This window comes from Rhinoderma darwinii, chromosome 3 (assembly GCF_050947455.1).
Source record: "Rhinoderma darwinii isolate aRhiDar2 chromosome 3, aRhiDar2.hap1, whole genome shotgun sequence".
NCBI lineage: Eukaryota > Metazoa > Chordata > Amphibia > Anura > Rhinodermatidae > Rhinoderma > Rhinoderma darwinii.
The window spans coordinates 145652530-145724618 of record NC_134689.1 but is presented as its reverse complement, the minus strand read 5'-3'; positions in this window follow the sequence as shown (position 1 = coordinate 145724618).

The following is a 72089-nucleotide window of genomic DNA, read 5'->3' as shown; positions in this document are numbered from 1 at the left end:
TATACTGATGGCCTATCCTTAGGATAGGTCATGAATATCAGATCAGCGGGGGTCCGACTCCTGGGACCCCCATCGATCAGCTGACTGAAAGGGCTGTGGCCTCTGCAATTTTTACCAGGCACAGAGTCGTACACATCTGTAACGACTGTGCCTGGGACTGCAGTTAATTGGTGGGGTGCCAGGCATTGGATCCCCATCGGTCTGATATTGATGACCTATCCTAAGGATGGGCCATCAATATATAAGTTCCGGAGCCCCCATTAAACAGAATCCAGAAATTTGCAGTACTGGCCACTGAGCCCTCCCAATAGGCTGACACTTCTTGTTCTGTAAAGATCACTTATCAACTTATGCTGTGTACACTAGGGGCAGGGTCAACTGTCATATCATTATCATCACAGGCAAGATTATACTATAAGGTAACACCTCTAATATATAGCTGGAGCCAGATAACATAGAATCACTTCAATGACAATAAATGATGGGGCAGTTCAGCCTCTACTCTCTTCACAGTAACTACTATACATGAGACAAGGCATGTTCGCAACACTCACCCACATATGTCCAGGGATCTGCTGTAAAGCAAATCTATGCTTCTGCTGTCACAGCATCTCAGGCACCATGGTTGCCCCCAGTATGTGCACAAAGGTCTGCATAGGAGTTGAATCAGCAAAAAGGTAGTATGTTTTTAATAAAAACATTTGCAAAGTTGCTTTATTTTTTTTATTGTTTTATATTTTATTTATTTTTTAAAAAGCCTTCAAGCTGTGAAGAGTAAAATTACTACAACTGTAATGCAATTAATAAAAATGTTCAGACTTTAAAGTCGTCTATAGGATTTACTCCGAATTGCAGGAGTACGAAGGACCACAACAGATAAGTTTTCAGAATGATCAAAAGAAGGTCAACTTCAGATGGCATAAAGACTGCTAGTCTGATAAATTTAACATCGAATGTATTATAGCTATGAGATGGTGGCACTCTGGTCCTTCACTGTGAGTTGTTACACTGAAAGGAATCATTCATGTGCAAAAACAAAATAGAACTTGGACAACCTCTGTCCATATGTCCTATTAGGTTATATGGATGTCATAGTGGGGACCTCTAGCAGAAAGCAGAGCCTCTCATTTATCTGAATGGCCACCATGTAATACTACTATATGCATTGCTGGTTGAATCTTCCCCTTGCAAAATCAGCTGTTTGCTTGGGGGTCTTGTGAGCCAGACCTGCAATGATCAGCTGATCACTACAGTGGCTCTGAGATTAAGGAGTAGCTAAACGTTTGACATACTTCTGACATGTCATAGTGACATGTCAGAAGTTTGGATTGGTGGGGGGTCCGAGCACTGAGGCCCCCACCAATCGCTGAAGCACTCGTGTGAGCGCTCAGCCGCTTCGTGTCTGTTCGGCTTTTTCCGGAAATAAATAAATGTATCGGTGTACGGACTCAATAGAAAGTCTATAAGCTCGTACTCCGATACATCGGCTTTCGGGAAAAAGCCGAACAGACACGAAGCGGCTGAGCGCTCACACGAGCACTTAAGCTGCTTTGTTCTAGCGATTGGTGGGGGTCTCAGTGCTCGGACCCCCACCAATCCAAACTTCTGACATGTCACTATGATATGTCAGAAGTTTGTCAAACGTTTAGCTACACTTTATGCCCTCTCTCACATAGTCATATTTTTATCAGTAATTTTCATCAGTATTTGGAAGCAAGTCCACACACAAGTCCACACACAAGTCCACACACGGAAGAGGTACAAATCTTCCCATTATACATTTTCTCTGTGTAGGCTTCACTCCCAGTTTTAGCTTCCAGTTACTGATGCAAAATACTGACCAAAATACTGCCGTGTCATAGAGGCCTAAGGGGCTGTCTGTGATGAGACAAACCCTTTAAGATTAGAAAGTTAGTATTATAGTCAGAAAATATTTTGTTTTCAGAAACCAAGAAAAGTAAGAGAAAAGAAAATTAAAGTCAACTTCAGAAAACTGTAAAATTTCGTGGCAAATAATTATTTGGCCCTGAAGGATCCGAGCTTGGGCCATTGTATAGCAACACAGTGGTGACCTGCTACTAGACACATGCTTCTAGAGGGGGGGGGGGGGGGCTGGGGTTATAAGTGATGTGGAAATGACTCGATGTTTTTCTTTTGACGTTCATAATCTCGATATTAAAATTAACTCCTACTTAATACATGAAAAAAAGACAAACGGTACAAAAAAAATAACTTGTTTATTGAACCATAAAACAAATCGAAATGGATCAAATAAAATTACAGATTCCAAAATATTATTCCAATTACCATATCTATCAGAATGAGATTGAAGTAAAATGTTCGCTATCATATGGGTATTCATGCTCTCTAGAGAACTAGGTCGGTATGACAGCGCATACTGCTGTAGCCGAAGAGGTAATTTTTATGCAAATTGGTTGGCTACTGACCAATGTCTGCTTGCTGTCATCTGCCAGCTGCACTAGCCGGAAGCAACATGACCCATTCATTGTAAGACCTTTCTAGACCTGCTGCCATGTGTATTGGACCACATATAGTATTGTAAATTTTGCTGCTTTATAAAACTGTACTGAATACAAAATAAAAAAAAACTTATTTTAAAATAAAAGCAAGCTGAATATTTTTTTTAAACTACTAGATGCATGATAAGGGGTTTTGTATATTGAGAAGAGCTGTTGGTATAGGTTTATAACCGCCCACCAAGTTGCACATGATCCTAAGGTAATTGAAACTTGGGGGGTTTGTAGAACATGTGGAATCTGGGCAAAGGCTGATTTTTCATTTTAAGACTTGCCCATGGCTTGAGCAGATTTCAAAGGCAGAATGTATCTGGTACTTCACTTTGTCAGTGTATCACAAAAGGAGCAAGTCCTCTTGGGCTCCACCACCCTGCCCACATCACCCTTATCAAAGTTAGCCTATGCAGTAGGGCATTATTTATGGCATATCCATAGGATAATGATGGTCACTCTCAATTTCAGCCTATATAAGATATGAAAACAGCCAAGCTCTCTCCCCTCTGTTCTAAGCAGAGGTACCATTTTTATTTGAGGGCTATATGGCACTATTATTAGCCTGTTTCTCAGCTCTGTTTTGTTCCTCTTCTTTCCAAAAAAAGGCAAGGGGTTCACTATTTTGCCAAAGGGTCAATACAGTTGCTATATATCTTTATTCAAAGCCACCATCTGTCATTGCATTGTGAAATATTTGTAGATAACACATTTATATCAAACTTAAAATCAATGCAGCATACAGTTAATAGTGTAACACGATGTATGTTCTTTTAACTTTATTTATTCATTTTTCTTCTATTGTTTCACCAGTGTTGTGCATGTGATAGTAAATCATATATTGAGATTAATATATTCTTTGTGTAGTGTGTTATGTTGCTTACTATTTGAGTTTACCTGTGTATTCGTACAATACCCACTTAGAGTTAGTTCAACATTTATCATATATTACTATGCAATTAGAATTTTCGACTCCACATCTGATCAGCGCTATTAATAATACAATGGAACAATTTCAATTTTTTCACTTAATATACTCAAAGCACACTCCACACGTCCTAACCATGTGACAATGACCATATGGTGAAATGCAATAGTGTTCAGAACGCAGGACGCACAATGGGTTCTTTGAGTAAGTAGGTTAATGAATCCCCATCCCGACCTCTTGCCAGCAAGTTTTTTGATGTTTTACATAAATGGATATTATGGACATAAACAGTATAGAGATCTGCACATGGTTATACGATGAATTATTTCTTTGTACATAGAGAACATTTCTTAAGTAAATTTAGCAACTATAATTAACCCTTTTACATCTGCACTAACTCTGGCACTAACTTTTTGTCTTGTTTTTGTCAGCATTTCCAGCTTTACTTTATTTTATACTACAGGGACAATTGTAATAAATGAGCAAAAGATAAGAAATCTTCCTATTCCCAGGTTTTATATGCAGTTTACAGAGCCAAAAATATTACAGTTTTTACAGATTTTAAATTTACAGGGATAATATATATATATTTACTTATATGATTTTTTTTGTTCAGTAGTTGTAATAGTGATGCATGGCCCGGGTGCTAACACCACCACCACCGTTGCTGAAGTGAAGTGGCAGAATTACTCAGTGCTTTTTGTTAGGCTGAGGACGGCTCACATAGAATGTTTATGAGCCTGTCCTAAGACTAATGAGGAGCCAATCACAGCAGAAGTTACAGAGCACTCGGCTGAGGGATTCTGCCCCTTCTTTTCAGCAATGGTGGGAGTCTCAGCACCCCTCCCCCACCGATCAAAACTTCTGATACGTCTCTATGACAGATTAAAAGTTTTCTTAGTACAGTTACTCTGTAAACTTTAGCCATTTTTGCAGTATATGCAATATAGTGTTGCAAAAGATGTGGCAAATTCATTGGACTGGATTGTGACACAATTTATATGAGGCTTCAAAAAATTTAATTTCTTCTAAAGTTTTTTTCAAAGTTGCTTGTGTTTTTTTTGTTTCTTTCCTATCCATGCCTATGTAAAGATAATTTGTGCTCAGACCATTAAAAACACTTTAAAACCCACCACAATAGTAGAATTTCTGAATGTTGAGAATTGCTGAACGGTTGCACCTCTTTAGTACACATAGCAATTCCATTCTTTCAGTGCCAAGGAGATTACTGATGTTTCTCAAAAAGATGAACCCTCCCACAAAACAATACACTGTTCTCACTGGTAAGTATATTCTTTAACCGCAACTGGTTTGATACTGGCTAAAATAAGGTGTGTGGTGAATGACTTCTCCCTGTTCTTCTCTCTTGTACCCCCACAAGGGGCTATGGTGTTTCCCTGTTGGATTCCCTAGGCGCGTACCCCAGAGAATACACTAATTGGTAGCGGTTGTGCTGTAGAAATCTTGGGAGTGATGCGGAAACAGAGTTTAGTTTACAGGAGTTGCTAAGCGACATGCCAGAGAAGCAGATGAAGATGTAACCAGAAGACAGGCCAGGTTTCAAAACCAGGTAGTTGTACTGCAAGTACCAGGCAACAAAGGAGCAAGACTGAGACGAAAGCCAGGGGTAAGGCTAAGTTCAGGGTCAGAGTCAGGGTCAAAATTCAAGTAGCTAGCTTTGATAGAATGTACCTAATCTACAGGCAGTGGTATCCATACGGATCTTCTCTTTTAAAGCGATGCTGGATCGGGGCAAGGTGAGTAACAATTTAGATCAAGGTTTCTCAAATTGTTGTTTACACCTGGGCCTCACCAATTGTAATGCCCATAGCCGTGGACCGTCTGAATTACTTACCCCCAACGGCTGCAGCCATAGATCTGCGCGCACTGGCCCGCATCTCCTCCTCAGGAGACGCCAGCGCTCACTTCCGCTTCATTCTGCTGTATCCCATAGGGTGCGCACGCTCGTGCCCTGCCTTAAAGTTCCAGCATGCGCACATGTAGAAAATCAGTAAATTAGCCCATACTCACCCTGGACTATAAGAAGGGCCCTGCCTCTTCCTTCAGTACCTGAGCGTTGTTGTGTTTAAACATGTTAGTCTTGCAAATGGTCCCTTAGTGTTTTCCAGTTCCCATTGTTCCAGTTCCTGCTACCTGTATCCTGTATCCCGTGCTACCGTTGTTCCTGTGCCTTAGAGAGTTGGAGTCGTGTTGTGCCACCAATCACGTCTGCTGTGTTACACCATGCCTGGCATCTGCTGCCAAGGTCTTATCCGAGCCTAACCATCGCTACTGTCTGAACTACCACAGGTACCCTTAATCGGACTATAGACTTTACTTGGTACACTGTGTGGCCAGCTGCTATCCCACTTCGGTGGTACGGCACAGTGGGTCCACATACCCACAGATCGTGACACCAATGATCAACTTCTATGCCAAATGCCAAAAAGACGGACATATTGATTGTAGGTGTAGTCAGCCACGGTGATTTCAATAACAGTCCTAGTGCACCAAGTCTTCACAACACTTACCTTTCTGCCCCAAGAAGGAAGTCACAATTGTGCTCTCGCCCACTTTTAACTTCATTTTCATGTGCCGAGAATGTTTTTCCAGATAAAGCAATCTGTCATAGATTACCTCTGCTGGGATAGAAGCGTCATGGGCATCAGGGCAGTCCTGCTGAATCTAGGTCAATTGGGAAACATGATACATCTCATAGAGAACTGCAGTGTGCCTCACAGTTTGAGAAGCACTACTTTAGTGAACTATGTACAATATTTACTTGAACTTTATGAGCATATTTGATAGCTTCTCTCTGCTTTAGAAGTTTACTTGAGGTAAATCTACTTCTGGAAAACACTGTTAAAGTATAGTGTTTATTAAAGCATAATTTGAGTTCATAAATGATGCAATATTAACCCTAATATTAGGCTTTTGGCCTTGTGTGCTTTATTGACCTTCACGAAATGAAGCTCCATCAAGCTGTGACTACAGCCATCTTTGGACTTCTCTGTCTTTAGCCCAATCAGACTTTTAAAGGAAATGTGTCATCAGAAAATGACCTATTGTTTAAATCAAGTTTTTATGTTTAATATATTTTTAAAGATTTGTTGGTTATTTTTTTTCTTTTCTATGTCGTTATCTATATTAAAAAATATTCCTAAAATCTTGCCGTTTTCACTCTGGCCACTGAGCCTAACAATAGACTGACACTTCCTGTTCTGTAGAGATCACTTCTCAGCAGTCATCTCAATATCATCACAGGCAGGATTACAATGACAGGTTAGGCTTCATTCACATCTGCGCTAGGGCTCCGTTCTGACATTCCGTCGGAGCACCGACAGACATAAACGGAAACCATAGGGTTTCCGTTTCCATCACCATTCATTTCAATGGTGACGGATCCGGTGCCAATGGTTTCCGTTTGTCTCCTTTAGGCAAGGTTTCCGTAGTTTTGACTAAATCAATACCGTAGTCGGCTACGCTATTGATTCAGTCAAAATGACTGAACCCTTGCACAACGGAGACAAACGGAAACCGTTTGCACCGGCTCCGTCACCATTGAAATCAATGGTGATGGAAACAGAAACCTATGGTTTCCGTTTGTGTCTGTCAGGGCTCTGTTCCGACAGAAAGCTCAGACGGAACGTCGAAACGGAGCCCTAGTGCAGATTTGAACGAAGCCTAACACCTCTATATTGATAGCACAGGATCCACCATTGACAATAGGTGATGGGCACAGCTCTGCTCCTATCTCTTCCTGCACAAGGAGCATGCCTAGAACACTCTTGCATAGAAGTCAATGTTTCCCCTCCTGTTCATAGGTTCCTATGGTCCATGTTGCTGCTGTGAAGCATATCTCTAAATGCTGTTAATAGCAGCTCAGGCAAGATGGCTGCCCCCATAATTATGTACAGAATAAAGATTAGAAAAAAAATGTAATAAAAAAATAAAAAGAGATTAGAAAAAAAGATTATGTTTCACTATCTTGTTTTAATTAGGATATAAAATAAAGGGGATACATTCCCTTATATGATACCCATCACCAGGTTAGGTTTGGTATTTGACAGGAATTGTGGTATAATAAATAACACAGATTCCTTTAATTTTATACAGTATTTACGTTTTGGATGACATTTTTAATTCTCTCTTATTCTTTTATTTTTTTTAAGCACGGAAACTAATAATATATAAGTGGTGACCTATTTTAATGTCCTGCTCTGTATCTGTCAGCTTGTTTTGTATGCATGACTGAACATATGGCACTGAATGAAGCTACAGCAGCTGCTTTTAATTCTCTCTGCACATGTTACAAAACATCTTAGGAGATAAGAGCTGTGCTTTATTTTTAAAGGATTTCTTCGTGATAACATGTTAGATTTTGGTTTGTAGTGATTGTGATTAGATCTGATAGACGATAAGCTGTATAGGGTTTTCAGATGTCCCCTTTCAACAACAATAATAGATTTGAGTGCATTCCTGTCAAATATAAAAGACTTCAAACCATTATCCTGCTAGAAAAAAATGAATGCTTTGTCTATAGGAACTGTTAATTGCCTTGGCTGCTGTCATAATAGTGGCCTGTGACTAGTGCTAGTAGAATGTGCACATACTGTTTTTAGTATGCTTCATTTTCCGCCAACAATCGAACATACATGTAGAAAACTACATGTATACACCATACACCATAAAGGACCTTTTTGACTTTATTGTACTTGTATGCGGAGCATATAGATCACTAGTATTAGACTAGTTTCCCACACAGGGGCAGATTACGGTGTCTGCGTCTAGAATGTGTTGACTGCTACATTTAGACACAACTTAGCGCATTTTGGCGCATTTCACTCTAGACTCATTTTAAGAACAGATGTTTGATCCTCACTAGACACTTTTAAAAAGTGTCCAGAAAAAGGGGCTTGGCTTAGCGGCAAAGGAACGTGGCTAAAAATGCGCCAAACAAGAGTTGGTTATAAGGAAGAGAAAAGTGTCTAGCATATCAAAATTTAGAATACAGTTTAATCTTTAGACTGCTTGGTCCAAATTTATGCTGTCTAAATCTCAGCTTAGTAAATCTGTCAAACACTTTTTTGGCAAACTTTTGGTGGAATTTTGTATGGTGTTATTTGATAATATTAATTCCCTGCTTGCCTTGACATGGGCAATTTTGGTATTTCTCTTTTGATGTTCCTCCTCAGGCCTGTCATACCTGGAGTCTTTTCAGTCATCTGCATTTGCGTAAAATCAAAAGATAGGACATGTCCTATTTTATGCGGATGCTTTCTACGGCCCTGACACCTTCGTGTAAATATACAAGAAGGTGTCCGTGGGCAATATAAATGAATGGATCCGTACTTAGATCCGCAATTACGGATCGGTAATTGCGGATCAAAATTACGATCGTGTGCATGGGGCTTTACAGAAAGTTTTGAAAAATATAAAAGCTGTTGGAAGCATACCAGTAACAAAATAAACCTTTACTACAAAAACTAGAGAAAATTAAAAATGTAGCACCTTGATCTGAAGTTGTTTAGCTCCATTTACAAGAAGCAATCATTGAACTGTATAGAGACAAAATAGATTGTTCGTCCCCATACAGTTTGCATCATTGTCAAGGCACATACCCTTTTTACACAGGGAGATGTCCTGCTGACATCGATGACTTTTAGGACCGCATGAAAAATGTGATAAGCCGACAAACCACCCTTTTATGCGGGTGAAGCTCTGTAATAAAAAAGAGCTTTAACTATCCCTTCATTACCCAATCACCCCTATCTATATCCCTACATGACATAAGCCTGCTAAACTTTTTTTTATACAAGAGCAGCATAAAGTGCATATTAAACTATGGGGTATCAGTCACACGATACTGCACTACTAGTTCACTAGGATTGAGAATGTACTTTAGCTGACTGCTCTATTAGGTGTTAATGCAAATTCAGAAAGTGGATAAAGCTTATCCAGCATTGGCATATCTTGTCTTGGCAGCCGAATGAGTTACCAAGGAGTGTATATTCTTTGAGTTCTAGCTAGGGATGGTCTTGGTTGTGTGTTCAGGACATTTTAAATGTGTTGGTCTTGTTTTAAAGACCGCTTCATACACCACTAATAAGTGGTTATCTAAGTCTAGCTTCTTATACGTAACTGGTAATAATATATATATACACACACACACATATATATATATATATATATATATATATATATACAGTGAAGGAAATAAGTATTTGATCCCTTGCTGATTTTGTAAGTTTGCCCACGGTCAAAGACATGAACAGTCTAGAATTTTCAGGCTAGGTTACTTTTACCAGTGAGAGATAGATTATATTTAAAAAAAAAACAGAAAATCACATTGTCAAAATTATATATATTTATTTGCATTGTGCACAGAGAAATAAGTATTTGATCCCTTTGGCAAACAAGACTTAATACTTGGTGGCAAAACCCTTGTTGGCAAGCACAGCAGTCAGACATTTTTTGTAGTTGATGATGAGGTTTGCACACGTGTTAGATGGAATTTTGGCCCACTCCTCTTTGCAGATCATCTGTAAATCATTAAGATTTCGAGGCTGTCGCTTGGGAACACGGATCTTCAGCTCCCTCCATAATTTTTCAATGGGATTAAGGTCTGGAGACTGGCTAGGCCACTCCATGACCTTAATGTGCTTCTTTTTGAGCCACTCCTTTGTTGCCTTGGCTGCATGTTTCGGGTCATTGTCGTGCTGGAAGACCCAGCCACGAGCCATTTTTAATGTCCTGGGGGAGGGAAGGAGGTTGTCACTCAGGATTTGACTGTACATGGCTCCATCCATTCTCCCATTGATGCGGTGAAGTAGTCCTGTGCCCTTAGCAGAGAAACACCCCCAAAACATAATGTTTCCACCTCCATGCTTGACAGTGGGGACGGTGTTCTTTGGGTCATAGGCAGCATTTCTCTTCCTCCAAACACGGCGAGTTGAGTTAATGCCAAAGAGCTAAATTTTTGTCTCATCTGACCACAGCACCTTCTCCCAATCACTCTCAGAATCATCCAGATGTTCATTTGCAAACTTCAGACGGGCCTGTACATGTGCCTTCTTGAGCAGGGGGACCTTGCGGGCACTGCAGGATTTTAATCCATTACGGCGTAATGTGTTACCAATGGTTTTCTTGGTGACTGTGGTCCCAGCTGCCTTGAGATCATTAACAAGTTCCCCCCATGTAGTTTTCGGCTGAGCTCTCACCTTCCTCAGGATCAAGGATACCCCACGAGGTGAGATTTTGCATGGAGCCCCAGATCGATGTCGATTGACAGTCATTTTGTATGTCTTCCATTTTCTTACTATTGCACCAACAGTTGTCTCCTTCTCACCCAGCGTCTTACTTATGGTTTTGTAGCCCATTCCAGCCTTGTGCAGGTCTATGATCTTGTCCCTGACATCCTTAGAAAGCTCTTTGGTCTTGCCCATGTTGTAGAGGTTAGAGTCAGACTGATTAATTGAGTCTGTGGACAGGAGTCTTTTATACAGGTGACCATGTAAGACAGCTGTCTTTAATGCAGGCACCAAGTTGATTTGGAGCGTGTAACTGGTCTGGAGGAGGCTGAACTCTTAATGGTTGGTAGGGGATCAAATACTTATTTCTCTGTGCACAATGCAAATAAATATATATAATCTTGACTATGTGATTTTCAGTTTTTTTTTTAAATATAATCTATCTCTCACTGGTAAAAGTAACCTAGCCTAAAAATTCTAGACTGTTCATGCCTTTGACAGTGGGCAAACTTACAAAATCAGCAAGGGATCAAATACTTATTTCCTTCACTGTATATATATATATATATATATATATATATATATATATATATATATAAAACAAAAATACAAGAGCATGGAAGCAGCACTCACAAAAAAAAGTGACGTTTATTCACCCAACAAATGCAACGTTTCGCTTCCTCAATGGAAGCATTTTCAAGCAATTTGCTTGAAAATGCTTCCATTGAGGAAGTGAAACGTTGCATTTGTTGGGTGAATAAACGTAACTTTTTTTTTCGTGAGTGCTGCTTCCATGCTCTTGTCTTTTTGTCTTGATGTTATACATCATATGGGGAGAAGTCACTCCTATCATTTGAAGCTTAGCACCGACCATTTATTTGGTAATTTGCACTTGTGCTGCTCCTACCTGCCTTACTATTTTATTTTATATATATATATATATATACTGTGTCTTTATATATATATATATATATATATATATACATATATATATATACATACATGCAGATATATATATATATACACACACGTGTGTGTGTGTGTGTGTGTGTGTGTGTGTGTGTGTGTGTGTGTGTGTGTGTGTGTGTGTGTGTGTGTGTGTGTGTGTGTGTGTGTGTGTGTGTATGGTACATGGTAAATGGAAAAAATAAAAAAGTACTGAGTACACAGTTTTCTGTGCGGGAATAAACAAGGTTTTTGTAGCTATATTGTAAGAATTTTTATGTGGCTAGCTCAGAGCTATGTTATTTGTGGCTTCCTGTGGAACAATTAGAGTTTAACATAAGATAGCTATGTTTATGCAGAAATGTACACAAATGTTTATATTTATTTATAACTTACCCCAAAAGGCAATTATGAAGACTCATTCACTCTAGTGACATAGTCAGCTATTGTCGAATTTTGTAGCAAAGCCACTATCAAATGTAAGTCCTTAAGATTTTCTCTTTTGTCAAGTTTAATATTACACCGAAACATCTGCCTAGATATAAAAAGGATACGCACCACAGATGGAGGCCATGCTGCTGCTATGGGGCCCCTGGAGAGAGGAAGCCCTTTTCAGATTGGTGTTGTCCCCATATTAATGTAAACTAAGAACCTGCTCAGAGGTCTCCACAGTTGCTGCAGTGTTATCAAACAAAGTACTTGAGTTATATAAATGGGATGGAGGCACCATGATCTTCTGTAGTGGGTAGTTAGGAGTGTGGTGGTCATGGCCGGCCTTAGCTATGTGCGACACGTGCGGTCGCACAGGGCGCCGGCCGCCATGCTGCAAGGGGGGCGCCAGTGGGTACGAGCAGAAGAGAGGCCCTTTATGGCCGCACGATTTTGCAAATTACAGCAACTTACCCCCTATTCATTCTCTATGGGAGCGCTGGAAAAAGCCGAACACTGCACTCGGCTATCTCCGGCGCTCCCATAGAGAATGAATGGAGCGGCAGTGCGCATGCGAATGTAACCGGAATACGTGCGGCCACTAACAGGCTGTTTGACAGCTGCACTGAACATGGTGCCGGCGTGGTTGTTAGCTGCGTTGCAACCGTGTCAGGGCCGCTCCGTGTGGCCTTACCCTTAAGGCTGGATTCACACGAGCGTGTGCCTTTTGCGCACGCAAAAAATACGGCGTTTTGCCTGCGCAAAATGCATTTGACAGCTCCGTGCGGCAGCAGCATATGATGCGTGGCTGCGTGCTTTTTGCGCAGCCGCCATCATTATGACACTCCATTTGGATGTTTGTAAACAGAAAAGCACGTGGTGCTTTTCTGTTTTCATTCATCCTTTTGACAGCTGTTGCGCGAATCACGCTGGTCGCACGGAAGTGCTTCCGTGTGGCATGCATGGTTTTCACGCACCCATTGACTTCAATGGGTGCGTGATGTGCAAAAAACGCTCAAAGAACGGACATGTCGTGACTTTTGCGCAGCGGACTCACGCAGCATAAAAATCACACACATGTCTGCACGGCCCCATAGACTAATATAGGTCCGTGCAACGCGCATGAAAATCACGCGCGTTGCACGGACGTATATCCCGTTCGTCTGAATAAGCCCTTAGAGATAATATTTGTGGGGAGAGCAACTTGATTATAAGGGTAGGAACACACAGGGCGGATACGTAAAACGACACAGTGTATACGTCCTGAGAACCGCAGGGAATTTCACCTTAAAAACAGCACCAAATTTTGGTGCAGTTTTTTGGGCGGAAAGACTGCAGAAATAAATTTAAAAAAAAGCTAATACTCCCGGCCGTAGTCCCTCGCTCTCTCTGAGCGTAGCCCCGCCTCCTGCGATGACGCTGTAGTCCATGTGCCCGCTGCAGCCTTTGATTGGCCTGTGATTGGCTGCAGCCTTTGATTGGCTGCAGCTGTCACATGGGATGAATCGTCATCCCTGGAGGCCTGGCTACGCTCAGAACAGAATACGCATCGCTATGACTACGGCCGGGTGTATTACCTTTTTTTTCCTCATTTGAGATTAACGATAAGCAAAGTTTTTATCATTGATCTTCCCCTTTGTTAACACTGACCAAATATCATTATAATTGGTCAGAAACTGGCGAATCATGATGATAATTGGCTCAACTAAATAGGCCTGTAATGGGGGTATATTCAGGCTTAGTGCCTAGGGCAGCGTGAGTTGTGCTAAAGACGCAGATACTATTGAACACTATAGCGGAGCAGGGAGGTATCTACCTGCTCTGTGATCTACTAGGCTGGTGGTTCCCAACATGAGGTTCCCATGAGAACCCTCCAGGGGTGCCGTGACACTCCTCTGGACAACGGCCACGGACGTACTTTCTCTCCTCCTCCTCATAGCGCAAAGTGGATGTGAGGAGGAGGAGATTTTTTTTGCAGAACCCCTGTAGAAGGCACCCCCCGACTAAATGGACAGAGACGTCAGGGGCTTCTCCTGGAATGGAATCCCCGGTCACAGCGTCGGCAACGCTGTGGACAGGGATTCCGCTTCAGGAGTTAGTTGCCCGATGTCACTGTTCATATATGGACAGAGACATCAAGCACTCCGTCAAGGAGCGGAATCCCCAGCCACAGGGAACTACAGTGGCGCTATCTACAGGAAGGGAGTGCTACCTACAAGGGTGTGTGTGGCACTACCTACAAGGGTGTGTGTGGCACTACAAGGGATCTGTGTGGCACTACCTACAAGGGGGCTGTGCGGCAAGGGGGGGATTTGTGGCACTACTTACTAGGGATGCACAATGCATTGAAACTTCGATGCTGTGCATCCCCAAATGGTTCGAGCCACACCGGTAAGTATAGTAATACATGATGAATGAGAGCGGGGCTGCGGCTGTGTAATACAGCCATTGCCCCGCTCCTGAGTCCTGACAAGAGCGAGGATGATGCGATGCGGCCAGCGCTGCACTAATGAGCGGCGGCACTGAAAACAGAAAATGGCGGCCGCACTGCAAAACACCCCCATGTTCTGTCTTCGGTGTCTGCGCCGCCGCTCATTAGTGCAGCGCCGGCCGCATTACCTCATGCTGACCGCGCAGGCACTTCTGTCAGGAGCGGGGCAATGACTGTATTACACAGCCGCAGCCCCGCTCTATAACGGCGGAGATCAGAGAAACCGCTCATCTCCGCCGCTATTCTCCTGAATGCTGCGATCAAAACTGACTGCAGCATTCAGGGGAAAGTGAGGAGGGGGATGCCCCTTGGATCGCGTCACAGGAAATTCCTGTGACGCGATTGAGGGCCATACCATATATGGGCAGACAGCCCAGGGTCTATTGAAGGACCCCAGGGCTGTCCTACCATATTTCCTGTTGTTAGGGCATACTTAGGTACTATACATACACAGGCTAATGTACTGACATATATCTGATATATGCAGTATATTAAAGTTTAAAAATAAAGTAAAAACATAAAGTAATGTTAAATTTAAAAAAATACACATACGCCTTTTTTTACAATAAACCTTAAAATAAGTCTCAATACATATGATCTACACATTCGGTATTGGCGCGGCCGTAATAACCTGCACAACAATTTTTTTGCGTCATTTATGATGTGTGCGCTGTAAAAAAATAAATAAAAACAAACTTCTTTCACTGATTAATGTGAGGCGCGAGGTGTGATGCTGAATTTAACCTCCATGTGCCTCAAATTAATAGTAATTAACCCCATCATGTACCTCACACATTAACCCATTATGACTGAGAAACATGATGGGATTAATTACTATTAATGTGCGGCACGTGGAGGTTACATTCATCATCACACCTCTCTCCTCACATCAGAAAACGGAAGAACTTTTTTTTATTACTGTTGGCAAAGTATCGTTTTGGTATCGAAATTGCAATACTACACAAAGTATCGGTATCGAAGTCCAAATTCAGGTATCGTGACATCCCTACTACCTACAAAGGGGCTGTGTTGCATGACCTACAGGGGGCTGTGTGGCACGACCTACAAGGGGGCTGTGTGGCACGACCTACAAGGGGGCTGTGTGGCACGATCTACAAGGGGCTGTGTGGTACTATCTACAGGGGGCATCTGTGAGTGGCGGGCTGATGGTAGTTTTACTGTGAGTGGGGGGCTGATGGTCATTTTACTGTGAGTGGGGGGCTGATGGTCATTTTACTGTGAGTGGGGGGCTGATGGTCATTTTACTGTGAGTGGGGGCTGATGGTCATTTTACTGTGAGTGGGGGCTGATGGTAGTTTTACTGTGAGTGGGGGCTGATGGTAGTTTTACTGTGAGTGGGGGCTGATGGTAGTTTTACTGTGAGTGGGGGCTGATGGTAGTTTTACTGTGAGTGGGGGCTGATGGTAGTTTTACTGTGAGTGGACGGGCTGATGGTCATTTTAGGGTATGTTCACACGGCAGCGTCCATTACGGCTGAAATTACGGAGCTGTTTTCAGGAGAAAACGGCTCCGGAATTTCAGACGTAATGGCAAGTGCAGGCGCTTTTCGCTGCGTCCATTACGGACGTAATTGGAGCTGTTTTTCTATGGAGTCAAGGGAAAACGGCTCCAATTACGTCCCAAGAAGTGACAGGCTTTTCTTTGACGCGGGCGTCTCTTTTACGCGCCGTCTTTTGACAGCGACGCGTAAAAAAAATGACCGTCGGCACAGAATATCGTAAGACCCATTCAAATGAATGGGCAGATCTTTGCCGACACTTTTGAGCCGCATTTTCGGACGTAATTCGGGGCTAAAACGCCCGAATTACGTCCATAAATAGTGTGTGTGAACCCATCCTTACTGTGAGTGGGGGCTGATGGTCATTTTACTGTGAGTGGGGGGGAGGGCTGATGGTCTTCAAGTGGTTTCAACCTCTGACCTCCAATTTAAATTAATAGTAGGAAGAAAATACCTGCAGCGCTCGTTTGGAGCTTTTTTTGCTGCGTCTTTTGCATTCGGTTCAACGGCTTAAAAAAAAACCGCTAAAAAAGCCCCATCAAATAACGCTGTCAATTCAAAAGCAGATTTTTTCTGTCTTACAAAAAACGCTGTGTGAACATACCCTAAGAATGTAGTGCTTATTTTTAGTTATTTTCTGTCTTTCTCTAAACAATTTTTGGTAGGGGGGCCCTGAGGAATTATTTTTTTTCCAGGGGTGGCTCAAGTCCGAAAAGGTTGGGAAACTCTAACAGGCTACAGAGGCGCCTGCAGCCTATGAGGCGCAGGGACAGGATCCCTGCGCAGTCGGCGTGATGACATCTCTGGATCAAGCCGGCCTACGCAAGGATCCTGTCAGGTGGAGGTGGGGGGCAGTATGGCACTGTCTACAAGGGGGAGGTGGGGGCTGTATGTCACTTTCTACAAGGGGGAGGTGGGTGCTGTATGTCACTTTCTACAAGGGGGAGGTGGGTGCTGTATGTCACTTTCTACAAGGGGGAGGTGGGTGCTGTATGTCACTTTCTACAAGGGGGAGGTGGGTGCTATATGTCACTTTCTACAAGGGGGAGGTGGATGCTGTATGTCACTTTCTACAAGGGGGAGGTGGGTGCTGTATGTCACTTTCTACAAGGGGGAGGTGGGTGCTGTATGTCACTTTCTACAAGGGGGAGGTGGGGGCAGTATGTCACTTTCTACAAGGGGGAGGTGGGGGCTGTATGTCACTTTCTACAAGGGGGAGGTGGGTGCTGTATGTCACTTTCTACAAGGGGGAGGTGGGGGCTGTATGTCACTTTCTACAAGGGGGAGGTGGGTGCTGTATGACACTGTCTACAAGGGGGCGGTGGGGGGCACTATGTACAAGATGGAGGTGGGGCTGTATGACACTACAAGGGGCAGATGGGGGCTGTATGGCACTGTCTACAAGGAGGAGGTGGGGGATTATTGCACTGTCTACAGGGAGGCTGTACGGCACAATCTACAGGGGGCACTTTCTACTAGGGGGGCTGTGGGGGCATTATACTCTGTGGAGGACATCATACTGTGTAGGGGCACTACAGGGGGCAATATAATGTGTGTGGCACTTAGGGGGCATAACACTGTGTGGGCACAATTAGAGGACAAAATACTGTGTCCTTGAAGGCGTTAGGCTATGTTCACACGGGGTATTTTGCCGAGTTTTTTGACGCGGAGACCGCGTCGCAAAACTCGGCAAAAACGGCCCGAGAACGCCTCCCATTGATTTCAATGGGAGGCGTCGGCGTCTTTTTCCCGCGAGCAGTAAAACTGCCTCGCGGGAAAAAGAAGCAACATGCCCTATCTTCGGGCGCTTCCGCCTCTGACCTCCCATTGACTTCAATGGGAGGCGGAGAAAGCGTATTTCTCGCTGTTTTATGCCCGCGGCGCTCAATGGCCGCGGGCGAAAATCGGCGTGCAGGGAGAGGAAAATCTGCCTCAAAGTTCCAAACGGAATTTTGAGGCAGATATTCCTCCCCCAAAATACTCCGTGTGAACATAGCCTTATAATATATTACATTATTAAATATTATTATTATACTGTGTGTGGGGCACTAAAGGGGCATTACACTGTGTGGGGGCACTATATAGGGCATTATACTGTGGGGAGGAATTATGCTTTTTTATGGGGCATTTTTTATAATGGCGTGGGGCGCCGAAAGATAATTTCGCACGGGGCGCCATCTACCCTAAGGCCAGCCCTGGTGGTGGTGTCAAGCTTTGCTATACCTCCAATCCTCTATGCACACTAGTGATACAGACATAACACATACTTTATATGATAACACAAACTCTGCTCATGTGTTCATGAATAACCCAGATTATATGCTGTTAGTAGTGGGTAAACCTTGAGACAGCTCCTGACCTTCTACTCGCTTAAAACTACTAGTGATTCATCGAAGACTATTTTTTTTAACTTTTAGCTTCATTTTACCATAGCCTCTTTTACTATCTCATCCGCATGTTGTCCATAAGTTTTTTTTGTTAATCTGATTCACTTATTTTTGATAAATGTTTTTTGCCCTGTCGTATGTTGGCAACTTACATATAAATGAAAACGATAAGAATTTTGTTTTGTACAGATGGGCTACATTTATAAGTAGAATACCATAAAATAATGCTTTGTCCCAAAAGTATGTCATACAGACCGGTTACAGGATAACAAGCAGAATCCCCTGCTGCTAAAATAATATGTTCCAACTGCTTCTGCTGTGCTTTGACATTGTGATAAGAAATGGAAAATTACTTGTAAATCTTTTGGCTACACTAATAATTTTTCTAGATAAGATAATCTCCCATATAGTACAGGATGTTACGTGTAACAACTGATTAGTAAAACATTTATATAACGTGGGCTCTGCAAACACAAATGATGTGGTCTAAGTATAACACACACGTCCTGCTTCTGTACATACAGGAAATGTATCTGGTTTAATATACTTTTCTTTCTTGTAACTCCTAATCACAAAATATACAGGTATATCTGTTAATCTATGGCAATATTTCCCACCCAGGGTTCCCTAAAATTCAAGGTTTCTTGAAACCTGGTCAGGGGTTCCCCTAAAGAAAGCAATGGCCACTTGTACAGTAGGGAAGGGAAACCTACAGATCCAGCAGCCACCAAGTTCACTGCTGGCGCTACATTAATAGGCTAAAACACCACCATTTTGCGATATGACAGTCAAGTTGGCGACTGCTATATCTGTATTTCAGCCAGCTCAAAGATGCCTAGCAAGGGGGGAAGAAAAGCAGTTGACAAATCTTGGACAGAATATATAGAATATATAACTGCCACTACACCAAGATCCTTTATGGTAGAAATGGGAACACGGGTTCCCTGGAAATGGAAACATTGTTCATGTGCTCCCCCATATAGTAATAACTATTGGAATCACTGATTTAAGTGTTAATAACTCTTGAAATTGTTATTAGACAGATGCTTGAAAAATATACTCTGTATTATTCGGTAAGCAATGAATGCTGAACACTAGGGAGGTTTAAAGCTCTTTATCAGTTGTAACTATAATGGAATGCCAACAAGTATAGCAAAAACAGCTGATCGCTGAGGGTAAGAGAAGCTAGAGCCACCTTCTTTTCAAAATGGATTGCCTTCTTGTGACAATCCCTTTATGGTGTCCATATATGTAAAGATGTTTTACATATCCAAATTATGTGATCAAAATGCTTATCTGGAAAGTGGCATTTTCACACAATAAAAACAATTCCTGTGAGAAATATTATAATAATAATAATAATAATCTTTATTTATATAGCGCCAACATATTACGCAGCACTTTACAATTTAGAGGGAACATGAAACAAACAATATCAGACATTACATAGTGACAAAGTTCATTTACAATTCAAACCTGGGGAGTGAGGACCCTGCTCGCAAGAGCTTACAATCTATGAGGACATAAGGGAGACACAAAGTGTAACAGTGTTTGTTCTGTGCAATAGTCCGGCCATTTTTATACACATGCGGTGGTAACATAAAGCTGCATGAGCCGGTCACCAGCCACTATCCGTGTATGACGGACATGAAGAGAAGGAGTGTGAGGGAATCTTATTCTGATGACTAATCTAAATGGAGGGCCATGGAAAGGAGTCAGATTAGGGAATGTTATAGGCCTGTCTAAATAGATGTGTTTTCAGGGCACGTTTAAAACTGTGGATATTGGGAATTAATCTGATTGTCTGGGGTAGCACATTCCAGAGGACGGGTGCAGCACGAGAGAAATCCTGGAGACGGTAGTGGGAGGTTCGGATTATGGAGGATTTTAATCTAAGGTCGTTGGCAGAACGTAGAGTCCGAGTAGGGTGGTAGACAGAGATGAGTGAGGAGATGTAAGGAGGTGCAGCACTGTGGAGAGCTTTGTGGGTGAGAGTAATAAGTTTGAATTTTATTCGGAAGGGGATGGGCAACCAGTGCAGTGACTGGCACAGATTAGAGGCGTTGGTGTAGCGGTTGGTCATAAAGATGAGCCTGGCTGCTGCATTGAGGATAGATTGGAGAGGGGAGAGTTTAGTGAGGGGAAGACCGACTAGTAATGAGTTACAGTAGTCAAGACGAGAGTGAATCAGAGCAACAATGAGAGTTTTGGCAGTTTCCTCCGTAAGAAAAGAGCGGATTCTGGAGATGTTTTTGAGGTGAAAATGACAGGAGCGTGAAAGTGATTGTATGTGAGGAGTAAAGGAAAGATCTGAGTCAAAAATAACCCCGAGACAGCGGGCGTGCTGCTTAGGAGTTATGATAGTGCCACACACACAGAGATGGAGACATCAGGTTTAGGGAGGTTAGTAGATGGTGGGAACACAAGGAGCTCAGTTTTAGAAAGATTCAGTTTCAGATAGAGAGAGGACATGATGTTAGAGACAGCGGACAGACAATCACTGGTGTTCTGTATTAGAGCAGGGGTGATGTCACGGGAAGAGGTATATAATTGGGTGTCATCAGCGTAGAGATGGTACTGGAAGCCAAATCTGCTGATGGTTTGTCCAATAGGAGCTGTGTAGAGAGAAAAGAGGAGCGAACCTAGGACTGATCCCTGAGGAACCCCGATATCAAGGGGAAGAGGAGAAGAGGTGGAACCAGCAAATGACACACTGAAAGAGCGGTCAGAGAGATAGGAGGAAAACCAAGAGAGAGCCGCGTCCTTGAGGCCAATAGAGTGGAGCATGTTAAGTAGGAGTTTGTGGTCTACAGTGTCAAAGGCTGCAGAGAGATCCAAAAGAATCAGGAGAGAGGATTTACCGTCCGATTTAGCCGCCAAGAGATCATTTGAGACTTTAGTAAGGGCAGTTTCTGTGGAGTGTAGAGTGCGGATCTTGTATCGAATATTGTATCTTTGCACTGTGTTACATGTACTAGGATACTGATAAAGTAAATTCAATGGGGGGAATACATAATTAGCTTTATTTGTGGCCTAACAAAAGTCGTAAATTTTGGTGCAGGCTTTCCGCAAAAATGTCCGAATTTTTTAACTTTTATGGCGTGCTTAATACTTTTTATAAAGGGCGTGTGTCTAAGCAAAAGGTACTGGCTAATTATAGCCCTACAAATTTACTAGAATTTATACCAGAAACTAGCATCAATTATGGACGTAATCTATGCAACCTCACAGCTATCGTAGATTTAACTTTCTGTTGCACGGACGGCCAGTAATATGCCTAATATATTACAATTTGAGCGCCTCTTAATAAATTAGAAGCATTTTACTCCAACATTTTTGAGATTAAGACTTGCATATGAAATGCTAGTCGTAATAAATTCCCCCAATGTGTTTACCACCTGTGACTGAGAAAAACTTTAACCCCTTAACCAGTTCCCGACCCATGACGAAATTGTACGTCACGGAGCATGGGGTGTGTGTGAAGTTTGGAGCGGGCTCATCTGCTGACCCCTGCTCCATACGCTGCAGGTGTGAGCTGTGTATCACAGCTGACACGCTGCTCTAACGGCCAGAAACAGAGATCACACTGCTCTTGGCTGTTTAACTAGTTAAATGCCGTGGTCAATAGCGCCCGCGGCATTTAAACCATTAGGAGGGGCAGCCCCCTCCGACAGCCTATCGGCCCACCACGACGAGATCGCGGGGCATCAATGGTTGTCATGGCAACCCGGGGGCCTAATGAAGGCCTCCGTCAGGGCCTAGCAGAGGCCTGTAAAAATGACAATATACTGCAATACATTAGTATTGCAGTGTATTGTACAAGCGATCTAACGATTAGTCCCTAGGGGGACTAATAAAAAGTGTAAAAAAAAAAGTTAAATAAATTTTTCAGGACTGTAAAGAAAATAAGAAAAGATTAAAAGTTCAAAAAACCCCTCTTTTCCCATTTTCCCCCAAGCACAATGTAAAAAATAAAAAAATAAACAAAATTGTTATCGCGGCATCCGTAAGAGTAAAAACTGTTATAATATACCATTATTTAACACGCACGGCACAAAAAAATAATTTAAACACCAGAATCCTTATTTTTTGATCACCTTAGTGCTAATTTTTATTTATTTTTTTCTAAAGTGATAAAAAAAATCGTATGTACCAAAAAATTTTTACCAATAAAAACTACAGCTATAAGCCCTCATACCGCTCAATCAACAAAAAAAAAAAATCTAAAAGTTACAGCTCTTGGAAGGCAGGGAGTAAGAAACTAAAACGTAAAAACAAAAAATGTCTGGGTCTTTAAAGGGTTAATGACCAAGCCTTTTTCAACCTTAATAATGCAGAAGTTTTTGCCTCTCCACATTTCTAGTTATAACTTTTTAATATTTTCTTTAATGTGATTATAAGGGGCCTTGTTTTATGCAGGAGGAAGTCTAGTTTTTTTAAACGCTATTTGGGGATACATATACATTACGGTGTCATTTTTTTGTATGTATGTAATGTATGCATAACAAACTTTATTTTGCACTGAATAATCTCCCTATGGGGAGGGGGAGCTACATGCAAGTTCATATTAGGTATGAGAAAGATATGTAGCAAGTCAATAAACAAAATATTGTTCAGACAAAAAAAATTGATTTCTCTACTTTAACACAGCGGTGGGACTTAAATTTGCTCTAAATTGACTGTTAATTCTCGGTGCTCAAGATGAGTCTTGAATACCATTCACACTTTAATGCAAATGGGGCTTTGTCAATAAAAGCCAGTAGACATTATTATGGGAAAGTAACAGGCACTTTGATCTGGAATTTTATTTTGTTAAAAGGATGTGAGCAAGCAACATACAATAAAAGCTTAAAGTCTTAGCACGCTAGAGCATGAACAGGCGCAATGAATGCAGCTGTTACAGTACAAAATGCCAGACATATGAAAATAACCAACACTAGAGATAGATCTGTCTGTAGTTTCCTAGGTCAGAATAAAAGAAGCCAGAACCTACAAAAACAGAGGTATTTCTTATCTTATTCAATCAAAGGGAAGAATAAAACATCTGGAATCAAATACATTTACTTGTTCTATTTTAGAATATATTAAAGTCATTTCCAATGATCCTTAGGAATCATTAGGATAGGCCATCAAAGTGTAATTAGTGTATTAGTCTGCAGTGTATCCGACCGAGAACCTGCAGGGAAATCCGTCCGAATTTATACATTGAATAGTATTTCATTTGGTGCAGATATTCTACTGTGTTGATCGAAAAGAAAAAGTGCTATACTCAACTCTTCTGGCGCTCCCATAGGAAAGCGTCCCTGTTCTCCCGGCTGCTCTCTGTACAGCTGGCCTCCTGTGATGACGTTTCAGCGTGTTATTCACTGTAGCGGACACGTGCAATGAAACGTCATCACAAGAGGCTGGCTGTACAGAAAGCAGACGGGAGTGCAGGGACGCGTTCCTATGGGAACGCCAGGTGAAGTTTTTTTTGAGTGAAGTTTTTTTAAACCTGCAGAATTTTCTGCAAATACACAGCATAATTGCGGCAAATTCGGCAATTTTAGATATTTGTTGTAGAAATTGACTTCCCCATTAAAGTGGTTGTACAGATCATAAAAATTCATGGCCTATCCTCAGGATAGGCCATCAGTAGCTTATGGGTCGGTGTCCCCCGCCGATCAGCTGTTTTGAAGGAGGTGCAGCACTCATACGAGCGCTGCTTCCCCTTCATTTCTATTTGCACATCGTGAATCGTCGACACGGATGTAGCCGCGATTCACAGGTATTGCAGCTTTTTCTCCCATTGAAGAGAATAGGAGAAGGCTGTAATACCTGTGAATCGCCACAACAGGTGTGTCGACGATTCACAGTGAACAAGTAGAAATAGAGGGGAAGAACCGCTGCACCCTTTCAAAACAGATTATAGTGGGAGACGATGACCCATCAACTATTGATGGCCTATCCTGAGGATAGGCCATACATTTTTAGGGACTGTATGCATATATCAAAAATATATACCCCTGGTAGTCTACTTAAATACCCTCAATAAATTAACCCCCGACACTTAAATTTCTTTGAATGTGGGGTTGACCCGGGGATCGGCCACAGCTTTATTAACTCAATAGATATTTAAAATAATATTTAACAAAAATATAAACTCTAAATGACCTTAACAAAGGTCAATGAACAACCCGTATGCCTGCCTATACCAAGGACATGTAGGTAAATCCCCTTCTACTACCGCCAGCTGTGACAAAATAACAATACCAAATACACAAGCAAGACACCACCGTGTCATAAGAAAACCGTATAGTATATTTTCCTTATGTTTTCCTTTTTTTCTTTACTTTAACCCCTTCCCGTTTTTGGGCGTGACTGTACGTCCAAATTCAAAGTGCGTTCCCGCAATAGGGCGTACAGATAAAGCCGGCATAGGAGCTGTCAGCTGTCATACACAGCTGAAATCCCGCTGCAATGGCTGCGATGGCAGTTACCGCCGATCGCAGCCATTTAACTCCTTCAATGCGGCTGTCAATGGCGCCCACCATATTAAAGTGGTTGACAGAGGGAGGGAGCTCCCTCTGTACCCCCCTGGCCCCCCCCGCGATGGATCGTGGGTGGCGATGGTTGCTATGGCAACCAGGAAGCCGTTGCTAGGCTTCCTGGTTGCCCAGGTAGGGTAGCCTATTAGGTCCTGCCCGAGGCATGATGTAATAGGCTAACTGTCAACTGAAGAATGACAGTTACAATACACTGCACTACATAAGTAGTGCAGTGTAGTGTACCGAGGATCAGAAGACCAGATCTTCAAGTCCCCAGGTCAGTGAAAAAAAAAAAGTGAAAAAAGTGAAAAAAAATGTTAAAGAAAAATAAATAAATAAAAGTTTTAACTAATAAAAACAACACTTGCCCTGTTTCCCTGATCAACTCCTTTATTATTAGAAAAAAATGAAAACATGAAAAAAACTATACATAATAGGTATCACTGCTTTTCAAAACGGCCTGATCTATAAAAATATCACATTATTTTTACCGCACGGTGAACACCGTAACATTTCTAAATAAAAAACAATAACAGCATTTTCATTTTTTGGTCATCTTGTCTCAAAAAAAATTGAATAAAAAGCGATCCAAAAGTTGCAAGTAACGCAAATTGGTACCAATAGAAACCACAGTTCGTCACGCATAAAACAAGTCCTCCTGCAGCAATATCAACTAAAAAATAAAAAAGTTATGGCTGTCAGAAAATAGCGACACTAAAACATGTTTTTTTTTTAGAAAAGAGTATTTTTATTGTGGGAACGTAATGAAACGTAAAAAAAACTATGTAAATTTGGTGTCGCTGTAATCGTAGCGACCCGCAGAATAAAGTTAACATGTTGTTTATACTGCATGATGAACACTGTAAAAAATAAAAAAACAAAACCGTGCTAGAATTGCTGTTTTTTGGTCTCCTCATCGCCCAAAAAATGTAATAAATAGTGATAAAAAAAATCGCATGCACCACAAAATGGAACCAACAAAAATTACAGCTCGTTTCACAAAAAACGCACCCTCCCACAGCTTCGTCAACGGAAAAATAACACGTTATGACTCTCAAAACGCATTGAAGCAAAATGATGCTAAATGACGGCCCAGACTCATTTTTTAGGTCCAGTAGAATTTCACTAAATACCCCACATCGTCATTTGCTGGACCCCACATGTGGACCCTGTAGATGCAGCGGAGATGAGGAAACTTTAGGGCCTTGTGCTGCTTATAGGGCTAGTGAAGAAGTCAAAGATTAGGCAATACTGAAGCGCAGATATTTTGTATAATACTCCATAAACCTGGCCTGTGCATCATGGATTGGTGTGGTATGCTTTGAACCAATCCTAATCCTAGTTCAAAGCGTACCACACCAATCCATGGAATATTCATTCACCCCATTATTACATCATCCTATTATGCCCTGATGCACTCCGCCCGGCTTACATATACCCTGATGTATTCCACCCAGCTTACATATACCCGCCCAGTTTACATATACCCTGATGTACTCTGCACAGATTACATATACCCTGATATACTCCGCCCAGCTTACTTATACCCTGATGTACTCCTCACAGCTTACATATACCCTGATGTACTCTGCCCAGTTTACATATACCCTGATGTACTCTGCACAGATTACATATGCCCCCACATTATAAACTGAAATACCAGTAAAACACCAAGCAAAATCTGCGCTTCAAAAGCCAAATGGTGGTCCAACTGAGCCTGGCAGTGTGCCCAAACGGCAATTTATGACCACATATGGGGTATTACTGTATTCTGGAGAACCCGCTTAACAATTTATGGGATGTGTGTCTACGGTGGTACAAGCTGGGCACCACACATTGGGCACTGAAGTGGCATATCTGTGGAAAACGGCAATTTTCAATCTGCAACATCTATTGTGTACTCATTTTTGCAAAACACTTGTGCGGTCAAAATGCTCACTACAACCCTAGATAAATTCTTTGAGGGATCTAGTTTCCAAAATGGTTTAATTTTTTGGGGGTACCACTGTACTGGTACTATAGCTCAATGCAACATGGTGTAAAAAAAACCGAATCTTGTAAAATCTCCACTCCAAATTCTAAATGGCGCTCCTTCCCTTTAGAGCCTTGCTGTGTGTCCAAATAGCAGTTTATGACCACATGTTGGGTATTTCCCTACTCTGAAGAAGTTGCTTTACAGATGTTATTGTGCTTTTTCTCCTTTATTTGTTGAGAAAATGAAAAATGTTGAACTAATGCTACGTCTTATTGGAAAATAATGTAATTTTTCATTTTCACTGCCCATTTCTAATAAAATCTATGAGACACCTGTGGGGTCAAAATGCTCACTACCCCCCTAGATGAATTCCTCAATGGGTGTAGTTTGCCAAATGGAGTCACTTTTGGTGAGTTTCCACTGTACTGGTACCTAAGGGGCTTTGCAAAAGCGACATGGTGCAGAAAAACCAATCCAGCAAAATCTGATCTTCAAAAGCCAAATAGCGCTCCTTCCCTTCTGAGCCCTGATGTGTATTCATACAGTGGTTTATTACCACATATGGGGTATTTTCATACTCTGGAGAAAACGCTTTACAAATGTTATGGTGCTTTTTCTCATTTATTTATTGAAAAAATTAAAAATTTTGAGGTAAAGCTACATCTTATTGGAAAATAATGTAATTTTTCCTTATTACTGCCCAATTCTAATGAAATCTCTGAAATACCTGTGTGGTCAAAATGCTCACTACACCCCTAGAAGAATTCCTCTAGGGGTGTAGTTTCCCAAATGGAGTCACTTTTGGGGGGTTTCCTTTGTTTTTGCACCACAAGACCTCTTCTAACCTGACATGGGGCCTGAAATATAATTTAAGAAAAGGAAGGCCGAAAAATCCATTAGGTGCTCCTTTGCTACTGGGGCCTTTGTTTCAGGCCCGTAGCACACTAGGGCCACATGTGGGATATTTCTAAAAACTGCAGAATCAGGGCAATAAATATTCAGTTGTGTTTCTCTGGTAAAAACCTTCAGTATTACAGAAGAAATGGATTAAAATGGAATTTCTGCAAAAAAAAAATGATATTTGCAAATTTCCTTTCCACTTTGCTTTAATTCCTGTGAAACGCATAAAGGGTTAAGAAATCTTAATTTCTAAATGCTGTTTGGAATACTTTGAGGGGTGCAGTTTTTAAAATGGGGTGATTTGTAGGGGTTCCTAATATATAAGGCCCTCAAAGCTACTTCAGATCTGAACTGTTCCCTAAAAAAATAGCCTTTCTAAATATTCTTGAAAATGTGAGAATTTGCTGCTAAACTTATAAGCCTTGTAACGTCCTAGAAGAATAAAAGGATGTTCAAAAAATGATGCAAACATAAAGTAGACATATGGGAAATGTTAGCTAGTAACTATTTTGTGTGGTATAACTATCTGTCTTACAAGCAGATACATTTGAATTTAGAAAAATGCTAATTTTTGCAAATTTTCTCTACATTTTGGTGTTTTTCATAAAAAATATTAAATTTATCGACCAAATTTTTTCACTAACATAAAGTACAATATATCACCATAAAACAGTCTCAGAATTGCTTGGATAGGTAAAAGTATTCCGGAGTTATTACCACATAAAGTGACACATGTCAGATTTAAAAAATTAGGCTGTGTCATTTGGTCCAAAAGTGGCTGTGTCCTGAAGGGGTTAAACTTTCCTTTTTCATAATTTGTTCGGGTGTATTTTTTTAAATATTTTTTTTATATACAGCACACAAACCAGCAAACAAAATGATACACAAATAAACAAAAGTACACAAGGGAGGGAGGGAAATACAGCCAAAAGAGGCCAACCACCGAGGTAAGTGGCCCTATATACCCTACCCCATTACCCTAAACACACCCCTTCCCTACAATAACGCCCCTACCTAAACCTGACTCACTCACCAGGAAAAGGGGGGAGGAAACTACCCACACCATTAATCCCTTATCCGCAACAGTCCCTGGCTCAGTGGTTAGACACCTGTGAGCCTAGATGGCTGTATGCATATAGGAAAAATATATACCCCTGGTTGTCTCTTAAATACCCTCAATAAATTAACCACCGACACTTAAACTTCTTTGAATGTGGGGTTGACCCGGGTGTCGGCCACAGCTTTATTAACTCAATAGATATTTAAAATAATATTTGACAAAAATAAAAAATCTAAATGACCTTAACAAAGGTCAATGAACAACCCGTATGCCTGCCTATACCAAGGACATGTAGGTAAATCCCCTTCTACTACCGCCATAAGGTGGCTGTGCACTCCTCACCTACATGGCTCACCGACCCCCAACAAAAACAGAGCCTGCTCAACCCCATCCTGCAACCCCGACAAGAAAATGTCCAATCCAATGTCCGTCAGCTGCACCCCGTCCGGCAGAAACAACCACCTGTTGTCACCTTCCAACTCCCGATGACGAACCACACCACCTCTAGCTCGGACGAACCGAGACACCCTTGTATTTAAGAGGTGCCTCCCCTGTTCAATGGCATTCACATCCCGATCCCCATGCCACACAAACCGAGGAACAATCTCTGACCATACTAGTACTAACCGGGGGAAAAAGAAGCAAACCTCTCCAGATCCGACTGGATCAGTGAAATCAACTCACCCAACCGAACCGAACACAGATAATTCCCACCCAAATGTACAACTAAAACTATTGGCACCATCCGATGCCGGTTGATATCGACCACTTCGGGCAGAGCCTGCACCCAGCGCAGGCCCCGGAGGCCTCTCCAGTAGACTTCGACATTTCCAAAGCCCAGCGACCGTCCACCAGGGCGGATAGCAGCCCGACGTTCCGCCCAGAATACATACAAGTGCCCGAGCATCCACACCGAGGGTCTTGGACCTAAAAAGAAAATTACATTAACACAAAAGAAGGTCAGGGCGAACATAACCAGCAAAACATTCCGACTTCCACCTCCCGATGCGCCTCACTGTCGCATCTGATAACCCCAATTCACTGGCCACAGTGGCCGCCCCAATACAGAACGAATGAGTCCTGTACTCGCCCGGAGGCTTACCCACCTGAACCAAAGCCTTACGAAAAATAGAAGAAAACTTGAACCTAGTAAGCGGCCTCCCGTCCAAATGCGACAAAAATTGAACCCCCAACCTACACACACCCAGAAAAGCCGACACCGCCGCAAGCGGACAGGCCACGCCTGGGACTGGCCGAAGTGAAACCCAACAACCCCTCCCAAACACATCCATCTTAGAGCAACGTATACGCAACCGAACCCCCACCGAAGAAACCAGGACGTCCTCAAAAAGAAGGCCCCCAGGCCGAGCCGCCCCCATCGAAACTAGCTCCGAAATACGCAAAACCCCAAAAAAATACAGCGAAAAAGCCACTGAAAATAAAACAGATTCATAGGGGGAAGAATAAATCGCCGGCAGCGCCCCTATAAGTTGCTGCAATAAAGAAAAGGACACAGGACAACGCGACTCCCTCCTGGAGGCCAACTTCTTCCAACCCTTCAACGCTTACAAAATAAAAAAGGACTTAGTAACATCCGACAACCCCCGTAACTTAGAAAAGAAGGCAACCCCAGTAAGACGCTGCTGAGCTACCACCCCTGAAACGCCACACTCGCGCAAAGCTGCCAAATATTCAAGCGTTACAGCCGTGCGCAGCGCCGGATCCTCCCCCAACAAGTCTATCCCCCGCAGCGCTCAACCATTCCTTACACGCATTACTGTAAGTAGCCCAGGTAGTGGGCGCAAGGGACGACCTCACCAACGGAACTAACTCCGATCCAGCAGCCTCCACAAGATCCGCCTGCGGGCAAAAGGAGCGAAAAACCTGCCAATGAAAACTAGATAAAGCATCAGCAACAACATTATGAACAACGCTGGAAATCGGAGGCGCCCTCCAACACGTACGCCCATTATAATCTTCTAAGAAGGTGCGCCAGACGCGCAAATCCACCTTAACAGAACTAGAAATCCGCACATGATGAGAAGGTACCGAAAAACCCACAGTAGCTAAGGACAACCGCCTGGAAAATATCCGTCCCATGGGCATAATACGACACGCAACTCCAACTTCCACGCAGACAAGGCCACATCCAAGGCAGCACGCAATTTTACAACCTTCTCAACCGGGAGGCGAAAAACCATAGCAACCGAATCGATTTCAATGCCTAGAAAACCCAACACCGTCACAGGCCCCTCCGTCTTCTCCCCAAAAACGCTGAGAAAGCAATTGAAAAGACCTCAACAAAAACTGACACTGCCCAGAGGAAGCGGGCCCCACAAACAAAAAATCATCCAGATAATGAGTCACTGACCCTGAACCAGTGAGGTCCCGCACCGCCCATTCCAAAAATGAGCTAAACACCTCAAAATAATAACAAGAAATCAAACAGCCCATCGGCAAACACATATCATAATAGAAAAAGCCCTCCAAGGCACAACCCAACAAATGAAAACAATCCGCATGAACAAGCTCCACTTCTTTTGCTACCTTCTCCCTAATGGCATCTGGAAACTCCACAGCCGACTTCAAATTCCGGGACAAAACCGTAAACGGAATAAAGAAACTAAAACAAAAACCAACTCTAAGCAGGGCGGCTTTCGCCATCCTGAGATACCTGTTTAACCACGGGAGCATCGCGGACACGCACACTGGCATCTTCCCCTCGACCAACACCCGCAGGGCGGGCAACCGCCGCAACCCGACGGGAGCACCTAACCGCTGAATGGGAGCCTCCACAAGAGGAGCACTCGTGCCGGAATTTACAGGAGGAATAAATCTACAGTGCCACTCATTAAAGAGCCAACAGGCCCCCGCTCTGCGGACACCCCCAACCCCACTGCTAACCCCGCCCCCACCGGAAGGGAAGGGGCAGGGCGACGGGCTGAAAAGGCTGCTGCGCCATCATCAAGCGCAACCAAACATCAGTTGCTTTGGTATCCCACCCAACCTCCGGCCTCTGCGCCAACCGCCTATGGAACTCCTCATCGTACCACCACCAATCCGCGCCACCATGCGATTTATACGCACTAAAAATAGTATCCAGATAAACAAACAACTGCCCCGCACAATCAGGCCGAGCCTTACTAAACACCCCCCCAAAATAGCAAAGGCCTGCACCCAATTATTAAAAGACCGCACGACCTTAGGCGTACTCAAGACACCCCACTCAAACCGGAGTTCCTTATCAACCGTAGACGAATCGACCGACAAAAGAGACCAAATGTCAATGTAATCATTCTAACTGATTTTCTCCCGAACCTCATCAGACACATGAGCACCCAAGGGAGACACACTACAAATATAGGAATCTCTGAAAGCAAGGACCGAAGGAGTGGACATAGAAGTGGACGTCTCCACCGTGGACCCCGCAACCACGGCCTGTGACGACGGTCCCACGGGCAAAGAAACGGCCCCCGCCACCAGAGGTTGCACAGCAGACAATAAATTTGTGGCAGACATGTTATCAGCATTCCAAGCTCGAAGGCAGGCATACTCACCGTGTCCAGAAAAAGGCGCCCCTCCCGGTGCAGACGGAACCACTTTGGCAGGCGTGGCCCCTGGGACCACCGAAACCACGGACGGCGTAGGGGGCGCGACCCCATGCGCTCTGACTGAGGAATGGCAACTTTGACTACCCCGGTCGAACCCAGCGCGAAAAACTCCTGCTACTGCTACTCACGGCCCGCCAACTTCCCCGGGAGACGCCCGATGAAGATGAGTCAGAAGGAGACCGCTTATACCTCCGAGAGTGACGACGGCAATACCGCCGCGACCGACTGCGACCAGACTCCAGGCGCTGACTTGATCCAGCCCTACTAGCCCCATGATGGCTATAGGAGCGCTGCGCGCGAGGTGAGCCAGCCCGCAAAGAAGTGACCAGGCCCACCTCTGAAGGCCCGGGCAGGATGGGCACCACATCAGCGGGAGGGGCCGCTGCCTGACGGGCCACCCGCCTATGAGACCCCCCCGAGAAAAAGAGCTCCGACCCATCCTGTGAGGCCTCATCCTCTGTTGGGGAGAAGTCCTGCCATGCACCGCCACACTGTCCAGGCCCCCCACCGCGCCCCCCAGCTCCGCTGCTCTGCCCTCTGAGGCAAAGATCAAGGGAACGCTCCCTGCTAGAGAGGCCGCCGCTGAAATCGAGGCGGAAGCAGTGGCAGCGGAGGATGGGCAGCATTGCGTGCGGCGCCAGAAGCTATCGCCGAAGTTCGCGCCCTACCTGAACCGGTGGGAGACAGACGAGCCGGCGGACAAGACGTTCTCGCCGAGCGCCGCCGATCATCCACCGGAGAGGGAGCTGGACCAGCTGACTCCCGAAGGAGCGACTGCAGCCAGTCACTACTACCCTCTGCAGCAATCGTGGCGCGCAGCACCTGAAAAAGCTCCTGACGGTCCATGTCTGGAAATACAGCCAAAAGAGGCCGATCACCGAGGTAAGTGGCCCTATATACCCTACCCTATTACCCTAAACACACCCCTTCCCTACCTAAACCTAACTCACTCACCAGGAAAAGGGGGGGAGACTACCCACACCATTAACCCCTTATCCGCAACAGTCCCTGGCTCAGCGGTAAGACACCTGTGAGCCTACATGACTGATCAACCCCTTTAAACTCAATGGGGAAATTCTGCAACAAATGTGCAGCCTTTCTGCAACATAAATTGACATGCTGTGGATTTATAATTCACAGGTCAATTTATGCACATCTTCTGTGCAGAATTCTGGTAGGAAATTTGCAGCTTATCCGGGCCATTGGAACTTATACTGAGGGTATGTTCACAAAACCTATTTTCGGACGTTTTTTGGGCCGTAAACGGAGCGAGCTCTTCATTAACTTCAATGAAGAACGGCTCAAATTACGTTGCAAAGAAGTGTCCTGCACTTCTTTGCCGAGGCAGTCAATTTACGCGTTGTCGTTTGACAGCTGTCAAACGACGACGTGTAAATGACAGGTCGTCGGCACAGTACGTCGGCAAAAGCATTCAAATGAATGGGCAGATGTTTGCTGACGTATTGGAGCCCTATTTTCAGACGTAAAACGAGGCATAATACGCCTCGTTTACGTCTGAAAATAGGTCGTGTGAACCCAGCCTAAGGGTATGTTCACAAGCACTAATTACGGACGTAATTCGGGCGTCTTTTGCCCCGAATTAGGTCCGAAAATAGCGCCTCAATAGCGTTGACAAACATCTGCCCATTGAAAGCAATGGGCAGACGTTTGTCTGTTCACACGAGGCGTATATTTACGCGCCGTCATTTGATAGCGGCGCGTAAATATACGCCTCGTGACCTGTCACTTCTTTGGGCGTAATTGGAGCCATTACTCATTGACTCCAATGAATAGCAGCACCAATTACGTCCGTAATGGACGCGGCGTTCAAGCGCCTGCACATGCCGTTATGGCTGAAATTACGGGGATGTTTTCAGGCGTAAACATCCCCGTAATTTCAGCCGTTACGGACGTTACCCTAAGAGTTGCAGGACCCAGAGACACATTTTTACTCATTTTTAGAATAGCCAGAACTCTGAACAATTCCCTATTTTGACAGCTCTCACAGATATACAAGAAAGGGAAAAAACAGACACCTAAGTCATGATATATAGAAAGATGAAAATTGAACATTTTAACTAGAATTCATCAGTCAGTGTTCAGATCAGGTCTACTGCAGAGTATAAAACAAGGCTGGTCTAAATAAGGTTGAGCCAGAGATCTGTTTACTACCCATGCAGACACAAAGCTGAATTAGGGTATGTTCACACGCACTATTTTCAGACGTAATTCAGGCGTATTACATCTCAAATTACGCCTGAAAAAACGGCTCCATTACGCCTACAAACATCTTCCCATTGCTTTCAATGGGTTTTACGATGTTCTGTTCCCACGAGGTGTAATTTTACACGTCGCTGTCAAAAGACGCCCGCAAAAAAGAAGTGCATGTCACTTCTTGGGACGTTTTTGGAGCCGTTTTTCATTGACTCCATTGAAAAACAGCTCCAATAACGTCCGTAAAATACGCTGCGAAAAACACGAGTAGTTACAAAAACGTCTGAAAATCAGGAGCTGTTTTCGCCTGAAAACAACTCCGTAATTTCAGACGTATTTTGTTAAGCCGTGTGAACATACCCTTAGGCTGGATTCACACGAACGTGGCGTTTTTGCGGACGCAAAAACGGGGCGTTTTGCGCGAGCAAAAACCACTTGACAGCTCCGTGTGTCATCCGTGTATGATGCGCGGCTGCGTGATTTTCGCGCAGCTGCCATCATAGAGACGAGGCTAGTCGAAATCTGTCACTGTCCAGGGTGCTGAAAGAGTCAACTGATCGGCAGTAACTCTTTCAGCACCCTCGACAGTGAATTCCGATCACCATATCGAGCAACCTGTTAAAAAAAAAAAAAAGACGTTCGTACTTACCGAGAACTTCCCTCCCGGCCATTGCCTTGGTGACGCGTCCTTGGTGACGCGCCTCTCTTGACATCTGGCCCCACCTCCCTGGATGACGCGGCAGTCCATGTGACCGCTGCAGCCTGTGCTTGGCCTGTGATTGGCTGGAGCTGTCACTTGGACTGAATTGTCATCCCGGGAGGTCAGACTGGAGGAAGAAGCCGGGAGTTATCGGTAAGTCAGAACTTCTTTTTTTTTTACACGTTCATGTATATTGGGATCGGAAGTCACTGTCCAGGGTGCTGAAACGGTTTAACTCTTTCAGCACCCTGGACAGTGACTATCTCCTGACGTCGCGTACCGGAAATTTTTTTGCCGGGTTCGGCCAAAACGAGTTCGGCCGAACCCGGTGAAGTTCGGTTCGGTTGTCCGGGTTCGCTCATCTAAAAGACACTCCGTTTGGATGTTTGTAAACAGAAAAGCACGTGGTGTTTTTTTGTTTACATTCATCCTTTTCACAGCTCTTGCGCGAATCACGCAGTTCGCACGGAAGTGCTTCCGTGCGGCATGCGTGGTTTTCACGCACCCATTGACTTCAATGGGTGCGTGATGCGCGAAAAACGCCGAAAGAACGGACATGTCGTGACTTTTTTTCAGCGGACTCACGCTGAATAAAAATCACGGAAATGTCAGCACGGCCACATAGACACATATAGGTCCGTGCAACGCGCGTGCAAATCACGCGCGTTGCACGGACGTTTTTCCCGTTCGTCTGAATAAAGCCTAACAGAAGAGCTGGTTTAGGTGATCTTTTAACTGCTTGCCAACCACACCCCATATTAAAACTGAGCACAAGCAAATAGCTGTTAAATTCCCTGCTCTTGTTTTGAAATAGCAGAAATAAAAGGCATGAACACTCTCATGGTATCCAGAGAAGGCATAAGGCACATTTACCTTAAGGCCAGGATCACACACACAATTTTGATGCAGTTTTAGGCCTTATGCACACGAACGTATTTTACATCCGTGATACGTGCGTGAAAATTACGCGCGTCGCACGGACCTATGTTAGGCAATGGGGACGTTCAGATTGTCCATGATTTTCACGCAGCGTGTGTCCACTGCCTAAAACTCACGACATGTCCTATACTTGGCCGTTTTTCGCGCATCACGCACACCCATTGAAGTCAATGGGTGCATGAAAATCGTGCACGGCACACGGAAGCACTTCCGTGTGCCGTGCGTGATTCGCGCTACAGTTGTAAAATAAATGAATGAACACATAACAGCACCTCCTGCTTTTATGTTTGTAAACAGATGAGGCAGATTTTGCTCTGTTGGCACGCCGATTTTCGCTGCGTTTTCCACTGCGTTTTTTGCCCGCGGCCATTGAACGCCGTGGGCAAAAAACGCCATTAAATACGCTTTCTCTACCTTCCATTGATGTCAATGGGAGGTCAGAGGCGTAAAGGTCCGAAGATAGGGCATGTCCCTTCTTTTTCCCGAAAGACGGTTTTTCCGCTCGCAGGAAAAAACGCCTCCGCCTCCCATTGAAATTAATGGGAAGCATTTTCGGCTGTTTTTTTGCGTGTTTTCCGCGTAAAAAAACTAGTAAAAAAAGATTGTATATATTCATACCTCCCAACTTTTGAATTCGGAAAAGAGGGACATTTTTAAGCCACGCCCCCTAACCACGCCCAATATCGCGCATAAGCGCATCAAATCACGGCCAGATCCTTCTTCAAATAACAAGCGCGCATTCTCACTGGGGATCTCTGGACTATCTGGATATCACAGATATTATGGATCAGGTTATATCATCTTTGTGTTACTTTTCCTAACTTGGCTATAACATTTGTTCATCACGACCAAAAGGCTGAGAACAATAAAAGTCAAGAGGGAGACCCTGTGGTGGATGACTTTTCAATTGACAGGTAGCAGAGTTACATGATGGGGATTTTTTTTTCCAGTTGTGTAACTCTGTTACCGGTCAATGGAAAAATCATCTGCCAGAGGGAAAAATGTTTCCCCATGGCGGAGTGCCACAAAGAAACACCTGGGAATCAGACATGATGGGGAAACATTTTTCCCTGTGGTAGATGACTTTTCAGCTGACAGGTAGCAGAGTTACATGAAGGGGAATTATTTTTAATTGACATCTAGTTTCTATTGCAGCGCGGGGAAGACAGAAGTCACTGGAGGTGAGGAGAAGTTTTTTTATTCTTCATATTACTAACTTTATTTTTTTTGTTTTGCAGGTTTCGCTGGACCGTTTGGACTACACTGTAGATTTGTTGGACTACTTCGATGTTCTACGTTTAAAAAAAAAAAGAAAATGGTCAAAGAGGATTGTGTGGGGGACTTCAATAAAAAATATTTTCTTACGTCTCTGTGTTTTTTTTAATACTTTGTTAGCTCCTTGGTAATGGCAGTTGTCTGATTGACAATGTCTATTACTAAGGAGGGGTTTAGTGTTAGCCAGTAAAAAGGCTGCAACTAACCCCCATTATTACCCCGGTACCCACCGCCACCAGGGGTGCTGTGAAGAGCCGGGTACGAACCAGTACCCGACCATCTGTAGTGATGGTCGGGCACTAGGGCGGCCGCAGGCTGGTATTATGAGGCTGGGAAGGGCCAAAAACAGTGGCCCTTGCCACGCTGGTAATGCTAGCCTGCTGGTGCTCTGTTGTATCTGGCTGGGTATGACAATGTCGCTTCATTTTTTTTAATTTTTTTTTTTTTAAAAGAAGACGTGGGGTCCCCCTAATTTTTTATAACCAGCCAGATACAACATAGCAGCAGCCTAGCATTACCAGGGTGGTAGGGGCCACAGTTTTGGTCCCTTTACAGCCTCATAATACCAGCTTGCTGCTGCCCCAGTGCCCGACCATCATTACAGATGGTCGGTTACTGGATCATACACGGCTCTTCACAGCACCCCTGGTGGCGGTGGGAACCTTTTTAATAATGGGGTTAGTTGCAGCCTTTTTACTGGCTAACACTAAGCCCCGTCTTAGTAATAGACGTTGTAGTGGAACCTGGAAAACCAAAAAATAAAGTTAGTAATATTTACAAGGGGGGTTGTGTGTAGATAGCGCCAGAAACAGCCCCCCTATAGATAGCACCACACACAGCCCCCCTGTAGATAGCGCCACACACAGCCCTACTGTAGATAGCACCACACACAGCCCCCTGTAGACAGCCCCACAAATAGCCCCCTGTAGACAGCACCTCACACAGCCCCCCTATAGACAGTGCCACACACAGCCCCCTGTAGACAGCACCACACAAAGCCCCCCGGTAGACAGTGCCACACACAGCCCCCTGTATATAGTGCCGCACACAGCCCCCTTGTAAATAGCGCCACACACAGCCACTGTAGATAGCTCCACACACAGCCCCCTTGTAAATAGTGCCACACATGGCCCCCTGTAGATGGCGCCACACACGGCCCCCTGTAGATTGCGCCACACACAGCCCCCCTTGTAAATAGTGCTACACACAACCCCCTGTACATAGCGCCACACACAGCCCCCCTGTAGATAGCGCCACACAGCCCTTTAGATAGCGTCACACACAGCCCCCTGTAAATGACACCACACAGCGCCACACATAGTCCCCCTGTAGACAGCGCCACACACAGCTCCCCCTTGTAGATAGCATCACGCATTGCCCCCTGTAGATAGTGCCACATATAGACCCCCTTGTAAAGAGCGCCACACTAGCCCCCCTGTAGATAGCACCGCACACAGCCCCCTTGTAAATAGCGCCCCACACATCCCCCGTAAAGAGCGCCACACACAGTCGCCATGTAGATAGCGCCACACACAGCCCTACTGTAGATAGCGCCACACACAGCCCCCTGTAGATAGCCCCATAAATAGCCCCCTGTAGACAGCACCTCACACAGCCCCCCTATAGACAGTGCCACACACAGCCCCCTGTAGACAGCGCCACACAAAGCCCCCCGGTAGACAGCGCCACACACAGCCCCCTGTATATAGTGCCGCACACAGCCCCCTTGTAAATAGCGCCACACACAGCCCCTGTAGATAGCTCCACACACAGCCCCCTTGTAAATAGCGCCACACATGGCCCCCTGTAGATAGCGCCACACACGATCCCCCTGTAGATAGCGCCACACAGCCCTTTAGATAGCGTTACACACACCCCCTTGTAAATAACGCCACACAGCCCCCTGTAGATAGCGCCACACCCCCTGTAGATAGCGCCACACATAGTCCCCCTGTAGACAGCCCCACACACAGCTCCCCCTTGTAGATAGCATCACACATTGCCCCCTGTAGATAGTGCCACATATAGACCCCCTTGTAAAGAGCGCCACACTAGCCCCCCTGTAGATAGCACCGCACACAGCCCCCTTGTAAATAGAGCCCCACACATCCCCCGTAAATAGCGCCACACACAGCCGCCATGTAGATAGCGCCACACACAGCCCCCTGTAGATAGCGCCACACAGAGCTCCCCTGTAGATAGGGCCACACACAGCCCCATGTAGATAGTGCCACACACAGCCCCCTGTAGATAACGCCACACACAGCCCCCCTGTAGATAGCGCCACACAGCCTCCCTGTAGATAGTGCCATACACACACACACACACACACACCCCTATATAAATAGCACCACACTCAGCCCCCCTTGTAAATAGCTCCACACACAGCTCCCCTTGTAAATAGCGCCACACACACCCCTTGTAAATAGCGCCACACAGCCCCCTTGTGGATAGTGCCACAAACAGCCCACCTTGTAAATAGCACCACACACATCCGTTGTAAATAGCTCCACACCCCCCTTGTAGATAGTGCCACACACAGCCCACCTTGTAAATAGCGCCACACACTGCCCCCTTGTAAAAAGCGCTACACACAGCCCCCCTTGTAAATAGCACCACACACAGCCCCCCTTATAGATAGCGCCACACACAGCCCCCTTGTAGATATTGTCACACAAAGCCCACCTTGTACATAGCGTCACACACAGCCCCCTGTAAATAGCGCCACACATGGCCCCCTTTGTACATAGCGCCACACATGGCCCCCCTTGTACATAGCGCCACACAACTCCCTCCCCCCTTGTACATAGTGCCACACAACCCCCTCCCCCTTCTACATAGTGTCACACAACCCCTCTCCCCCTTGTACATAGTGCCACATACCCCCCTCCCCCTTGTAAATAGTGCCACATAACCCCTCTCCCCCTTGTACATAGTGCCACGTAATCCCCCTCCTCTTTGTACATAGTGCCACATAACTCCCCGCCCCCCTGTACATAGTGCCACATAACCCCCTGCCCCCTGTACATAGTGCCATGCAACCCCCCTGAGGCCTCCCCCATGTACTTTGTGCCAATCTACTGCCAGAGCGGAGTGTGGTAGAAGTAGCCTACTGCTACCACTCTCCACTCTGCCTGATGTCACACCATTAGTAGAAGGCAGGAGGTCTTGCAGTGGCGTTCTGACTGGGGTCGATGCCGGCCCGGGAGTGGACCAGTCCAGTCACCAAACCTGTCACATGTCCGGTGAGTTCAGAATGCCCTCCTTCTGTTTTGATACAGCTGATCTGCGCCCCCCCCCTCTCTTCTCTACCTTCAAGTTGCGTCCGGGACATTTATCAGACCGCCTGGGACGGCAGAACAGCAGTGAGAAACCGGGACTGTCCTGCCGGATCCGGGACAGTTGGGAGTTATGTATATTGTCCATCCCAATTTTTGGATTACAACAGCTTTTATAGTTTTCTTATAGAAAATCAATTTTCCTACAACGATATTGAGATGACAAACAGTGCCATCTGCTGGCTCTTTCTGTGTGCAAAGGCTGTGACTCTGGGGTCTTGTTTACAATTTTAATGATATTAAATGTGAATAATGTTATAATTCATTATGATAAAATACTTCCACATGTAAAAGTACCAATTCCACATTCCATGTGTTATTAAATCTCATTCCTATATGATTTCATTGTTTTAGTAGAAAATCTATCTTGTCCTTCTTTAGTCAGCACTTAGCTTGACTATGATGTAACAAGCACATAGTCACATTTTATTCTCATTTATTTTGCTGTTTTTTGCTCATTCCGCCCCCCCAAATGGAATAAAAAAAAGCAATCAAAAAGTTGTATGTACCCCAAATGAAAACGATATAATGATACCAATGAAAACGTCAATCCATTCCGCAAAAAAAACAAGCCATCACACTGCTGCTTTGACGGAAAAGTAAAAAGTTAAGGCTCTCAGAATATGGTGACAAAAAGCCAAATGATTATTTTTTTTTAAAAAAACTGTGTTTTTAATGTTTAAAAGTAGTAAAACATAAAATTAAATAAATTTGGCATCAACGTAATTGTACTGACTTGCAGAATAAAAAATAAAAACTTGTCCCATAAAAAACAATGTGGCTGTGTCAACGAAAAAAGAAAAACGTTATGGCTGTTGCAAATTTGAAAAAATCTATTAAAATCTCTGTGCTCTTAAGGCCAAAAAAGGCCACGTCCCTTAAAGGGTTAATTTGTGGCAAGATGCAGATGATACAGTAGCTGTAACAGGACGAATTACATTGCGGGTCTTAAGAAATTCTCAGCAGAACTGACGAAACTTATTGTTGGTAAATCATCCCTGTATCTTGTCAAGATTTCTAAATCCAATAGGTCTTTGATGTAATTTATCGCAGATGAAATGGATAATGAATACACTGGAGCATTTAGTCTCAGAAGTATTTGTTTCAATGCATAAAAAATGCTTTCCGCACTCCGTATGGAAATGTCATCTGTCTAAATGCTCAGAGGCTGAAACCTTTTATATGCCATGTTTTATAACAGTTGTGCAACTTAGAAGGTCAATAGTAAGACATTACTAAGCCATTCAAATGGAAAGTACACATCCCACACGTCACAACAAGACGCACGCAAAGACGAGCCGAGATTTGGGTTGCATCCTGTTGAAACATATATTCCTAATGCCATTATGTGCTAATGTTCTTCTAAAGAACAAGTTGCAGGAAGATTTAGGCCTCATGCACACGACCGTGTTTTTGCGTCCGCAATTCCCCCGCAAATCCACGGGAGAATTGCGGACCCATTCTTTTCTATGGGGCCGTGCACACGACCGTAGTTTTTGCGGTCCGTGCACGGCCCGGGAACCCGGACCGCAGAAAGTACGGACATGTCCTATTATGGTCCGGAGTTGCGGTCCGGGCTCATTGAAAACAATGGCCCGGCCATGTGCATGTGCGGGCGGCTTGCGGCTGACAGTCCGCTGACAGTCCGCAGCCGGCCGACACGAAAATCACGGGCGTGCACACGGCTACGGTCGGGCTACGGTCGTGTGCATGAGGCCTTAGGGTATGTGCACACACACTAATTACGTCCGTAATTGACGGACGTATTTCGGCCGCAAGTACCGGACCGAACACACTGCAGGGAGCCGGGCTCCTAGCATCATACTTATGTACGATGCTAGGAGTCCCTGCCTCTCCGTGGAACTACTGTCCCGTACTGAAAACATGATTACAGTACGGGACAGTTGTCCTGCAGCGAGGCAGGGACTCCTAGCATCGTACATAAGTATGATGCTAGGAGCCTGGCTCCCTGCACTGTGTTCGGTCCGGTACTTGCGGCCGAAATACGTCCGTCAATTACGGACGTAATTAGTGTGTGTGCACATACACTTAGTCAACATAAGACACTGCACAAAACATACAACTTAAAAATTATATAAGCCATGTTTAATAACACTGAGATATAATGAGTTCATGTTGTTTCTGTTTCTGTCATGTACAAACACACACACACACACAGACACACACACACGCAGACACACACACAGACACAAAAAATGAAAAAATTCCAGAAACCAAACAGGCACTCTTTGGGATAATTAGGGTATGTTCACACGCACTGTTTTCAGACGTAATTCTTGCGTTTTATGCCTCGAATTACGCCTGAAAAAGCGGCTCCATTATGCCTACAAACATCTTTCCATTGCTTTTAATGGGTTTTTACGATGTTCTGTTCCCACGAGGTGTAATTTTACGCGTCGCTGTCAAAAGACAGCGCGTAAAAAGACTCCTGCAAAAAAGAAGTGCATGTCACTTTTAGGGACGTTTTTTGGAGCCGTTTTTCATCGACTCCATTGAAAAACAGCTCCAATAACGGCCGTAAAATACGCAGCGAAAAAAGCGAGTAGTTATAAAAACGTCTGAAAATCGGGAGCTGTTTTCGCCCGAAAACAGCTCCGTATTTTCAGTTGTATTTTGTTAAGCCGTGTGAACATACCCTAAGAATTATATATACATTTTATTAAATTCTATAAAAATATTTTTCTTCTTAAATATAAATTTATAGAAAAAAGGAACGTTTGGATAGAACTACTTTTTACAAACAGGATGTACACAATTATTTAATTAAAATATTTCCTGGCCAGGATACAAACACGTATACTTATGACAATGCTTCCATTCATATATCCCCCTCCATAAACGATAAATTACATGTTTTATTAAATATAATTTGAAAGGAGTTGACTTTATACAAACAGTATAAGAAAGGTCAGATAAGATGGGGGAATTGTGGCTAATTATAAGGGCACTGTTAAAGCTCTCTCTAATGGAGACACCGTGTCTGGCCCTTTTATATGGTTAATGTAGCTATGACTATTATAAGTACATAGATGTTGGCTATCCAGGTCTGGGACAAGTGATGGGCATACACATACAGTGAAGGAAATAAGTATTTGATCCCTTGCTGATTTTGTAAGTTTGCCCACTGTCAAAGACATGAACAGTCTAGAATTTTTAGGATAGGTTAATTTTACCAGTGAGAGATAGATTATATTAAAAAAAAACAGAAAATCACATTGTCAAAATTATATATATTTATTTGCATTGTGCACAGAGAAATAAGTATTTGATCCCCTACCAACCATTAAGAGTTCAGCCTCCTCCAGACCAGTTACACGATCCAAATCAACTTGGTGCCTGCATTAAAGACAGCTGTCTTACATGGTCACCTGTATAAAAGACTTCTGTCCACAGACTCAATTAATCAGTCTGACTCTAACCTCTACAACATGGGCAAGACCAAAGAGCTTTCTAAGAATGTCAGGGACAAGATCATAGACCTGCACAAGGCTGGAATGGGCTACAAAACCATAAGTAAGACGCTGGGTGAGAAGGAGACAACTGTTGGTGCAATAGTAAGAAAATGGAAGACATACAAAATGACTGTCAATCGACATCGATCTGGGGCTCCATGCAAAATCTCACCTCGTGGGGTATCCTTGATCCTGAGGAAGGTGAGAGCTCAGCCGAAAACTACACGGGGGGAACTTGTTAATGATCTCAAGGCAGCTGGGACCACAGTCACCAAGAAAACCATTGGTAACACATTACGCCGTAATGGATTAAAATCCTGCAGTGCCCGCAAGGTCCCCCTGCTCAAGAAGGCATATGTACAGGCCCGTCTGAAGTTTGCAAATTAACATCTGGATGATTCTGAGAGTGATTGGGAGAAGGTGCTGTGGTCAGATGAGACTAAAATTGAGCTCTTTGGCATTAACTCAACTCACCATGTTTGGAGGAATAGAAATGCTGCCTATGACCCAAAGAACACCGTCCCCACTGTCAAGCATGGAGGTGGAAACATTATGTTTTGGGGGTGTTTCTCTGCTAAGGGCACAGGACTACTTCACCGCATCAATCGGAGAATGGATGGAGCCATGTACCGTCAAATCCTGAGTGACAACCTCCTTCCCTCCACCAGGACATTAAAAATGGCTCGTGGCTGGGTCTTCCAGCACGACAATGACCCGAAACATACAGCCAAGGCAACAAAGGAGTGGCTCAAAAAGAAGCACATTAAGGTCATGGAGTGGCCTAGCCAGTCTCCAGGCCTTAATCCCATCGAAAACTTATGGAGGGAGCTGAAGATCCGAGTTGCCAAGCGACAGCCTCGAAATCTTAATGATTTACAGATGATCTGCAAAGAAGAGTGGGCCAAAATTCCATCTAACATGTGTGCAAACCTCATCATCAACTACAAAAAACATCTGACTGCTGTGCTTGCCAACAAGGGTTTTGCCACCAAGTATTAAGTCTTGTTTGCCAAAGGGATCAAATACTTATTTCTCTGTGCACAATGCAAATAAATATATATAATTTTGACAATGTGATTTTCTTTTTTTTCTTATATATAATCTATCTCTCACTGGTAAAATTAACCTAGCCTAAAAATTCTAGACTGTTCATGTCTTTGACAGTGGGCAAACTTACAAAATCAGCAAGGGATAAAAAACGTATTTCCTTCACTGTACATACAAGAACACGTTTAATGAACAGTTATTAAACTGCCTATGCATCTCATCTTTGGAGGCTTTTCCTTATGTAAAATGATTACAGAACAAGAACTGTTTACTGTGCCCTTTCTTGTCTTCTTTCTTTTTTTTCCATATTACCATAATGATAATAATAATAATAATAATAATAATAATAAAAATAATTAAAAACTCTTAAGCGCTGTTCACATCAAGTTATTTTTCTTCTGTCGGAGGTTTACGTCTATACGAGTCCCGAAGTATACCTCCGACAGAAAACACTGACGTATCCCACTGTATAGGCATACAGTGGGATACGTCACCTGAACTCCCTGGGCACAGCGCTACATTAAGCCCTGAGCCTAGGGAAGCCACTGACGTGACTGTCCATATATGGACAGTGATGTCAGGGGCCTTTCCAGTTCCGGAGTTCCCGGCCAGAGTACTACAGATGCTCTGGCCTTACACTACATAGTTTAAAGCCCCTGATGTCAGGGGCTTCTCCAGGGCCAGAATCCCCGGGCAGAGAGCTACCTGTTGCTCTTTCCGGTAATTCCAGACCTAGGAAAACTCCCAAAGGTATAAATTGAATGTATACCTGTGACGGATGCCATACAGTGGCATTCTTCACACATAGGCTCCCGTGTGAAAAAAAAATGTATACCGCACGGTATAAGTTTTTTTTGCGGGATTCCTCAAGATGGAATAGCATAGTATACTACGTTATACCATCCTCCAGAAAAAGGTATACCAACGTATACCAGCCTGACAGAAGCCAAAAAGACACTGTTTTGGATGCCATCAGTCTAATGGAGCCCAATGGACACATTTAGCATGTACGTAGGAAGCTTTCCCAACGTACACGCTAAATGTCAGGACAAAACATGATGTGAACAGGGCCTTATCTGGCTACATCAAGAAACAATATACAACATGCCTGTAACAATCTCAATCCCAGAGATTAGCAGAGAAAGAACCCAACCAGGTTTCACCTATAGGACCCACTTTTCTTATTTCTTCGGTTTGGATTTTGGTACTCTGCTGGCCCCAAGACTTCTGTGTGAGGTGATTCTCAGTTGTCAGATGTGCTGTCAGTAATGGAGAAGTGGGAACACCGAACGTTGTACCAAGGGTTTATACAAAAAAAGAAGGTCTGGCCAATACAAGTCAGAAACCAGAAGTCAGCAGCTACAAATGCTATATACAGGATAGGAATCACCTTAACTGGCATCAGACAGGTGCCAGTAACAAGTTTAAGGCCTCTTTTCACATGGCAATATTTTGGTCAGTATTTTGCATCAGTATTTGTAAGCCAAATCCAGGAGTGAAACCTACACAGATAAAATGTATGTAATGGAAAGATTGACTTCTCGTCCGTATTTTGGGTCCACTCCTGGTTTTGGCTTACAAATAATTGAAAATACTGAGTTTTAGTCGGGCCGTTTTTCATTTCATCCGAGTGGCACCCGATAGTTTTTACAGACCCACTCACTTTAGTGGGTGAATTGGGTCAGTGAAAATGGACCTAACTCTCCGAGTCTTTCCTCATGATAAATTTTGATGAAGTTGTGCATATTTATATTATTTTGGTCTTTTAGGTAACAGTATAACCAGGTCTAGGTGCAGTTTGACCGACTCAATGATTTCTTATACTGTATGTAAACAGAATTAGACAATTGGCACAGCATTATCCACTGAAGACAAATATTTATTCTTCTCTCCAGCCTGATTTAAGTGTCTCATGTCAATATTGTGCAATTGGTAAACTGTTGGTGTCCTCACATATATTTTTTCCCATAATTACAATAAGCTTTTGTATTGTTTGACAAATTTCTCATAATAAAGGTTATTTTTATATAGATATTTTATAAACAGTGATAAAGATAATGGAGCTTCTTTACGACCATGCAGAAATGCAATCCCAGAACTAAAACGCTGATTTGTTATGTGTCATCTATGAGTTTCTACAGATGTGTTGTATAAAGTGGTGTCATTTTCACTTGTGCTGAGATGAGCTGCATTGAGAATGAATTACATTGGTGCATATTTAAAATTTTGCACCCTCATGAATGTAAAAATTATATGCATGAAAGTATTTTTTTAGTTATTTTCTGTCAATGTCTATTGAAGTTCTTATTGCATAACTACTAAAAAGTAGAGCTGGCACCTGGAACACTTTTCGCCCCTTTTTACACAGTGTATTTCGGTCAGTATATTGCTTTAGTATCTGTAAGCCAAAACCAGGAGTAAGTCTGAAACAGAAGAGGTGCAAATCTTTCCATTATACTTTTTCTCGGTTTAGATTCCATCCCAGGTTTTGCCTAACAGATACTGAAGCAAAATACAGTCGTGTGCAAGTAACCTTAGGTTGTTTTTTTTACATGGCAGTATTGTCGTCAGTATTTTCCTTCAGTATCTAGAAGCCAAAGCCAGGAGTGAAGCCCAAACGGAGTATAATGAAAAAATGATGCCTCCGTATTTTGGAACCCCTCCTGGTTTTAGTTTACAATTACGGATGCAAAATATTGACCAAAATATTGACCAAAATACTAATGTGTAAAAGAGGCCTTAGGCTGAGGCTACAGGGAGACTTTTTGGAATGCAACTTTCAAATGTTATCTATCTATAGCTACAGTCCACAGGAATACCCTGTATTCCATGTCCTTAAAGTGAATGGAACTTAGCTGCAGTACCAGGCACAGCCACCTATACACATGAGCCGCTGTGCCTGTGTGAACTACATACCAAGCCTCTTAAAAGCAGGGAGATCTCTCAGACTGTTAGCAGTTCAGGTTATTCTCGTTCAAAACTCGGAGTCTGTTAAATTGAAGAGAAAGTTAGATTTTGAGCGGCTGCTTGTTGGATGTTTACTTGTCAACATTTGGCAGCATAAAAGCTGGAGCGAGAAAGTGGCGAGAGGGTTTTTTATTTATTTAAGAACATTGGCACTATTTATGAGGGCACTGTTTGTGAGGGCATTCTGGTAGTCATGGTCTGACTGGCACTGCTTATGGAGGCACTTTAGTACCCTTTATTGGACACTCACGCATTATTTATGTTGGCACTCTGGCACTACTTATGGAGGTGCGCACTTGAACTGTTTAAAGAGGCTCTGTCACCACATTAGAAGTGCCCTATATTGTACATAGTGTGATCGGCGCTGTAATGTAGATTACTGCAATGTTTTTTATTTAGAAAAACAATCATTTTTGACGGAGTTATGACCTATATTAGCTTTATGCTAATGAGTTTCTCAATGGACAACTGGGCCTGTTTTACTTTTTGGCCAAGTGGGCGTTGTGGAGAGAAGTGTATGACGCTGACCAATCAGTGACCAATCAGCGTCATACACTTCTCCCCATTCATTTACACAGCACATAGCGATATAGCTATATCGCTATGTGCAGTCACATAAACACACTATAACGTTATTGCAATGTCCTGACAATGAATATACATTACCTCCAGCTGGGACATGATGTTTATTCAGAATCCTGACACTTCGCTAACACAATCCCGACACTACAGCACAGCAAGCATAATCTCGCGAGATTACGCTGTAAACTGTCATTTCAAACGAGATTACGTTTGCTGTGCTGTAGTGTCGGGATTGTGTTAGCGAAGTTTCAGGATTCTGAATAAACATCACGTCCTGGCTGGAGGTAATGTATATTCATTGTCAGGACATTGCAGTAATGATAGTGTTTGTGTATGTGGCGGCACATAGTGATATAGCTATATCGCTATGTGCTGTGTAAATGAATGGAGAGAAGTTTATGACGCTGATTGGTCACTGATTGGTCAGCGCCATACACTTCTCTCCACAACGCCCACTTGGTCAAAAAGTAAAACACGCCCAGTTGTCCATTAAGAAACTCATTAGCATAAAGCTAATATAGGTCATAACTCCGTCAAAAATGATAGTTTTTCTAAATAAAAAACACTGCTGTAATCTACATTACAGCGCTGATCACATCATGTACAAGATAGGCCACTTATAATGTGGTGACAGAGCCTCTTTAAGGGTAAACTGCCTCTGTAAGTGTGGATGCACTGGCTGCCATTATCCCACCTTATCAAATGATTGCAGCTCCTAAAAAACAATGTTAATTTGTGTCGCTAGAAATTTTTTAATTTTTTTCAGTTAAACAGTTAGTATTTAAGTGATTAAACATTGTTTTTAATTTTTTTAATTTAAGTCAGGAAATATTATAAATTAGATTCTAATTTATAACATTTCCATGTGCTGGTCACTAGAGGGAGCAATTCCCAAAATTGCAGCATTGCAATGTGGTAAAGCAACCTCATTGCTTTATGCTGCAAATTTGGTGTAGACACACACGCTCTAGTGTGCTCACACAATCCCCCCTCCCTTATCCTGGCTAGTGCCAGGAGAAGGAGGTGGTTGAATCTTCTAATCCTCCTACACTGTGCATTCGCTCAGAAAATGGCGGCACACAGTGTAGGAGGATTAGATACAGTGGTAATCAGACAGTATAACAAGAACATAATACACACATCACATACACAAACATAACTTACCTGCTCCTGCCGCCGCTGCTGCCTCCGATCCTACTCCTTGCGTCTTGGCTGCCAGGAACATATGTCCGGAAGCCGCGACCGGAAGTAGTCATCTTACTGTCCGGCCGCGGCTTCCGGTCCACATGAAAATGGCGCCGTATGTCGCTCTGCCGAAGACCTTCCTTTTGGACTGTGTGGGAGCGGCGCATGCGCCGTTCCCACACAGACGGCGTACACTATAGTGAATGGAACGGCTCCCGTTCGCATTCTCTATGGGGATGTATGTGCCATATTCCATCTCTGTGGGTCGTTAATCGACACATACAGAGATGAAAAAAAAAAAATGGCAGCCCCTATAGTGAAGTAAAAGTAAGAAAAAAAAAAGTACAACGCAAAAACACAAATAAATACAATTTATTTTAATAACATACTAAAAGCAAATTTATATAAAATGGTTTTATTTTCGCGACACCTTCCCTTTAAAACCTGTTTCCTGCAGAAAAAAAAAGTATAATAGCCTTTTCATGTAAACACAATGGGGCTCTATGAGGCTTTTATTGTTTACATGAACTAGTTTCAGTCTGCCAGGCCTAAAGAATCAATAAATGCCTTCTCTTTCCATTTTTGGATCATTTACTTCAGCAAGGTAATACTTTTTTTTTACCCTTGTTTGTTTTATGTTTTTTTTTTTTTTTTGGTTTGACAAGATTATTTAAAATCTTTATCCCTACCGAACATCTACGGAAAGCAGTTTACCTATACAATGTATTTAATTTATTGCTAGCTCTACTCTTATAGTATGTTCACAGTTTCCCTAATATCACACTGTTGCCTTCATTGAAGCGGAAGTTGGTTCTTCAGATAGTTCTCACCGCTAAACCTTTATTTGCAATTATAATACAAATAAATGGGACGTGAATATTTTCCTTTATGAAAATATGCAATGTATCTAAAGAGAGTTTTATTCCTTCTTAATATATAAGATAGCAGCTCCCGATATCCTATGACTCTGTACTACAGTAACCTTCCTTCCTGGCTGTACAAAACAAGCCTCTGATCCCTGAAATACTGGCAGTTAGAATAACAAAGTCATGTCTCTTACAGAAATTGCAAATAGATCTTTGTAAAGTGAGACAAGAGCAATTAAGTTGAGGTTTCGTATTTATGCCACGTATGCAGGAACTCCTGGCCGATCAAATACGCCCAAATCCATTGTTTTCTCGAACCTTTCCTTCCATTCAAATACATTTCAATGCAGTAATTTAGTCTTTGTGACACTTCTGGGATTGCTGTTAATGAAGTTTACCTCTTTAATCACACACAATTTCCAGTTAGATGTTTGACAGTGACTTGTCAGGCCTAAGAGTACAGTATGTTGCGGAAGCAGAAGCCTGCATTTGTTTTTGTACTACAAACAAATAATAATGACTTAATTACTTTTTATGACAAACATACTGTGGTTTTCTAGAGAATACATCACTACTTTTTATATGAGTTTTTTGCATTAGATTATGTTAAGATCGCCGTAGTGTAGTAGGGTCCTGATATTTATATTTTTGTGTGTCAAAAATGTAAATATATCCCAGAACAGGGAACAAGGCAAATATTTCAAGCCTGATAATGGAGTGTTACTTGTATCTTCTGCTTCACAAGTAGTAAAAATAATTGAAGCCATTATGGCCAAAAAGATATACATTACTGTAACGGTTTTTCCAGATGTTCCATTTTATTACATATTTGCCACACTGAATGGGTTACTGTATTTGTTGTATTAATGTGGATTTTTTTCTCAAACTTTCTCTTCTGGGCCTAATCAGCCAAACCATAGTCACACCTGGGCCTCACCAGAGGTTGACATCCATGCCAGAAGAGGGACATGTAGATGTGGTCTGGAAGGTGTGCTGCAGCAAATTCCTTAAAGTGTACCTAATCTTTCAGGTGACTTTTCAAATAAGCTGCCATGTGTGTGTACATAAAAAATAACAATATATATGGCCATTATATGACTTATATGTGCTATATTTTAGTCGTTTTTCCACTCTGTAGGCTCTTTCTCTAATTCTCAGTTTTCATAAGCTAGTTGTTAAAGACTAATTGCTATCACGTCTGCCATGCAAAACACAAACTGCTTCCCAAACGCTTTCTAGCACACTCTCAGAAACAGCAGCAACAAAGAGGACATCATACAGCAGTACTTAGCAGTGTAGCTGTGGAGTGAGATATAACCCTTACTAGAAGTAATAGCAGTGTCTGTGCCTGTGTCTCTCTCTGCCTGTCTCTCACTTTGCTATTGCTTCCTCCTCCTCAATCCCTCTCCATAGACTTCTATGAGCAGCAGTAACCTGATCCCTTAGCTGATTGTCCATCTTGTCTTGAGGAGACGGATTTAGAAGTAGATTTAGAGTGAGTGAACAGTTAGGTGTGGGAGGAAAGAAGCCTGATAAGTGGAGAAAAAGGTATGTTTTTCTATTAAGATATATTACAAATTTTCCTAAAACAAAAGCCAGAATAAACACAGGAAATCACAGGGAACAGCAGGAAAAATGGCAGGAATCTTACCACCAGGGCTGATAACCAAGCACTGCATCACTAGATTGGAGCCCTCAAAATTCTTGGATTAATCTTAGAGTTTATATATTATGCAGAGGCTCCCATAAATTCTCCTCAGACACAAAACCCTTCCAAGCAATCAGATGCTGCAAGCTCCCCCAGTACATTTTGCAGTCTAGAATTCTTTCCACCTCATATTCCACTGAGTTATTGAGGATAATAAGTCTGGTAGCAGAAGACCCCGGCAAAATAAGGTTTTGTAATTAATGGTTTTAACACATGAAAAACTGGATGGATGAACAATGAGGGTGGCAATTGAAGCTTGAAGGTGACCAGATCAATTTGTTTCCTGGATACGGAGTGAAGACGAAGTTTGGTAATGGATAATCTATCTTTGTTACCTACTTAGAAATTTACAAGATATCCACAGTATTACTGTGCATGTTTTGAGTGAGTTGTTCTTGCATGGTTAGTTGGGTAAGAACACCATGCATCAGGGTATTTAGTGTCTGAATTTTATTGGCCTAAACCTGCAGGGGATTATGTAACCAAGACGGCTGAACTAAACTTCACCTATGGCAATCCCCTTTCACGGGGACTAACAATGTCTCAGTTATTTCCAGGACTTACACTAGAGCCGAATTGTGAGCCAACCAGACAGTCAATGGGAAGGGAAATATGGAGCATTAATCATATGAAAGTAACCGAAGGGTTAAGTAGTTTACCCTGTAAAATTCGGGCTATGAGAATAAGATAAAGACACATTTATTTTGTCAAGAGAAAGTCACTTTTCTAGGCCATTGCATATCCCAGGGGTCACACATTTGTCTCTAGATAGAGTGGTAGCAATACGAGACACTCCTATCCCAGCCACTCCCAGACAACTAAGTGCTTTGGGATTGGTGGGATACTGTAGGAAGTGGATACCAGGGGTGTCCAGCTTTCTACAGCCCCTGTATGACTGTCTACCCTTCAAGCCGTTCCAATTGCCGGATCACGCTCTCACATGTTTTCACCAACTAGTTCTGCTACTGCAAGAAGCTCCTGCTTTAGGACTACCCCATTATGAGCTTTCTTTCTATATGTTTTACCATGAAAATGGGTGCCACTCGCATGGTGTCCTCATGCAAAAGCATGAAGGCAAACAGAGACCCAAAGCTTACCTATCCGTGAGACTGGACGCGGTGATCCAAGGTGCGCCTTCCTGTGTATGAGCCGTAGCAGCGGCCTCGGAGTTAGTCCAGAAAGCAGTAGATTTTGTATTGGATGGCCCACTGGTACTCATGGTCCTTCATAGCATCAACGTTATCCTGCACCAGGTCCAAATAAAACACTTGTCTGCTGCACGCCTCACCAAGTATGAGGTTGACTTGCTCACCCTACCCATCCACACTATACAGAGATGTTCAGTTTTGAACCCTGCTACATTGCTTCCGCAAGGTCCTTTAGAGGGGAGTAGGAAGGAGTCTGATCAGTTACATCCCAATGAGACACCGCACAATTGTGTCGACTTAATGAACTCAGAGCTAGGAGATCTACAAAATGTATATGAGACACCAATAAGTAACCCAGATTTTGAGCTTTTTGTAGATGGTTAAAGATGCCACCACGAAGGCACCTACAAGACAGGATATGCTGTAGTCATGATGCACAAAGAAATCATCCAGGGACCACTCCCACCTACTTGTTCTGCCCAAGAAGCGGAGCTGGAGGCACTCACTGAGGCTTGTAACCTGGCAAAAGGTAAGACGGCCAACATTTACACTGACCTTACGTACGCTTTTGGCATCGCCCACGATTATGGGCCCAACTGGCATAGTAGGAACTTTGTTGGATCATCGGGTAAGCCAATTAAGAATGCAAGAGTAGTAGCCAAAGTATTACAGGCCCTGTTAGAACCCAGCTAAGTAGCCATAATAAAGGTGCAAGCCTCAGTGCACAACCATCACTACAGATGATCAGGTACTGGATCGTACCTAGCTCTTCCCGATACCCCTGGTGGCAATTGGTACCGGGGTAATAATGGGGGATTAGTTGCAGCCCTTTTACTGGCTAACACTAAGCCCCGCCTTAGAAATGGATGTCGTCAAACAGACAACTGCCATTACTAAGGTGGTAATAAAGTATTAAAAAACGGAGATAGAATTCCCTGTTCACACAGAGCTTGCTGGCACTGATTTTGATGCGGAAATCACATCAGAATCAGCTCCATAAAACTCCCGAAATCTCCCTGCATTGATTTCAATGGGAGGCAAAGGCGTTTTTTTCCCAGGGTGGCTTTTGACCGCTCACGGGGAAAAAATAGCGGCGTTTCCTTTCTTGCAGCTTCCACCTCTGACCTCCCATTGAAATCTTTTCGGAGGCGTTTTTGTGGCGTTTTTGCCCATGGTTCTTGCATTCGCTTCAATGGCCATGGACGAAAACTGCTGCCAAAACAGCGGAAAAAAAACTCTGTGTGAACAGGGCCTAAGGGTGTATTCCCACAGTGCGGGTTTGCCACGACTTTCCCGTGTGGCCGAAAACCACATTGAATAGCGAATGCATTTTTACCACAATTTTTTCTGTGTGGTTTTCGGCTGCATGGGGAAAACGCGGCAAAACCGCACTGTTTGAATATAACCTAAGAAAATAAAAAAAAATTTCTTAAAAAAAAAAAGTCCCCCGCACAACCCTCGCTAACCATTTAAAAAAAAAAAAATGTGGCTCATCGAAGTAGTCCAGTGTATCTATGCCGTAGACAAAATGGTCGAGCAGAAGCTGCAAAATAAAAAAATAAAATGAGTAATATAAAAAATAAAAATCTTCTCACCTACAGCGACTTCTGTCTTCTCCCTGTACCACAATAGAAACTACAGGCCAATTAAAAATAATTCCATTAGGGCATGTTCACACGACGCTCAAAAAAAATGACGTGTAGATGTATAAAATACAGTAGCATTTCTTGTGAAGCAACTTTTAAAATACAGGCGTTTTTTTACGTGTTTTTAACGTGGTTTTTTTTTATGCATTTTGCGTCATTAGGAGTCCCATTGACTATGGGAACATTTCACGCTTTACGTGCCAAAGAATTGGCAAAACGCTTCTTTTTTTCCGCAATGTGTTTTTTAAAAAACGCTCGCGTAAAAATAATCGTGTTGATGTAAATGGGAAGGTTAATCAAGTGTTTTTTGACGCGTCTTTCAAGGGGCTTTTTACATGTTCTGTGCGTCCTTTTTGCATGTTTTTGGTGCGTAATTATTAGTCTCATAGATTATGGGAACATTTGGCGCACTTTACGTGCTAAAGAATTGACAAGACGCTTCTTTTTTCCGCAACACGTTTTTTAATTATAAAAATCGTGTTGTATGTACTAACGGCGCGCTTTCCCAGTGATGTAAATGGGAAGCTTAATCAAGCGTTTGTCGTGTTTTTCGGTGCAAGTCAAATACACGTCGTTTGAACCTATCAACTGAAAAGTCATTCACCTCAGGGGCTTCCCTCTAGACTTTCATCATTCTTAGCCTTTTGTTTTGTCTTGTAGTTTCTGCCAAAATCACTCCCAAAATGGAGCTGGGCAATGCTTAGCAATTTGAAGATACCTTTTCCTGGTTTGTAGCCAAAATAGGGAGGGGGGTGAGATTCCCTCCCACATTTACAGTAACTTTAGTTCAGGCTGCTCTGCCTGATTCGACCTTACTGTAAGTCTGGGAAGTGCTCCCTCTGGTGGCCAACATAGGAGAATATGTCAAATTATTATTTCATTTTTAACCCCTTCCAGACATTTGACGTATAAATACGCTAAAGTCGGGTAGGGGAAGTATGGAGCTCGCTCACGCTCACGCTCAGCCGACACTTCAGAGTAACTAGCGGCAGGTAAGCCAAGACAATTGATAGTCGTAGGGGATTCTATAATCAGGAAGACGGATAGAATAATTTGTCGCCAAGACCACCTCAACCGAATGGTTTGCTGTCTCCCTGGTGCCAGGGTTCGGCATGTGGTGGAACGGGTGGACAAATTGCTGGGAGGGGCTGGTGATGATCCAGCTGTCGTGGTCCATGTCGGTACCAACGACAGAATAAATGGTAGGTGGAGGAGCCTTAAGAATAATTTTAAAGAACTAGGCTATAAGCTGAAGGGAAGGACCTCCAAGGTTGTATTCTCAGGAATACTGCCTGTGCCATGCGCATCACAGGAAAGACAGCGGGAGCTCAGGGAGTTAAATGCATGGCTTAAGTCTTGGTGTAGAGGAGAAGGCTTTGGGTTCCTAGAGCACTGGGCTGACTTTTCATTGGGGTACAAACTGTATTCTGCAGATGATTTGCACCTAAATGGAAGGGGGTCCGCTGTGCTGGGGGAGAGAATTCTAGCTGGGGTGGTGGAGTATTTAAACTAGGGCTGAGGAGGGAGGTCAATGTAGAAAAAAAAGGGGTAGCCAGGTTAGAGAGGGGTCAGACTATATTGGTGGGGGGAGAAACAGAATCTGGGGAGAGGACTAGGCAACAAGATAAGGAGATCCTTTCGTTACAGAATGGCAGTGTAAATAAAAATGCCCAAATAATGTCAAATCACATTTCTGATAATAAAAGTGAAAAACTGACAGGCAAGTTAAAGTGTATGTTCACAAATGGCAGAAGTCTAGCAAGCAAAATGGGGGAGCTGGAGGCCTTGATATTGGAAGAAAATATAGATATAGTTGGTGTTGCTGAAACATGGCTGGACTCTTCACATGACTGGGCTGTAAATCTACAGGGTTTTACACTGTTTCGGAAAGACAGGACAAATAGGAAAGGCGGTGGTGTATGTCTGTATGTGAGAAATGATATGAAGGCGAGTGTGAAAGAGACAATAGTGGGTGAAGATTGTGAGGAGGTTGAAACCTTGTGGGTGGAACTAGAAAGGGAGGTAAACACTGAAAAAATTACTTTTGGTGTAATCTATAGACCCCCCAATATAACTGAGGAGATGGAAGGTTAGCTGTATAAACAGATGGAGCGGGCTGCACAGGCGGGTACTGTAGTGATAATGGGAGATTTTAATTTCCGGGATATTAATTGGTGTCATGGTTCAGCTTCAACTGCAAAGGGGAGACATTTCCTCAACCTGTTGCAGGAAAATTTTATGGGCCAGTTTGTGGAAGACCCGACTAGAGGTGAAGCTCTGTTGGATCTGGTCATTTCTAATAATGCAGAACTTGTTGGGAATGTCAATATTCGTGAAAACCTCGGTAACAGTGATCACAATATAGTTACATTTTACCTATACTGTAAAAAACAAATGCAGGCTGGGAGGGCAAAAACATTTAATTTTAAGAAAGCCAAATTCCCCAGGATGAGGGCTGCAATTCAGGGTATAGACTGGGAAGAACTAATGTCATATAATGGGACAAATGATAAATGGGAGATTTTCAAATCTACTTTGAGTTATTATAGTGCAAAATTTATTCCTATAGGTAACAAGTATAAACGACTCAAATTAAACCCCACATGGCTTACACCTTCTGTGAAAGGGGCAATACATGACAAAAAAAGGGCATTTAAAAAATACAAATCTGAGGGTACATCTGCAGCCTTTGTAAAATATAAAGAGCTTAATAAAATCTGTAAAAAGGTAATAAAATTAGCAAAAATACAAAATGAAAGGCAGGTGGCCAAGGATAGTAAAACAAATCCCAAAAAATTCTTCAAGTATATAAATGCTAAAAAGCCAAAGTCTGAACATGTAGGACCCCTAGATAGTGGTAAGGGGGAGTGTGTCACAGGGGATCAAGAGAAGGCAGAGTTACTAAATGGGTTCTTTAGCTCTGTATATACAACTGAAGAAAGAGCAGCTTTTTGTAGCCGGTGCCAGTGCTGTTAATATATCAGTTGATATACTGAATTGGATGAATGTAGATATGGTCCAAGCTAAATTAAATAAAATAAATGTGCACAAGGCCCCGGGGCCAGATGGGTTACACCCTAGAATTCTTAAAGAGCTTAGTTCAGTTATTTCTGTCCCCCTTTTCATAATATTCAGAGAATCTCTAGTGACTGGTATAGTGCCAAGGGACTGGCGCAGGGCAAATGTGGTGCCTATTTTCAAAAAGGGCTCTAGGTCTTCCCCGGGTAATTATAGACCAGTAAGCTTAACATCCATCGTGGGGAAAATGTTTGAGGGGCTATTGAGGGACTATATACAGGATTATGTGGCAAAAAATAGTATTATAAGTGACAGCCAGCACGGTTTTACTAAGGACAGAAGTTGTCAAACTAACCTAATCTGTTTTTATGAAGAGGTAAGCAGAAGCCTAGACAGAGGGGCCGCTGTGGGTTTAGTGTTTTTGGACTTTGCAAAGGCATTTGACACTGTCCCCCATAGACGCCTAATGGGTAAATTAAGGACTATAGGTTTAGAAAATATAGTTTGTAATTGGATTAAGAATTGGCTCAAGGACCATATCCAGAGAGTTGTGGTCAATGATTCCTACTCTGAATGGTCACCGGTAATAAGTGGTGTACCCCAGGGTTCAGTGCTGGGACCACTATTATTCAACTTATTTATTAATGACATAGAGGATGGGATTAATAGCACTATTTCTATTTTTGCAGATGACACCAAGCTATGTAATATAGTTCAGTCTATGGAAAATGTTCATGAATTGCAAGCGGATTTAAACAAACTAAGTGTTTGGGCGTCCACTTGGCAGATGAAGTTTAATGTAGATAAATGTAAAGTTATGCATCTGGGTACCAACAACCTGCATGCATCATATGTCCTAGGGGGAGCTACACTGGCGGATTCACTTGTTGAGAAGGATCTGGGTGTACTTGTAAATCATAAACTAAATAACAGCATGCAGTGTCAATCAGCTGCTTCAAAGGCCAGCAGGATATTGTCGTGTATTAAAAGAGGCATGGACTCACGGGACAGGGATGTAATATTGCCACTTTACAAAGCATTAGTGAGGCCTCATCTAGAATATGCAGTTCAGTTCTGGGCTCCAGTTCATAGAAAGGATGCCCTGGAGTTGGAAAAAATACAAAGAAGAGCAACGAAGCTAATTAGGGGCATGGAGAATTTAAGTTATGAGGAAAGATTAAAAGAATTAAACCTATTTAGTCTTGAAAAAAGACGACTAAGGGGGGACATGATTAACTTATATAAATATATTAATGGCACATACAAAAAATATGGTGAAATCCTGTTCCATGTAAAACCCCCTCAAAAAACAAGGGGGCACTCCCTCCGTCTGGAGAAAAAAAGGTTCAACCTGCAGAGGCGACAAGCCTTCTTTACTGTGAGAACTGTGAATCTATGGAATAGCCTACCGCAGGAGCTGGTCACAGCAGGGACAGTAGATGGCTTTAAAAAAGGGTTAGATAATTTCCTAGAACAAAAAAGTATTAGCTCCTATGTATAGAAATTTTTACTTCCCTTTTCCCGTCCCTTGGTTGAACTTGATGGACATGTGTCTTTTTTCAGCCGTACTAACTATGTAACTATGTAACTATGTAATGCTGTGGTCAATACTGACCGCAGCATTTAAATCGTCAGAAAGAGGGGGGCGACCCCCTCTAACAGCTCATCGCGCCCCCCGCAATGTAATCGTGGGGGAGCGATGGTTGCTATGGCTGCCTGGGGGCTTAATGAACGCCCCCAGGTCCGCCATCTTTGTACACCTATTAACCCCTTAGTGACCAGCCCATTTTAGGCCCTAATGAGCAAGCTATTTTATTTGTTTTTCTATAGTCGCATTCAAAGAGCTATAACTTTTTTATTTTTTCGTCTACATAGCTGTATGAGGACTTGTTTTTTGCGGGATTAGTTGTACTTTTTAATAGCACCATTTTTGGGTACATATAACTTTTTTATTAACTTCTATTAACTTTTTTTCGGGGGATTATAAAAAAAAACCTGAAATTCCGCCATTGTTCTATGCGTTTTTAAATTGACGCCGTTCACTATGCGACGTAAATAACATGTTACCTTTATTCTATGGGTCGGTACGATTATGGCAATACCACATATGTAGAGGTTTTTTATGTTTTACGACTTTTGCACAATAAAAACACTTTTGAACTAAAATTATTTGTTTTTGCATCGTTGCTTTCCAAGAGCCGTAACTTTTTTATTTTTCCATCAATGTAGTGATTTTTTGGGCTTGTTTTCTGCGGGACGAGACGTAGTTTTGATTGGTACTCTTTTGGGGTGCATGGGACTTATTGATTCATTTTTATTATTACTTTTTTGGGGGGCAATGTAAAAAAATTGCAATTTTGCCATTGTTTTTTGCTTTTTTTTTTACGGTGTTCACCTTGCAGTTTAAATTACATATGAACTTTATTAATGGAGTCATTACGGTCGCGGCGATACCATATATGTGTACTTTTATTCATTTTTTACACTTTTACTAAATAAAACTACTTTTTATGGAAAAAAATGGTTTTATTAATTTTTTTACTGTAACTTTTATTATTAATCTTTATTTCACATTTATTATTTATTATTTATTATTTATTTCATTAGTCCCACTATGGGACTTTACTGTGCGATCTTCAGATCACTGATATACTGCTCTGGTATATTTCGTATACCAGAGCATTATTGCCTGTCAGTGTAAATCTAACAGGCATATGTCCAGGGCAGACCTGGGGGTTTTTAACAAGCCCCCGGCTGCCATGACACCCCATCGGAGACCCGCGATTGCATTCGCGGGCCGCCGATGGGTGACAGAGGGAGCGCACTCCCTCTGTAAACAAGTTAAATGCCGCGGTCGCTATTGACGGCGGCATTTAACGGGTTAAATAGTAAACTTCGATCGCGGGCGTTGGAGCAGGAGCTCAGCTGTCATCAGACAGCTGAGCCCGGCTCCAGCCTGCACGGGAGACCCGTGCAGGACTTAGACTAGGCGAACGTAAAAAGGCGTCAGCCTAGCCTAAGGCCCCTTAGTGACCAACGTAAAAAGGCGTATTGGTGGTCACTAAGGGGTTAAGCCTTGCCTCTGGCAGGGCTTAATAGGTGCCAGTCAGACTCACAATATACTGCAATACATTAGTATTGCAGTATATCGTGAAAGCGATCTAACGATCGCTGGTTGAAGTCCCCTAGGGGGACTAATAAAAAAAGTAAAAATTAGTTAAATAAAGGGTTTTTTTTGTGTAAAAAAAAATGTACAATTTAAAAGTTCAAAAAAAAACCCTTTTCCCATTTTCCCCCTAGAGCATAGCAAAAAAAAATAAACACAATTGGTATCGCCGTGTCCGTAAAAGTCTGAACGATTACAATATATCATTATTTAACTCGCACGGTGAACGCTGTAAAAAAAAAAAAATTGTAAACGCCAGAATGTCTATTTTTTGGTCACCTAATCTCCCACAAAAAATGAAATAAAAAGTGATCAAACCGTCGCATGTACACCAAAATGCTATTATCAAAAACTACTTCTTATCCAGTAAAAAATAAGCCCTCATATCACTTAATCGACGGAAAAATAAAAAACTTATGTCTCTCGGAATTTGGCGATGCAAAAAAATATAGAATAAATTTAGAATAAAGCTAACATGTTGTTTTAATTGCACAGTGAATTCCGTAAAAACAGCGAGCAAAAAACCATGGAGGAATCGCTGTTTTTTTCATTTTCTATATAGACGGAAAAATAAAGACGTTATGGCTTCTGGAATGTGGGGAGGAAAAAACGAAAATGAAAATCTGAAAAAGGGCTGTGGCGGGAAGGGGTTAATATTTTCCACCTTGTATAAAAAATAATAAAAAATACAGCAAAAAAAACCTTAAAAAAATATATAATAAAGGGGGCGTGGCCTGGACGTGCATGGCAGAGGACATGTAACTGAATAGCTCCTGCATGTGAGAAGCCTAAAACGGCACAAATGAGCCTTAAAACCTGCTGATCTTTGTGGAAGTCAGTCTCCTGGTATTCCGGAGCATCAAGCGCAGGGTCGTTCCAACTTTTGATGGAATCAGCAGTGATCCGAGCGGCCATAGGTGTTGCAATCTTTGGGTGCCTTTTGCCTCCTGTGTAGCAGTTGAGGCATTGCAGCGGAGCACTCCTCATCAGACTGAAGTACGCAGCGGAGGACAGAGAGGTGAGAGGGGACCGTGCAGTTTCACACTCTGCCACATATATGCTGGGGTAAAAGTAATCCTACATATAGGAACCCATCTCCCCTTCCAGCTCCTTTATAACCGCCCTAACCGCTGAGGCGGGAAGAACAGGCGTTACCCTCGGCCATCTTAGATGGCAAACGGTTATTACTGAATATAACATAAAACTATAAGGGGACTCATATATACCGTAGAAAACGGAATTATTATCCTCTGGCGCTCTTTTGAGCTTTTGAGAGACTTATCTGTTAAAGATAACACAAAAAACGGCATTCCTCTACTATAGTACAAGTTTACCATTCTCAAAGGGATCTATACATTTCCTCTGCACATCGTCCTTTTGATATAGGATGGGAGGTACATCAAAAAGAAATACTAAAGCTAAGCCAACAAAGCTTACTGAATTTTTAATAATTCATCTTACCAAAAAATGGAGGTTAACAGATGTATTTCGCTCCCTCCCTCCCTCCTCTCCTTCTCACTCGTCAAGAGCAGAATCGGTAGACAATGACATGAGTGATAGAATGGATTCCTTGCCTGTTACAGAGGATGTGATTAAAAATCTACTGAATTCCTTACGAGACTTTCTCCAATCTGACATGAGACAAGTAATTGGAGACTTAAAAGCTGATATACTGTCTATTGCATCAAGAACAGAACATATTGAACACAAAATAGAGGACTTTGCAAAATATCATAATTTACTTATAGATGCCAACTCGAACCTAGAGGAAGAAGTAACCAGACTCTCAAATAAAGTTCTGGATCTTGAGGATAGGTTGAGCAGAAACAATGTACGGATTAGAGGTATCCCTGAATCAATTGCGCCTGATCAGTTGTTTCAATATCTCACAGATCTAATGGCTCTAGTGTTACCTCAACAATCTACTTTGGATTTGACAATTGATAGAATCCACAGGATTCCTAAGGCAAGGTATATAGCGTCTCATCTACCTAGAGACACGATTGCTCGCATACATTTTTTTCATGTTAAAGATGAATTTCTTAAGGCTCTGAAATCCTCGCCAGACCTACCAGAAAGATTTAAGGACATTGCAATTTACCCAGATCTCCCTGCTGCAACTATGCTGCGACGCAAAGAATATGTATCAATGACCAAAATATTGAGGGAAAAAGGCATCCTCTATCGATGGGGCTTCCCTGTTAAATTCATCATCAGCAAAAATGGCAGTCAGCATGTTTGCTTATCTCCAGACGCAGCAAAGGACTTATTACAGACTTGGGGTTTGATCTCTTTGCCTTCCACAAGTCCTCCACATAAAAACGAGAATCGACCGGAGATTATCACTCCACTCTGGTCCGAAAAAACAGTCAGGACCAGACAGAGAACAGGGGACTAAATTATTTTCACTTAACTTACAGGTTTTATTCTCCTCCTTGGAGCTTCTCACTGGAACTTGATGAGTTAAAGAGGCTCTGTCACCAGATTTTGCAACCCCTATCTGCTATTGCAGCAGATAGGCGCTGCAATGTAGATTACAGTAACGTTTTTATTTTTAAAAAACGAGCATTTTTGGCCAAGTTATGACCATTTTTGTAGTTATGCAAATGAGGCTTGCAAAAGTCCAAGTGGGTGTGTTTAAAAGTAAAAGTCGAAGTGTAAGTATTATGTGCGTACATCGGGGCGTTTTTAATACTTTTACTAGCTGGGCGTTCTGATGAGAAGTATCATCCACTTCTCTTCAGAACGCCCAGCTTCTGGCAGTGCAGATCTGTGACGTCACTCACAGGTCCTGCATCGTGTCGGCCACATCGGCACCAGAGGCTACAGTTGATTCTGCAGCAGCATCAGAGTTTGCAGGTAAGTAGCTACATCGACTTACCTGCTAACGCCGATGCTGCTGCAGAATCAACTGAAGCCTCTGGTGCCGATGTGTCCTCGCTCGTCTGACACGATGCAGGACCTGGGAGTGACGTCACAGCGTGATCTGGCAGAAGCTGGGCGTTCTGAAGAGAAGTGGATGATACTTCTCATCAGAACGCCCAGCTAGTAAAAGTATTAAAAACGCCCCGATGTACGCACATAATACACGCCCACTTGGACTTTTACTTTTAAACACACCCACTTGGACTTTTGCAAGCCTCATTTGCATAACTACAAAAATGGTCATAACTTGGCCAAAAATGCTCGTTTTTTAAAAATAAAAACGTTACTGTAATCTACATTGCAGCGCCTATCTGCTGCAATAGCAGATAGGGGTTGCAAAATCTGGTGACAGAGCCTCTTTAAGTTCTTTTTTTCCAGCATCAGTGTGACTCTGACATGTGTGATTGGCTGCACTGTTGCCTCTTCTACCCTTACCCTGAAAGAGGGAATTTGTTATTGATTATAGTTCTCGTATTTTTATTTTCTTTCTTTGATATGCCACTAGTTATTCTTACGGTGTCACATATAGTTTCTCTGCATCTATGTTGTTTTAGAATTTTACCTACTATACCTATGTACATTATACTGCAAACATCTGACAATGGGTGTTAAATTTATGTCTATTAATGCTCATGGGTTGAATTCTCCCTTCAAAAGATCCATTTTATGGTAGGAAGCGTTTAAATCTAAATGTGATGTGCTCTGTGTACAGGAATCTCATTTATCCTCTAAGGATAATCATTTATTTAAAAATAAAAAATTCCCCCAAACCATTCACTCTTCAGCAACTGTAAAAAAAAAGCTGGAGTTGTAATAGCGATCAAAGATTCAGTTGCATATAAACATTTAGAGTCATGTATTGATCCCCTTGGTAGATACATAATACTTGTGTGTGAAATTCATAATCTGATTTACACACTCGTTTTTCTGTACGCCAAAAACTGAAGACAAATTCAGTTTATTAAAAAAGTAATAGCTAAAGCTAAAAATATAAAATAAATACTAACTTTCAGAACTTGGTCTCAGAGGAAAACTTGCACGATATTTGGAGGTATCAACATGCCTCAGAGAAGGACTTTACATTCTTCTCTTCCCCTCACAATACATACTCCAGAATAGATTTCTTTCTAGTGAACAGAGAGATCCTATTGAATTCTGTAAATTCAAATATTGGTGTAATATCATGGTCAGACCATGCACCAATTGATCTCACTTTCGCTGACAAATATAATAGATCCCCAAGTTATCCTTGGAGACGAAATACCTACTTATTAAACTCTGGTTCTCTACAGGCTTCTATAGGAACGGCCTTAACCCCTTCCCTCTTTGGCCACTTTTGACCTTCCTGACAGAGCCTCATTTTTCAAATCTGTCATGTTTCACTTTATGTGGTAATAACTTCGGAATGCTTTTACCTATCCAAGCGATTCTGAGATTGTTTTATCGTGACACATTGGACTTTATGTTACTGGCAAAATTTGGTCGATACATTCAGTATTTAATTACGAAAAACACCAAATGTTAGTGAAAAATATACAAAAATTAGCATTTTTCTAAATTTAAATGTATCTGCTTGTAGGACAGGCAGTTATACCACACAAAATTGTTGCTAATTAACATCTCCATATGTCTACTTTAGCTTGGCATAGTTTTTTGAATATTGTTTTATTTTTCTAGGATGTTACCAGGCTTAGAAAATTTCAAAAGTTTATTTTTACAGGGGCAGTTCAGTTGTGAAGCGGCTTCAAGGGCTTTATATATTAGAAACCCCGAATAAGTCACCCCATTTTAAAAACTTCACCCCTCAAAGTATTCAAAACAGCATTTAGAAAGTTTCTTAACCCTTTAGACGTTTCACACGAATTAAAGCAAAGTAGAGGTGAAATTTACAAAATTTTTTTTTTTTTGCAGAAATTCATTTTTAATCCATTTTTTTTGTAACACAGAAGGTTTTACTAGAGAAATGCAACTCAATATTTATTGCCCAGAGTCTGCAGCTTTTAGAAATATTCCACATGTGGCCCTAGCGTGTTTATGGACTGAAGCACCGGCCTCATAAGTAAAGGAGCACCTAGTGAGTCTTGGGGCCTCCTTTTTATTAGAAAATATTTTAGGCACCATGTCAGGTTTGAAGGGCTCTTGCGGTGCCAAAACAGTGGAAAACCCCCAAAACCCCCAAAAGTGACCCCATTTGGGAAACTAGACCCCTCAAGGAAATTATCTAGGGGTATAGTGAGCATTTTGACCCCACAGGTTTATTGCATAAATTATTGGAAGTAGGCGTGAAAATTAAAATCTACATTCTTTCAAAGAAATTGTAGGTTTAGCAAATTGTTTTTCTCATTTCCACAAGGACTGAAGGAGAAAAAGCACACATTTGTAAAGCAATTTCTCCTGATTAAAACAACACCCCCATGTAGTGCTAAATGGCTGTTTGGACACACGGTAGGGCTTGGAAGGGAAAGAGCACCATTTGACTTTTGGAGCTCAAATTTAGCAGGAATGGTTTGCGGAGGCCATGTCACATTTGCAAAGCCCTCTGAGGGACAAAACAGTGGAAACCTCCCACAAGTGACCCCATTTTGGGAACTACACTCCTTGAGGAATTCATCTAAGGGAGTAGTGAGCATTTTGACCCCACAGGGGTTTTATACATTTTATTAGGCAGTGAAAATAAAAAAAATCCTTTTTCTTCAATAAGACATAAATTTAGCTCAACATTTTTAATTTTCACAATAAACAAAAGAAAAAAAGAACCACAAAGTTTGTAAAGCAATTTCTCCTGAGTACGGCAATACCCAATATCTGGTCATAAAATAAAATGCTGTTTGGGCACACAGTACGGCTCAGAAGAGAAGGAGTGCCATTTGGCTTTTGGAGTATAGATTTTGCTGGATTGCTTTCTGGTTGCTATGTCGCATTTGCAAAGCCGATGTGGGACTAAAACAGTGGAAAAAACCCCACAATTGACCCCATTTTGGAAACTACAACCCTCAAGGTATTCACTTAGGGGTATAATGAGCATTTTGACTCCACAGATGTTTCATAGATTTTATTAGGATTGGGCAGTGAAAATAAAAAAATCCTTTTTCTTTAATAAGACATAACTTTAGGTCAAAATTTATCATTTTCTGCGTTGGTTGAGAGACTTGTTAAAAATATGACAAGTCAACAGAAGGGAAGGGGAGGGGGGTGGGGCAAGACCGGTCTGGTATTGGAATACATTAAGAATTTTTTACGAATATGTTATATAAAATTTCTAATATTTGTCACTTTTCATTCTGTTAAAACGCACGGATGAACACTAAAATTGTGGTATGGAATATTAGGGGTATGGGGGAAAAATTAAAACGTTTTACTATTAAGAATTATATAAAAAAACAGTTTCCATCAATTACATGTTTGTTAGAAACACATTTGACACAAGAAACAATCCCAAGATTGGGTAATAGGTGGTGGTCACAACAGTTTCATTCTATACACTCCTCCTATTCCAGGGGAGTGAGTGTTCTTATTCACTCGGGAGTGCAATGTGAAATACTTGATAAAAATATAGACAACAAAGGTAGATTCATTTTTATTCACTGTAGATTAAAGGAATTAATTTGTATTTTAGCTTTTGTATACATTCCACCTCCGTTTTCATCCGTGGTGTTCAGGAAATTATGTAATTATATTATTAGTAGAAGCGATTGTCCTGTAATGGTTTTGGGGGATATGAATTGTGTTATGGACGAGGTAATGGATAGGGTTAGCTCTAAGGGAAGAAATAAGAGCCCAATTAAAACAGCATTGGCGAGGATAAGTGAAGAAATGGGTCTAGTAGATATATGGAGACTGAAAAACCCTAAAAAGAAAATGTACTCTTGTTATAGTGGTTCACACCATACCATGTCACGTATTGACTTGGTATTGTGTAGTGAATCACTTGTTACAACTATTGGGAAAATAAAATATGACAACAAAAGCATTTCAGATCATACGCCACTTATTGTGGACATAAAAATAAATGAAAAAAAGGAATTCTTTAAGCCTATAAAAATAAATCCACATTGGTTCTCATTATTAAAAGACCTTGAAAATATTAAAGTTGAAATTCATAATATTTTGTCACTAAATTGGGAGACTGCCCCAGACTTAATTGTCTGGGAAACATTAAAAGCCTGTATAAGGGGTATCCTTTTTGAAAGAATAATAAGATTAAAAAGAGAATATAATAAGATTGAGCAGGGAAAAGAACGAAGTGCAAATTTGTTGGAGGCAAATTACTTTGAAACCCCTACGGAAGATAGTTTAAAGTTGTGGCTTCAGGCCCAAGAGGAATATAAGGCCTGGTTAATCGAGAAAGCACAAAATAAATTATTTTTTATGTTGCAGAAAAATTTCTGTGAATCAGGAACACCAAATAAACTGTTAATGAGTATTATTAAAAATCAAAGTCAGAAGAATAATATTTTGGCAATTCTTGATAAAAGAGGGAATATGATTAAGCAAGATTATGAAATTAGATCAGAATTCTTGAATTATTATTCAGAATTGTATGGCTCCGGAAAAAAGTATAATGAAGAACAATTGGAGCTCTTTCTAGATTCAATGTCTTTCTCCCCCTTGTCTGATATTCAGAAAGATGAGTTGGATCGACCAATCTCCCTGGAAGAATTAAGAAATACATTGACTAGTGTTAAAGGAAATACAGCTCCAGGTTTGGATGGTTTCCCATTTGAACTGTATAGAACATTTGGGGAAGAACTATTACCAGCCCTGTTAAAAACATTGAGTTCGGCAGTGGTAGAGGGCAAATTGCCAAGCTCAATGGTAGAAGCTAATATAGCTTTGATATTGAAACCAGGTAAATGCCCGGAAAGGATGGAATCTTACAGACCTATTTCCCTGTTGAACACGGATGGTAAACTTTTCGCCAACGTGTTGGCGGGAAGGTTGGCTAAAGTAATCTCTAATGTAGTACATAGTGATCAGCAGGGATTTATTTCTGGTAGAACGGTCAACCAGTATGTTCGTCGGGTATTTGGGAATATTCAAGTTACACCAGGAGAGGCCCCCCGCTCCATTCTGTCTCTCGATGCAGTTAAAGCATTTGACAGAGTGGAGTGGGGCTATTTATGGGTAGTCATGAGAAAGCAAGGTTTTGGAGAATTTTTTATAGGAATGGTTAAATTATTATATAATGGTCCTAGAGCAAACATTAACATAAATGGTGAGAACTCAGAATTTTTCGATTTAAGTAGGGGTACAAGACAGGGTTGTCCTCTTTCTCCCCTACTCTTTGCATTGGCAATGGAACCTCTCGCCTGTTTGATGAGAGAGGATGGAAATATTGTGGGTTTTGGAGCAAGGGGGGAAGAGGATAAAATTATCTTATATGCTGACGACCTTTTATTTTTTTTTACGAACCTGGAAGAAAAATTGGATTATGTTATATCTACTATTCAAAGATTTGGATTCTATTCTGGTCTAAAGATCAATTGGGAAAAATCCATATTAATGCCACTAGATAAAAGCGATTTAGTACTACAAACAAAAATTCGAATCATATATCCAGGAGAAAGCTTTAGATATTTGGGTATAGAAATTTCAGATAATATAAAATAATTTTTGGATTATAATTTGCTCCCCGTTATAAACGAAATGGAAAAAAAAAAATAAGAATATGGAACGAATTGCCAATATCAAAAGCCGATAAAATTGTCTTGATTAAAAGAGTACTAATCCCCAAACTTTTATGTGTTTTTGGGGTTACCCCGGTGTGGATACAAGATAAATATTTTAAGAAAATCATAACTATCTTTAATAACCTGATTTGGGGAAGGAAGAGAGTTCGGATTAAGCTAGACTACTTATGTCCTTCAAGAGAACAAGGAGGACTAGCATTTCCAGATATTCGAGTATATTACTTAGCAGCACAATTACAATACATACAAGAATTGGATAAGGTCGAGTTCTTACAATGGTTGATCACTAACATTAAAGGCCGTTTTTCAGATATTTATGAGGTGTTAGAATCTGGTCAATTAAAATCTGGAGTTATGGAAAACGTGTTGACAGCACAACTCCTGCATGAATGCTGGAATAGTTTAAGAAATATGACTGGTCGAAATGGTTTTTTATCCTTTTCCCCGTTATGGCACAATCTTAATATAGAAGAATGTAAGGCTATCCCAGAGTTACCATTGTTAAAACTTAGAGGGATTAGATATGTATTAGATATAATGGAGGAAGGAAAAATCAAAACATGGGAAAAATTATCAGTTGATTTTGACTTGACGGAGAAGGAAAGATTCTCCTATATCCAATTAAAGCACGCATTTGATAAATTTAAAGATGGCAACCCTCTCAATAAAGACCATATGGATGACTTTTACAAAAAACTGAGAAAATACAAATGTGAAAAAAAAACTCTCTCCAGGTTGTATAAATCCCTGATGGAAATAAAGTCAAGGAAAATAAAATTTAATTGTGTTATAAAATGGGAGAAGGAATTGAATAACGATTGTGTTCTTGATTGGAACATAATATTTCAAAATATTTCTAAAGTATCGATAAGCATGAACCATCAGCTTATTCAGTTCAATTTGATACATAGGCTGTACAATACGCCAGTCCTTTTGAGTAAGTTCTCGATTAATAAAGCTTCTAACTGCCCCAGATGTGGTGCAGCGGAAGCAAACTATTTGCACATGTTATGGAATTGTATTAAGATTGCTGATTACTGGGATAGAATTTTTAAAAACATTTTGGAAAAAATAGATCCAGATATAGTGTTTCAACCTCAACTGGTATTGCTGGGTGATGATTCCAAATTAAAAATTTCTAAGGAAAAAAAATGTGGATTAATAAAACTATTATTTATTGCAAAATTACTAATAGTTAGAAAGTGGATATCTAGCTCCCCACCGGAGTTTAATGCTTGGGTAAATAATGTAAAAATTATAATGAAATATGAGAAAATCTATAATCAAGGCAAACACTATAAAACCTATTGGGGGGAGTGGTAAGAATTTTTGTTCTTTTTGTTTTTTGTTTTCATTTACCAAGATCGGTCTTGAGAGGGTGGGGGGTGGGAGTAGGGGGAAAATGTAAAAATGTGCATAATTGTATTTTCTTTATTCCTTACTTGTATGGAATTTTATATTGTATTGAATAAAAAAAAACAAAAAAAAAAATGTTTTCTTCAATAAGACGTAACTTTAGGTCAAAATTTATCATTTTCTCAATGAATAAAAGAAAAAAAGAACCACAATGTTTGTAAATCAATTTCTCCTGAAAACGACAATACCCAATATGTGGTCATAAACTGCTATTTGGGCACACAGTGGGGCTCAGA